We start from the raw sequence: 62,909 nt of genomic DNA on the forward strand, positions 1-62,909 counted from the left end.
TTTGAAATATGTAAGTGTCATTTAAACATTAACATTGTTCAAATGTTTAGCATATATTTTTACTCACTAGTTCTACTGCTTGGTTCAGTAAATCTGGTCTTTATACATGACCATCATGAGAAAAAATACTTTCAGCATTATTTTCCATCTCACACGTGATTACTACAGAGATCTCTGTTAACAAGGAAAATATATATCAAATATTCCAGATGATTTAGTAGGAACATAGCTTATTCCCTGACCTAGTATCATGTTACTATTCTTTTAAAATGTCTCTCAATATAAAGTCATTGCTGAAATAATTAATATTCTTTATATTAAAATGTTTTTACATCACAAAAGAAATTTTAAAACAATTTCTTAGAGAACTTGTGAACCATTTATAAATTTCCATGAACTCCAAATTAGACAAGTAGTTTGTCTAATTTCCTACTTATATTTTTCAGTAAACAGTATTAGAATCTAATACTAATCCTCTTAGTGACCTACAAGTGTAAGGAACATAACCAAGAATGATTCCAGACAGTTCATACTACTCTGTCTACTGCACAGGTATTTCAGTCTATAACTGCTTCATTATAAATTAAAGAGTATATTTTTGGTAGTAATTGAAGGGCTCAATTTGATTTCATCTAATAGTTTCCTTAATGATATCTAATTAGAAAATGTGTTAAGGGTTTATGATATTACATTCTTCATTTTCTTTCCTATTAAATTAGCATTCTGATTATTTCATTCCTTTATTAGAACTTCATTATTAATATATATATACATATATATATTCCCATTTTACACGCACACACACCCTTTCAGGATGCTAAAATATATTTCCTAACTAGGTTGGATGAACTTTTTCTTTTATAAGCTATTAATTGGATTAAATTTATTAAGAATTTAAAATTTCCTATTCCACTTTCTGGGAATGACTTTAAATTGGACTACTTCTGCAGAATTTCTATAATCAACTATAAATATCAATTGACAATCACTTCATAATCAAAGAAATGATGTGAAAAGGATTCAAATCTATGATGTCTTTTTAAAAGGTTCTGCTCTACACCAATGTTACAATAATGTGGTTTTGTAACTTCTTAAGAAAAAAATAGAAATCCCTCCAACTTGTAAAGTTCGTAAATTAATATTGTTATTATTTGTTACTTATGGTAGATTTTTTCAAAATATAAATGGAAAATGACCAAATAGGTAAGGTACACGGTGTGTTCCATCACTCCCAGCCCCTGACTTTAAATTTAAAATAAATGACTTAACTCTTTAAATCTTAAATATAAATGAAGAGACTATAGAAATTACTTTATATTTGTGGTCAAAAAGATTTATACACTCCTCAAATAGCAGATCTATGTCTGCATTCTTTGAATTTGGTCTAGTCTGTGACTTTCCTACTAAAATGCAGCAAACATGGTGGTACAGCACTTTTGGAAATAATGAAAGTATAGCTCTTACATGTGTGGCAAGCTCACAGATGGCATGCAGGAGGTATGACTGTATTAAAATCTTGAAGTAGTCCAGAGAGCTTGCTTCTGTAGCACATATACTACAATCAGAACAATACAGAGAAGATAAGCACAGCCCCTGTACAGGGAAGAGAGTCACACAAATTGTTCCATAGTTTTGCTTTTAGCTGCAAAACTCACAATAGTTAAATCACAGAAAAGGCATACATATCCCTCAGAAGATGAATGTGTAAAGAAAATGTGATATAGATGCACAGTGGGGTACTACTGTGCCTTAAAGAAGGATAAATGCAAGCCTTTTTTAGGAAAATAGATGGATCTTGAGACCATAATACTTAGTGAATAAATAAGCTACAGGAAGTCAAACATCACACGCTTTCTTTACTGTGAATCATATTACAAGTAATTGAAAGAGTAAAAAGAGAGAGAGAGCTATAGAAAACAGAGGTATATGCTATGGAGATGGGAATGGGGTCTGGGAAGTGAGGGTGTGGGGAGCAGGAGGAGGACTCATAATGAGCACAGTGCAGTATGTTTCTGTATCAGTTTCCCAAGACAATCATAATTATTATCTATTGCAATCACATACTAATAAAAAGAAAGAGGACTTCTTAAACTGCTTCAAAAAGAGGCAAGAATGATGAAATAAGTGACTGCAAAGTAAGGGGAGTATTTTGGGAAGAATTAGTGGTAATATGGCTTTTACTATAATAATATTTTTAAATTTAAACATTTAAAAAGAAGTGACCCAGAAACTGCATGGAGCAGGAAAATGGGCCACTTGACCTAAATCTTCCTCCCAGCTAGGCCCACAGTGGTGGTAAGAACGTGAGGGGAGGCTGTGGGTAATATGACCCACACATTTCCCCTGCCCCCTCTCAGTTCAATAACATTTAATGACAAAGGGAGGAACAGAGGAATTTCCCACACCAATAAAATCAGGAGATGATTTAATATATTGATTGCTGTTTTAATTAAATTAAACTGAGGTGGCATTTTAAATGGTAAGAGATAACTAAAACAGGATCTTTTATAGACATTATCTTTGTGTTTGAAAAACAAGTGATGCATGGTATTAGTTTTCATTTGGCTTCTTGATTGTGAAAAATCAACAGTAAAACAGTTAGTCAGGATTTTCAAGCAAGCAGTATTTGAAAAGCATATTAAAATACACTTGCCCCAGACAACATTGGATCCTAAGGGGAATAATGTTATTGAGACTTTATCCTAGTAAATCTACTATTGGGCAGATTTCAAATATTTGTACATATTTGAAATTTTCTGTATGTGCCAGTGATTCATGCCATTTTTATGAACAATTAATATTTAAACCTACTTTTACTGATAATAAAAATGAAGTGAAATATTTCTGAGTGAAGAAAATTCTACTACCAGCAAGTTATTTTTAAAATATGAAAATGAATGTAAAGAAACTAATTATAAAGGAATAACTCTTTTATGGCAGGTAAAATCATGTCCAGAATAACACAAAATATAATTTGAGCCATACAGTATAATCTACCAAACCTAAATTAACCTAAGATTCCAAGGTAAATGAAACACTTCAAAAAATCAATTGAACTTGACAAATTTTGAAGACATTTCAAGAACCGATATTTTTTAAATTGACAGAATTTTTCTCATAAAGTGAAGCAACTAGCAAGCTTGTAGTCAAATGCACATCTACCATAAGTGTCCTGAGCAACATGTACCTAATCTAACAGTAATGAGCAATTACTGTTGCAATAGTAAACATATTAATTTTCTTCATAAGCTGAAAATCCTAATCTTTGTTCATGTGTTACAAGGCGCTATAAACTCAAAATGCTTACAGTTCTGCTTTCTGAGGTAGGAAAGAGGTGGGTCACAGGTGTCGTAATTTGGCAGGCTATATTCCTGATCCTGACAGTTCCTTTCATGCTCTCTTTTCTAAATACCATGAGTTGAACATGTTTTCCTACACTGCGCCCCTCTGTTATCTGTGTTATGCCTTAGAACCAGTGAACCATGAACTGAAATTTTGAACCAAAATCAACATTTCCTCCTTTAAATTGCGGGAGTCAGATACTTTGTTCCAGAAACTCAAAAGTAACTAAGGCAGAACCTAACAAGAAGCAGCATATGGGAGACTAACAAGATGATCAGAGTGTTCATTAGACAAACAGTGTATGTAAAAAAAAATTCAAAAGGGTATGTAGTATGTACATAAGAGTAAATTATGAAAGGTAGAGCAGAAGGACAAGAAGAAATGCATGGAAAATACCGTAAATTTGGTATCCAGAAGGATCAATGTGATAAAATGGAATAGAAATATTCTTTCAAGAGATTGAGATCAATTCTTTTCTAAAATTGGTAAACTATTTCAAGTCACAAGTTCAAGAGTTGCCAGCGGGTAATGCAGCAGTGACAAATCTATGAAAACAGAAAATAGGTAGGGATGGGAATAACAGTAGTAATTGACGGCAAATCAGCAATTTCCCAGAGATGATAACAATGTTCTAGAACTGAAATTTAGTAATCTTTATACAGTTCCACAAAATTACTATGTATCATTGAGCTGTGCACTTAAAGAAAGTGAATTTTACACTATGTAAATTACAACTTAATAAATATACAAATAAAGAAGGGTAAATATTAATGAAAGTGAACCTAGAAATCTAAGAGCTGCCCACTGCAGAAGAACAATGAAATAGAGTAAATACTAAAGCAACCAGATAAAACACCATACTTTGAAATCCAAAAACCAAATACTACAAGGTGCTCTTCAGTTTTATATTAATATAAAAGGATTAAATAACTTAACTAAAAGGCAAAAATTGTTATGTTGGACTTTAATATGATAACTATTTATATTTTGAAAAATAAATTTACAAAAAGGATGAATATTAAGCTTGGAAACACCATATAAGTAAATCTAGCCAAAAGAAAGTAAAAATATCTGAAACTTTTGTCAGAAATAGTAGACCTGAATGTAAAATAATAACAGTTATTAATATTATTACACAATAATAACCTAGTCAATTGTCCACTAAAATGATTTTATATGTTTACTCACTTAAAGATAACATTTCTATATTGATGGAAATTAAAAAGTAGTTGGGAACCAGAGTTGGAAATTTTAGCTCAACTCTCCTTAAATGAAAGATTATATCAAACCAAAGTTACTACTAAATCAATTAATAAACTTGACTAAAGAACAAGAACATCAAAATTTCAAAATACAATTTCATTACCAATGTGAATGATACATTTACCAAAATTACCAAGATATTAAACCAAAGACTAAATTTCAAAGGACTAAGATCACACAAATTCTTAACCATTGTAAAATTAATCAAATAAATGAAAATTAGAACAATATAATATACCATAATTTTAAAAGGAATAATATAAATGATGAGGTTTAATTATATGTATATGTATATATTATATATTATATATATTACTGTTGGATGAAAAACTGGCCAAAAGTCTTCAGCAAGCAGTGTATCCCTAAAAGTATTTATATGTGTTCTGTACTGTTGTTCATATCTTCTAATCTAGAAATGTTACTTATAAGAAAGTATTTAGAGGTAGAAAAAATTGATGTGGAAGATATTTTTCTATAGCATTATTTCCAATAATTTTAAAATTAGAAATGATATAAAAGTATCTCCCCCAATGAAGTTAGTTAGTCTGCATATGTGTATCAATAAATATTTTGCACAGGGAGTCAAAATCTGCAAATGTTTACAGAGAGAGATGTAGCTTTGAATACAGATAAGAAAATGTGCATATTATGTATGTATTTTAAATTATGGAATTTACTTATTTCATATGGAAAAAAATAAAAATGATCATAACATTTCTACCACTATTGCTGAACAATTATTATACAAATAAATAATAAAAAAGAATTCATACCATAAAATTTTAATAAAGTATAAACTATATCATGGGACTACTTTGAAAATATTAAAATGATAATAAATACTACATATATATTATATATCAGCTTCTTAACTGAACATTAAGAAGGATATATTAGGTTAAAGTCTGTTAGAGGGATGATCCTTAGTCCATTTTTATATGGCAAACCAGACTATGAAATTTTATCTGGAGCCATTAGGAAAGATTACTGTCAGTCTCTGCTTAGAGGAGTGTTAATTTCTTGGGAAACCTGTTATCACCATTCCATCCTAACATAAGTATTCTTATTTTGCAATAAGAGAGTACAGCACTGTTTTTATTCCAAATTTAAAAAATTAAAAAATCATCCAAGAATCTCAGAAACAGCTCATCCTGAGGGCAGGTAGGAAAGTGTATCACATGTATGTACCTACTACTAATAACATACCCTTTAAGGAACATGTGAACCAGGATTTCATGGCAATAAAATTTCTATTACAAAGGTACTCAGAATTAATGAAGAAATTATAGTTACATGAGCAGACCTCAGGGAAATCAGATTACTCAGAGAAAGCCATGCCAAGAAAGTGGTTTTGTTTCATTCTTGCTTATCAACCGAGTTTAGTTTTCAAATTATACTTACTTTAATATCAAACATCAAATTACAAGTGGTTGTATGTGTCATTACCAGATATATTGTTTTCATTTTTAATATTGCAATGAATCATATGGATGAAAGACTGTGTCTTAGAATATTTGCTTTTGTTAAAATGGAAAGTAGTTATTCAGCTTTGCACAATGAACAATAAGTGACAAGGTAAGACTGTTGAGTATTTCTTTCTTTTGATGGCACTGCTTGAGTTCTTCACTGCAGGTAATGGCAAAGTTTGTAACCCTGTGTACAAGCAGCAAGCCAGAGTTTTTTCACTTAAGTCAGAAGGACAGAAAATTTATCCTTTGCACAGCCAGCTATGCTAAAATGATAAATACACACATAAGAGAACTTCCAAATTAGGTAGGCTTTTTAACAATTAGACATTTAAATGCTTTATTTGAAATACATTTGTGAATGAAATTACCTATGATAATAAAAATTATTTAGGGCTGATTCAAACAATGATAAAACCCACACTTTTAATGAAATACTATATCAATTTTGAGTTGTTATGAAATATTATATATGCTATACATTGCTTGAAACTATGTTAACACAATGTTATTGACTTGCATGGCTTAGCACACAGACACACAAAAAATCTTTTATCAGTAAGGATTTGCTTACTGATTATTCTCACAAATTTTGTTACTCTCACAAGGTTATTCTCACAAATTTTGACACTATAAAATGCACAACAGAATTTTATGTAACTGGAAACTGGTCATGTTTTGAATATGTTATATAAATTGTGATTTTTTTTTCTTCTGATAAAGCTACTCTAGAACATGCGGTATGCCAGGAGAAGCTTTGAACACAGTAATGCTTTGGTTAAAAACTTGCAAAAAGAAAATAAATGTACTAATTTTTTTAAAATGGCATACTTACAATTGAAAAAGAAAGGAAAATATGTGGACCATTAGATGAGTGACAGCGCAAAATTTAAGCAAACTTATACGAAACCTTTCATAAAAGGCCAAGAAATACTCAACATAGAGGATTAAAATTCTAACCAATGCATTTTCAGTACTACTTTAAAATCTTGTGAGATGTGATTCGACGCAGTTAGAAGTGATACATAATTTCTACTAGTAAGATGAGTTAAGAGTCTTACTCCGGAAATCCAAAATCCAGAACATTTGAAAGCCTGGAATTTTTTGAGGGTCACTATGATGTCACAAGTGAAAAACTCCATACCTGAGCAGAGGTGAAGCTTACAGTCAAAATGCAGGCTCACAGAAAGACCATGTAAAACTAACTTTCATTATGTGTATAAGGTGTATGTGAAACACAAATGAATTTTCTATTTAGAATTGGGTCCTTTCTCTGAAATAGCTCATTATGTATATGAAAATATTCTGAAATCTGGAAAAATTCAAAAATTGGAAATATTCCTGAATGCAAGGACTTTGGATGAATGATGCCTATCTTGTAGTAAGTGAAATTTGCTATGTACTATGAAAAGGAAAATGTTTCCAAATGTCTAGGAACTATGAGGAATTGAATTTCTTCTTCACAGCATTGGGGGCAATGTAGCTTATTGATACAAGTATGAATTTTAGAATCAGGCCAACCTGGATCAAAATTTTAATTCAATTTCATGTTAGATTTGGGAAAGTATTCATTCCCTTTGAGCCTTGAGGTAGCTTAATTTGAATATGAGTACTAAAAATAAGGAAGTAATTGGATTGCTCAATATTAAGTAGTAAAATCACTGTATCCATTTTAAGTCAGTGCTTTTGCATTATTAATCAATCAAAAGTCCCAAGGTGGAACTATACAATTTCATGTGGTTGAATCTTAGGAGAAGGAAAGTCTCACAGGGATAAGAAAGACCCAGAACTTACAGGGCCTATAAAGAACTTTTCTGGGCTTTGGCTATGATCTTTAATGAAATGAATTCAAAAGCTTTTAAATAAAGATTTAATATGAACTTGCTTACATTAAAAAATATCCCTCTGTGTCAGACTTCTCATCCAAGTCTGTCCAGGGTGAACAGATCCCCTGAACTAGGTGCCCGCAGATGTATAAGAAAAGTAAGAAAAAATCAAACCAAAAGAGCCAAAATTCTGTGATCACATGCTAGCAGCATCTAGGACTGACTGACTTCTTTTTTTTTTTTTTTTTTTTTTTTTTGGTTTTTCTCCGGTACCGGGAACCGTGGGACTGACTGACTTCTGATTGCCATCTTCAGTAAGATTTTATTCAGAATCAACCCAGGAGGCAGCAGAGGAATTGGAGGATATCAGCTGTTTTTGCAGGATAAATACAAATCAATTATCATAGGAATGAGACCTGACCAGTAAGCCATCATGTTATCTTCCTTGCCCATATCTCAGCAAAGCATCTAGTATTGATCCTGGGGCTTACAGTGCTTATTCTAGACTTCCTCAGAACCCAACAATCATGGCTTGGTCAGGCCTCAGGCAATACACAAAACAGTAACTAAAGAATGTCCTTCTCCACTCTTCTGGCTTTAGTGCTGTCAGTACGCTAGAATCAGGATAGGCAGGAAGGGCAGAACTCTAGAGCTCTCTTAGGAGGGGTCTAAGTGAAAGGTGGCACTTCCATTCCTACATTGGCCAAGGTTTCAGGTAAAATAGGCCTATGGGGAAAGACAGGGAGATGTACAAAATGAAATGTCTGTTACAATAACACCAGAAATATCAAGTATAAAAATAATTCACTCAGGAATTCGTGAGAGTCAAGTGAACTGATTGGAATCACTGGTGTATGGTTAAATCCGTTCTGGTCTCTCCAAAGTCATTGTGAGGTAGAGAAATCAGAAAAGATGAGAAATTTATAGTGAGCTATGAGGAAAACCAAAACAGATAAATATAATAAAAGAGAATAAAATACACTGAGGAGGAAACAGTATTCTTTGGGCCAGTACTGTTGTTCTTCAAGTAAGACAGCTAAGAACTGAGGATTGAACTGAGATATGCAACATGAACATCTCCCATGACCCTAACAATCCCAGCTGAAATAACTGAAACAAGATCCTGGTGGTGGTGGGTTTACTAGAGAATAGGGAAAGGAAAGGAAAATAAGAGAAATCAAATATTGGTGTATATTTGCTTCAAAGTATTTTGGTGAAAAAAAATTGGAGAAAATCAGTGTAATACTAATTTGTGCAGGAAGTGAAATCAAGATTGCTATTTAGTGTGTATGGCTTCTGTTTCACTCTATGGACACATAGCATGCTTAGAAGTTAGTAGTAATAAACCTGTAAAGAAAAGAATTATTGATGTGGAGAAAAAGTATAGTAAACTAAGTTTTTTCTATTTACTCACTACAGAAAATTTGAAATACAAACAAAAGCAGGCTATTAAAACAAATTTTTTACAGATGTGCAGCAATTTTGACAGTAATGAGCATGATGTCAATCCCATTTACTGAGCAAACTCTCTTAGTTTTTTGGTGTATTTACTTATTATGTTAGAATTAATTTTTGCAGGTTTCAAAACAAATTTTAGACATTCACTTCATTAAACTTTTAATATGCATTTCTGGACAAAAATCATATTGAAATTTTACAGTACAATATGCCACTAAACCTAACAAACAATCTTAAACAATTAGTATTATTTAAATATTATTTAATATCTGGTTTATGTTAAAATGTTTTTAATTGGCTCAAAACTTTTTTATGCTATATATATTTAATTTGGTATACTAATAAAGACTGTGCAATTTTTTGTTGAATATTCTTTATAACATTCCTCCATTTCTTCTTCCTCTTTAATCTTTCATAGATTAGAAACCAGGTCTACTTTATACATTTGGCTGATTAATTTCCTGGTAAATTACCTTGTTTCTCTTTCCTTTCCTATAGAAAAATGTAGTTAAACTTATAGGGTTACAAGATAATGGTGTAATTTTGTTCTTATTTGATAAGATCTTACACAGTATGCTTTATGCTGTGTATTCCATTGAGTTATAAGACATTAATGCCTATATGACCTCTCTTGGCAATGCTAATATTGCTCAGTAATGTTTAGCTAAACCTTCGTTATAACATTCCTCATCAACTTTTTATCAAGTGATTTTCCCATCCACTGATGAGTGTTGTCTAAGTTCATCATTACATTTTTCAATGTGTTTAGACAATTTACTATGCTTTTTGTTACTTTTATATTTTATGTTGTTTGTTATCTGTTTCCTTTGACATGGTTCCACTGGTCTTTGAAAGCTTCCTTGCTTTTTAGAACACAAAAGGAGTCCCAGGTTCATCTTGGATTTTGTCAGGACCAGTTCTGCAACGAGCTCTACCTCAGACCATCTCCAATAATTCTGTGCAGAAGGAAACGGCCTTTGGAAAGCATACACTGTCGGCTCATTCCAAAGTCAGAGAGTCCCTTCCAGTCAGTGATTAGGCCTCTGCTTTTCTCCAGTATCTCTCTTGAGTATACATCATTTCTTTATTCATATGTGTAAATTTTAATGTTCATATTTTAGCAAAACCAATACAGAAATTTTAAAAATGACAATTCTAATTGCCTTATAAATATTCAAAGCTTATTTTGGCCAAAACTAAGATCAACATCATGCTTGCCAATTCTCTCTCTACCCTATTTTATTAACTTCCAGCTTCTTGTTGCACAGATTCTAATGATTATGATTTTTCCCCAGTTTAGTGACTCACCTTTATTGATGCCTTGGACCTATGAAGTCCATGCAACTGTTCTAAATGACTTGCTTATAATCTTAATTTATAGTCTTTTACATTTTGTAGCAGAAAAGCATGCTTAATTCTGAAAGCCTTGAAAAAAATAGCAAAAATTTTTACAAAATGCATATTTCAATTACAAATAACATGATCAAAGAATGACCAGCTATTACAAAATGTCTTAAAATTGTCCATGTTCCTTTTTCACAACAAAATATGCTTAAAAAGTAATGTGTTTATTTTAAAGAGATTAAAAGAAAATAATAGCAACATAGACAAAAATAAAACAAAGCAAAGACAATAAAAATGAGTCAGGGTTTCAAAACAACATGATAGGAATTAACAGTGGCTGTTATATTATGTATTGTTATCTTCAACAAAGGGGCTCAGATTACCAGATGCAAGAATGGAAGATTGATTAAACCATTAAAGAGAATAAAATATAATAATAAAAACATTAGAAATCTTACAGAGCTTCACTAAACAAGAAGATAGAAATTCACCAGTGGTTGCTATCTTGCATATTGTTGTCTTTAAATTAGTTGTTCACATTACCAGATATAAGCATGCAAAATTAGTCAAAACAATTAAGTATTAACTGTTCCTTTCAATAAACCATTAGATATCAGAAGTAAAATTATTCCTATTTTTCTTTTTCCCTTTCCCTCATCCCAGTTGGTCCTTCCTTTGAGCATTTTATTTCCCTTTCATATCATCTATTGTACATTTTAGGTTTTATTTACTCTTTCAGGTTCTCACACTAAGGAGATAATATGACATTTACACATGTGGGTCTGATTTATTTCACTTATGAGTATGGTCTCTTCTTGCAAACATTTACCTATGAAAGCGAGTTTATCATTTTTTATAGTTCAGTAATATGCCATTCTATGAAAGTACCGTGTCTTTTTTATCCATTCCTCAGTTGATGGGCATATAATTATTATTCTTATTTGTATACTATCTTTGAAACTACAAGAAAATATGTGAAATATTTCCAAGTTAATTTTATACGTTTAAAGAGGATTGTAGAAAATTAGCACAGAGCTTGGATAACATAGGTAATTAAAAATATTAACTAAGAGTAGTACAAATATTTTTATTAAAAATGTGGTTTCTATTAAATCATTACACAATAGAGTTTGCATTTAAGAGCCTCATTTTAGGGCTATGAAATTCATATGGGATCCTCTAGTCATGATAAGTAGGGTCATCCCTTTCTGAATAATGAACAAATATCTTGGCAACATGGTAAACATTTGGCCTTTTTGCGTAATTCTTAATTCATTTCATACCATCAAGAACAGCAACAAAGTAAGTTGCAAATCACTGCCAAGAAATTACTGCCTGAAACAAAATTTTTCTCTCAGAATATTTTAAACATCCTTAAAAATTTGATTTTATTGTTCATTGGATAGCTAAATTTAAAAATTCAATTTAGATCATAGCTATTGTAGTATAACTAATATTTTAATTTAAAATAATTTTGCATCCTGATTAACTAAGTGAAATATACAGCGATAACAGGATTGTTTTTCATACATGATGTGTTCCTCTGAGATGAACAATTAGTCTTTTCCAGATGAAGTGAAGGAAAAGTCCCAGGTTGTATTGTCAGGAAGGTTTGATGCAAATGACAGGTATTCAACATAAGTTTTCACAAAGTGTGGCACTAAAATAATATCAAGTACTCAGTATAGGGTTGTACCTAAATTAAAGATAGTCTTTTGATTATCCAAGCAGTCTAGATTCTATTAGAAATAGAAAATCAAATATTATCAGAGTCTTTTCTCTCTTTAATGCTGATTTACCAGTTAACATCACCAGTTTGCTCTCAATTTACTTTCTGTGTCTCTGACTCTGTCTCTGACTCTGTCTCTGTCTCTGTCTCTGACTCTGTCTCTGTCTCTGTCTCCGTCTCAGTCTTGTTGTCAGTTTCGGTCTCAGTCTTGGCCTAGGTCTCTCTGTGTCTGTGCCTCTGTCTGTCTCTGTCTCGCCTTGCTCCTTCTCTCTCATTCTCCTTCCTTTCCTTCTTCACATGTATTTGACTATGTATTTCCTCTCATCTTACTCCCATTAGATGTCTCTCATCTATAGCACTTCATTTCTCTCACATTAGATTTCTTAGTTTACTTCCCTTTTTTTTTTTTGGTCTTTTTTTTTCCGGTACTGGGAATCAAACTCAGGACCTTGCCCTTGCCAGGCAGGCGCCATGCCGCTGAGCTAAATCCACAGCCCATCTTAGTTTATTTCCTATCATCTTTATTCTGTTATATTTCCAGCATTTCATTTTCCTGTTTTGCTATCTTCTCTATCTTTGTCAACTCTCTCCTGCTCATCTCTTTTATTACACCTTTCTTGTCCTTCTTTTCTCTCTCTCTCTTTCACCATCCTCTCTGTTTCTATTTTTCCCACTTGTCTTTCTCTCATATCTTCTTTAAGATAGAAATATGTTTAAAACTAGTTTCCCATTACCAGTCTTTTAACATTTGAGCCTATGAAAGAACTCTGTCTTCTGTCTCTGCCTTAATAAATTTCTGGAGTCCACAGCTCAGCTCAATTTGACTTAAATACTGAGCTTAAGCCTATATTTAGATGGAGCTGTCCCTATTATTGATTATTATTGATTTGGTTTACATACTTGCTGCCTAAATCCAAATGGACAGAGCAAGATGTAGATGACATTTCTCAAACATTTGTCAAACAGAAAATAGATGTCCAATGAATTCTCTGATAAAGATGGTATTTAAACAGGCTTATGTTTTGATGTATTTGAATATCAATAGTGTATCAATTGTAAAGGGTAAAAATAAGGTCTGGGTAGAATTAGACAGGAAGAGATATAGCCATTATTTGATTGACAACGTCCATTAAAGTACTTCAAAGCAAAAATGCTTCCCAGATTAGACTCAGGAGAGTCTAACCTGGCGGGGGACATTAAATAAAATGGCTCACTAGTAGTAAGATATCAAATAGGAGAGATTATATGTTTAATTTGATGTTCACAGTTCATGTGCTATGTAGATGTTAGACCTTTCAAGAAATTATTTCAAAACAATGGAATTAACTTTAGAAGATACAGACCCTCAAAGATATCAAAGCTGAAAAAGAGACTGAAGCTTAATCAGAAAGTTAAAGTGCCCAGTAACTACAGCTAAAAAGAAAGAAGGAAGAATAATAGTGGCCACAACAATGTTTTACATGCAAAGAACTGAAACAGAAAATATTTTTTTTATTTTAAAGAGAGTAGTAAATAAGAAACAAACAAACAAAAAAAAAATAGAACACTAGCAGCATACCAGTATCACAAACATAAACAAACCAAAGCGAGAACATTCAAAGTGATACAGGGTCTAGAGACAAAGTAATGCAAATCAGCAGTGGTTGTTACATTACATATCGCTATCCTCAACTACATTGCTCAGATTACCTGATGTAAGAATGAAAGATTGCTCAAACCATTAAAGAGAATAAGAAAATAATTCTTTGATAAAACAGTAGAGATAATGCAGAGTTTCACTAAACAAGATGGTAGGAGTTCACCAGTGTAATACCAGTGTATATTGTTACCTTCAAATCAGTTGCTCAGACCACCAGACACAAGCATGCAAAATCAATCAGAATGCAAAAATTTGTAAACATTAACTGTTCATTTCAATATACCATTAGACATCAGCGATACAGTTATCGCTGCTATTCATATATATAAAATATTCATATTTTGTCTTCATTCTTTCTTTTTTCTTCTTTCTCTCCTCACAGTCATTCCTTCCTTTGAGCAATTTCTTTCCTTTTCCTAACATCTACTGCATGTTTTGAGTTTTACCTAGTCCTTCAGGTTCCTACACCAAGGAGAAAATATGATGTTTACATGTCTGGATCCAACTTATTTCACTTATGAGTATGGTCTGTAGTTGCATACATTTACCTACAAAAGCCTGGAGTTTATCTTTTTTTAATAGTTGAGTAATACTCCATTGTTTAAAAATACCCCAACTTTTTTATCCATTCCTCAGTGGATGGGCATCTGGGTTGTTTCCAAGATTTAGCTATAACAAATTGTGCTGCTATAAACATGGCACACATATATCACTGTGGTATGATATCTTTAATTCTTCTGGGAAGATACCCAGAAGGGGAATAGCTGGGTTAAATGGGACTTCCAATCCTAGTTTTGTGAGGAATGTCCAGACTGATTTCCACAGTGGTTTCACCAATCTACACTCCCACCAACAGTGGAGTAGGGTTCCTTTCTCCCCACAGCCCCTCCAACATTTGTTATTGGTTGATTTCCTGATGATAGCCATTCTTTCTGGGGTGAGATGGAATCTCAGTGTTGTTTTAACTTGCATTTCTCAAATGACTAATGACGCTGAACATTTTTTCATGTATTTATTCACCATTAGTATCTCTTCATTAAAGAAATGTGTATTCATCTCCGATACCCATTTTTGGATTGCGTCTTTGATGAAACAGAAAATATTTTTAACTAATTAAAATAATCATGGACAAATGTGTACAAGGTGTCAAGGTATATGGATATAAATGTAAGGAAGTTGCCTTCTGATCCCTTTGAACTACTGCTCATCCTTGGCAATATACCCTGCTCGGCATATACTTGCTTTCCTTTAAGCATCGTCATGTGTTAGTACTCCTCACACAGCATGAGTTATTATGCCTCCATTTGTGGAAAAGACTGTGAACCAACCAATCAATACTTCTGTCTTTACTATCTTTATGCATGAAATTTTAAGCTTGAATAAAATAATGATGAAAGGAGGCAGCATCACCAAAGAAATCTTATGACTCACTGGAACTAAATAAACCACTATCCAGAGTAACATAGAGTCTCCAGAGAATATTAAAGGAAGATACACAGTGATTTTTAAGCTATTTGAACAAGGCTTTTTTCCTGTGCTTCATATTTTCCATGGTTTTCAATTTTGTTCTGTAGTCTACAACATGTGGGGGAAATCATTTATCACCTTCAATTTTTGCTGTTTTAAAAACAATTTACTTAACATTGATTTAATAAACCCTCTTTGCAAAAATACTGTCTAGCAGAAATATCTTAGATATTTCAGGAAAATCTAAGGTAAAACTGGTGCCATTGGCAACTCCTGGGAGAATGTCTACCTACAGATCTTGGGGTTGGGGACAACCTTAGGTAATATGTTCAAGAGTGAACAAAATTTAATTATGCAGGAAAGATCATGGACTGTGAATACAGGTTAAGACAAGACCAGATGGTTATAAAGACAAGGACAGTGATCACTGGAAAGGAAGCAAGAAGGCCCTTAAAAGGTACTGAAAGAATTTACAAAAGTTGGAACTTGATGTATATTGACACAAAATTGTTAGCCATTCCCTTTAAATACTTCCAAATCTCAGTGATAATTTGCATGGACTCAGGTCTTCTTAGGTTCAGTTCCATCTCTACTTCCAGAAAAGTTCCAATGGTCCAATATATAGACCTGCCACTGAGTGAACATTATGGTTTTTATCTGATTTTCTCCCAAGAACCTGTTACATTTCTAGGCAGGGCTTTCATCATGAGGACATGACAACTGACTTTGTGTTTGGAAATGAAGCTTGGTTAGCTAAAGGTAGGTCACTGAGGACATGACCTGGAAATGAATACCTATCTCCTGAGTCCTCTCTTCTATTTCTCCTTCCTGGCCACCACAACATGAGTATATTTTCCTCTGCCAGACTCTTCTACCATATTGTTTCTGCCTGGAACCAGCAAACTCTGGAGTGGAACCTCGAAAAACCATTATCCCACATAAACCGCTCCCTCCTTAAGTTGTAGGTGTCACATATTTTGTTTCAGTGAAGAAAAGGTGACCAAGGCAGGATCTGGCATCAGAGAAGTGAAGTTACTGCCAGAACTACAACTCAGCACGTGGCTGAGAAGCTTTAGGAACTGCTTCACAGAAGGTGTTTGGAAAGATTTGGAGATGTAGGTTAGAGAATCCCTACAGTGCTGTAAGCCAAGCTTGATGGGTAATTCTGGTGAGAACTCAGAAGACTAGAACGCTGATAGAAATTCAGATGATGCACACAAGTCATGGGAGGTTTCAATTGGAAATAAAGACTTCATTCACAGTTGGCCTCCAGGATTCTGTGGTAAACTGTGTTAGAAAAAATTGTCTATATTTATTCATATCTGCAGAGTTTGCAAGAGAATGAGATTAATGGTAGTGAATTAATCTGGTGGAGAAAAATTTCAAGGTGGCCCAACATTCATGCTATAGCATAGGTACTGTATGCTGCTTTCAATAAGACCTATAATGGGAACAGAAGCAAAAAAGCAATAATTTGAATAACTTTACTCGTGACCAAAATCAAATGCCTGTAAAATCAGGATATATAAAATTTTGTCCATAGATAGGTTGGTTGTTGAAAAGTTTAGCAATAAATTGAATCCAAGTATTTTACATGATGACACTAGGAAAGATACCTTGAGAGCATTTCATGAATTTGCAGTATCCTCTCTTTATAGGCTCACAGATGCAGAAGTGAAAGATTTTGCTTGGAGAAGAGAATGATATGGAACTCAGTTCATTCAGGGTCAGGTAAGAAAAATTTTCATTGCACTCAGCCATCCATGCAGTCAGAGGCCTCAGCAACCATGACCCAAGTGGACCCACTACTGATTGATCTGGTGGTAGACCTTGACATCATACATATGATGCAGCTATATAGAGATGCAAAATATAAGAGTTATGGAATTGGGGAGGCTTCTACCCAGATTTTAGAAGACCTGGAATCCAAGCAGTGTATAACTGAAAAGGGAGTGCATGAAGTTGTGAGAGTGAATCTAAGGTGGAGTGGAGACCCTAGAAAGTTGGGGAAGCCAGGAACATGAAATATCCATTGAAGAGCATCACAAGCAGTGATGAAAGACAGCCCAAGAGAAAAGCCCTGAAGACAATAACTGGCAATGCTGTATGGTGGTACTACTGACGCCCTTTAAAGTTTACATCTCCCCCACAGCTTGCCATTGATTTTTATAGAACCTCACAGCTACATGTTTATCTTAAGTCTCAGAGGACACTTTGAACTTGGACTTTTCAGCATTGCTAAAACTGTTAGAACTTTGACAATTTTTAGAGGTGGTCTAAATGAATTCTGCATAAAGAGATGCTCATGAGACTCTTGAGGAACAGCTAGATCTCAGCCATGACACACCAGCCTGGAGCCCTAAAAGATTTAAATACACTTCTTTAGGCAAAATGCCTTTACTCTATCTCTAGTAGTCACCAAAGTCTTAACCATTCCAACACTGCTAAAAAGCAAAGATCAAGTTATCTCAGATTGAAGGCAAACTTAGCTGGGAGCCCCTATGAAAATGAAAGAGGCAGCCAGGTGGAGTGGCGCACGCCTGTAATCCCAGCACTTGGGAGGCTGAAGCAGGAGGATCGTTGAGAATTCGAGACCAGCCTGTGCTACAAAGTGAGCTCCAGGCCAGCCTGACTGCATAGCAAGACCCTGTCTCAAAAAGACCAAAAAAAATGGAAATATATATTTTAAAAAATGAAAGAGGCAGTTAAACACTTCTGTTATACCATGTCACAAGGTAAGCATTCCCATTACAAAAGAGGAACAAGAAGGATAGAAACCAGTGACACCAAAGCAATACAAAACTCACCAAGGCAAACATTAAATCCTGTAGTCCTCTGTCCATCATCTGGGGCAAGCTATGGAGAATGTTAATTTGTCTTAGTCACTTTCTCATGACTAAGTACAGTGAATGGTAGCTGCTCAAAAGAAGGCAGCTACCAATGATGTTTATACTCACCACATTGTCTTAGTTTTGGCTACTATAACAAAATATCTTAGAACTGGGCTACTTTAAAGAACAGGGTTTTGTGTTTACCATTTTAGAGACTGTGATATCCAAAATCACAGTGCTGACAGATCTTATGTCCTATAACCGAAACTCTCTGCTTAGTAAATGGTACCTTCTGTCCATATATGAAGTCATTAATAATATTGATGAGGACTCTGTCCACATGATCTAATAATCAAAGTTCTCACTTCCCAATACCATATGTTGAATGTTAGGCTTCAACCTATGAATTTGAGAGGAACACATTTATTTATATACATTATAGGACTCAATCTGATGACATATTTGTAATATAGGTGAGAGACCTGTCAACTTTCTCAGCCTTGATATCAGTTTTTTGATTGCACATCAGAATCGTTTTGGAAATGGTAAAAGGTGCAAAACTGGTCATCATTACAGAACTATTAGTCTGATTACCAGGGATGGGAACAAATTCAAGAAAAATATCTCTCCCAAGTGAATTTTATAAACCACACAAACCTAAAGTTTTTGTGGCAACAACTTGATATATAAGAGAAATAATACATTAAACACAAGCTGATATCTTACATGTAGTCAAACCTTGAGGCACAAAAAGCTGAAAAGTAACAAAAACCTTTCACAGTGTGATATAAGTTAGACCTGAAAATTACCTCAATATCACATGAATGAAACACACATAGTTCAGTCAAGCTATCAAAAAAAGTCATCATTGAAGGATAATGTAGTTGCAAACAAAGTGACACACAGAAAAATCCACATTACAGGTTCTATGCAAAAAAGAAGCTGCTGCATAATAGTATGTATAGTGAGATCTCCTTTTGAAAGAAAAAAGATAGGGTGAAACCTGAGACTGAGGGCTGACAAAAAACCAGGCCCAAGGATGAAGACACAATGGCTAAGGACAGTGTTCCAATCATCCAGTGAAGAGGGATCCCATGTTAATCTTTAGGGGGCCTCCTGCCCAGAAATGTGATGAAAACAAAATGATAGACAACCAGTACCACCAAGCCTCTACTCCTGCCCCTCCAAATAATGTCTTTGGTTTGCTTGTGCTGATAAAGTCAGAAAAGTTATGATTAATAGTGCTTGAAAAAGTACCTATTCTACATGCTTTAAGTTTCTATAGGCCCATTTCTAGCCAAACTATGTGACCCCATAGCTTTATCTCATCTTGGCCTATAGTGGTATAAGATGTGGTCATTTTCATGTTTGAACCCTTTATACAAAGAGCCTCAGAGGCTGTCCCTCAGGAGCTTTCTTCTAAAAACACTTTGGATTTATTTCTTGTGCTCTTGAGTTCATTCTTCAGCATCCTGAGACACAAACTTGGTTTGTGTGTGTACCCTGCAAAGTGAGTATAGTACTTTTAAGGTAAGTGTGTAGTTACTCAAAATACAAATGCAACACAAATGCTATAATGCAGTAACACTTAATGAGGAAGTGAATGCAAAACGTCATAGAGAAAGAAAACAAACGGAGATGGAAGTGGATAATTTTACCAGGAATTATATAGGAAAAGCTTCCTCCATGGGATCATGTGATTTATTCTTAAATTGGTGCCAGTTGTGACAAATGCAGATAAAGGACTTCCTTATTGGTCTTCTTGTCTGCTAAAATAAAGCTTACAACTTCTTTTAGGAGGGAAATTCATTTATCCTTTGGTCACTGTATTCTAAAAGTCTTTCTGATAATACAAAAACTAATAAAAATAAATTGTGTTGTCATGAAAAAAACTTAAAATTGCTTTTAATGATCATTTACTTTACCAATTCAGTAAAATTAGTGGACAGGTTACATTTTATTGCAAAGAGATCATAATACCAAATGAAAAATAAATGAAATAAAAAAGGAAAAGTTTGTCTCTTAGAATTCCTTTAGGATTATTTAATCCTTTTCTGAAAACCATTATTATGTAGAAATTGCTTTTATATTTCATGATAGCAAAAGGATAGTTAAATAAATAGTGTAATTGAGGTGATCTTTCATCAATATTGCTCAGTGTTCTCACAGAAATAAGTGGTCATACAAAGTGATAGGGCATTCATTTCTTTTACTGTACTTGCTGTTTTTAATACAGAGAAAATATATGTCTTTAAAAGAGAAAATGGTATTGCTTGATGTTAGAAATTATAATTTTATTTGAATGAAAAGAATGATGCAATAAGTGCTATTTTTCTCTCATCAAAAACAAATTAAATCCTCACTGAAAGCTTGCATTTCAATATGTAATTCTTTGAAGAAACACCTGAATCAGACTAAAGTAAGAGACGAAGTATAGTCCTAGAATTCTGTAATGATTCCTAGTCTTGTGATTAACAGAAAATACAGTACTCCAAGGAGAAATAATTATTCAAAACTCATTTTCATTTCCCTAAATATGTTATTTTTTAAAACTACCTAAAGAGTCACATTGAATATTAAACTTAATTATTATCATGACATGAACATGATGTATTTTAGATAAATAAAAAAATGGCTTACCTTACAGATGGAATAACATAGACATTCATTTATCTTTGAATTGGGAAACATTATTATTTGGTAAATGTATCAAATGAATAAGAATAGTATTGTTGGTGTAACTGTGGTAAATGGAGTATTGTTGAATAGTATTGTTGGTGTAACTGTGGTAAATGGAGATATTAAATGTAAATTGTAAAATCTGTGGTAAAAACTGTGGTAAATGGAGTATTGTTGAATAGTATTGTTGGTGTAACTGTGGTAAATGGAGATATTAAATGTAAATTGTAAAATCATGCCTTAAACATACAATTACCATTCCCTTTTGGACTACTGTAATTAAGGACAAATAGATTTTTTTTAAAAAAGAGGCTGTGTTCAGTGTACACATACAACAAGGGCTCAAATGCAGTCTGTGGCCACCAGGGGCTAGTTAATGCCAGTTCCTATCTGGACGCAGCTCACATTGTTCATGTCTTTAGATGCTTTGATTATCACTCCCAGGTGTTAGCATTTTGAGATAGAAATCTTCTAAGAGATAGTTTTAGCTTAAAACAACTTGCATGAAAATATTTTTCCCACATGATGTGATACTATTGAGTATATACTGAACAATTGAATGAATCTTTTTGAAAATTCTTTGTTACATGAAGATGATGGAAAATGAAGAAGAGTTTCTCTCTGTCCTCCTAAATTAAGCAGTTTCTCCCAGCAGCTCTCTTGGTCTTCAGAAACAAATAGTTCATTACCATAGCAGGTTATCCCATTTATCTAGGGTACTTTGCAGCATCAATGGCCTCTACCTATCAGATGCTGATGGCATCATCCATCCCCAATTATGACAACCAAAATATACTCCAGACTTTGCCAAATGAATTCTAGGTGGAGAAACAGAACAAGCTCTGGGTGCATATACCACCAGTGCAGTACATGAAAGCAGAAACAAAGCATTAAGATATAAAGCCCTGAAATTTCAGTAGAGAAATTCCTTAGTGCTATGGGGAGATGGTTTTGGAAGCTGAGAGAAAGTATTTTGTATCGCTTCACAGAAATGTAAAGTAGATCAGAAAAGGTTAGAATTTTGATGGGTGTAGTGTACCTCCCTGGTTTCTCGTTGTACCCCAGAGAGAAATGGCGGTGGGTATGAGAAAAATAAAGACAAGAGACAAGAGCTGGAGTCAGGTGGAGTTACCTCGTGCCTGATGAGCAGGAGGACTGACTTTAACAGTAGGGGCATTTATTTTATACACTTGGAAAGTTAGTATCATGGTGGGGGTAATGTTGCCTAGCGACTAACGATTGTAATTGTCCGGCAGGATACCTTTTCTAATACTGAGGTAGCTTGACTGCTTGACCAATAACCAGCTCCAGTTGCTCCCAACAGACGGGTAGAAAGAGGGTAAGTAGCACATTAAAATTGCTTTAAAAACTTTTAATGAGAAAGGCATTCAGCCTCTGACCCTGTTATTATAGATTTATAGTATAAGTAGTACTTAAAAGTCTCATTCTGTGTTTTAATTTACTGCACTGTCATTTTCTTAATAGTCATATCATAGGAGCATTTCTTTATCTTAACCTTTGTGCTTTCCGATCCATGCTTGCCTTGTATTAACAATGAATTAGTATTTATAGTATAAGAGTAATCCTCATTATTATTATTCCTGGTTTGAGTACTTGATACAGTTCATAATGCCTATATCTCTAAGTGCTCACATTACTTCCACTTTATTAAGAAGATCAAACATAAAATTTGTTCAACCTTCAAGGTACCTAATCAATACGCCGTTAAGTTTTGAAACTTGGCCATGTGTTTCTAGAACTCATGCCCTTCACTGTGTCTCCCGGGTGAGTAAGTGTTCCTACTTATTGCTGCCACCACTGATGAATGCATAACTTAACTTGGGATGATAATTACTCCAGAGCAGCCGCAAATGCATGGCTTGAATATCCTATTAAGTAAATCTGTGGAAGCATTCTTAATTCAAACAGTATTATTTAAAATCACTAAAACTCATTCACTACTCTGAAATTGTTTGTAAAATACTTTATTGACCCCATTTTGTATATTGTCAAACTGAAAGATCAAAAATTTGGAGCACCATCTATATTTTCAGACCTTGTGTCAGACAAAGATTAGGAGCAAGTCTTCTACATTACATTTCCACAATTGACTTGAAGTCCTGTGTTGCCTGCTATGCTTATGCTTATCAAACATTTCCAGTAAATTAAGATTTAAGTATCTAGCATCCATTTCATGGATCTGCTTTTCTAATTTTAGATTTGCAAAAGTTTGCTCTCCCATCACCTTTTTTAGTCACTTGCCTTTGTTTATACCTTTATTTCACAACCATATAAAAATCCCTTCCCTAGGGAAAAAAAAAAAGCCTCACATCCTGACTCCCAAACACAGCCTTCCTCTCTAGGATATATTGTTGTTTTCTTTGCAATACTATTTTTGAAGGCCTTTCCCTGCTATTGTCATGTGTTTTTGAAGAAGTTCTTATATCTCCAACATCTTAAACAGCTACAGATGTTATGTTTGATTCATAATACATTATATAATCTTTATAATCATAATACATTATATAATCTTTTTCTTAAAGGGGAAAAGAACAAGAAACACAGAAGCTGCCTAATATTAAATTTTCATTTTTCATATTTCTCTGTCCATCCTTTTTCAATATTCTCTTCATAGACATCTAGCAAATCTTTTTAATTTTTCACAATTTCATTAAAGTATTTTTGCTTATATGATTCACGTACACACTCATTGTTAATAAAAATATCTGTGAAGCTGGGAATGGTGGTGCACACGCATAATCTCAGCATTTGAGAGACTGAGGCAGGAAGATTGCCATGAGTTCAAGGCCAGCCTAGGCTACACAATGTGACCCTATCTCAACCCCTCCCCATAGGGCTAGAGAGACTCCATTTTGTTTCTAACTCCATATTAAGTCACTTAAAGTTCACGTAAGCTCTAGTTCCCCCCAGTTACCTTGGTTAGTTTTCAACTCAGAGCAGAGAAGAGTCATAAAATGGGAACAGAACAAACAGGACAAACTGGGAAGTGGGCTAAAAGTTAAACTGCAATGGTCATTTGCAATTCAGCTGTCTGACCTGCTGGGAGAAGTAAACTTTGTGATAATTGTGTGACATTCCTACAAGATTCTAAAACATGAGGTAATGGTTACTATGGAAACTTAAAATGTACTTAAACCAAACATAAGACCCAGATTGAGGTGGACATCTTCTCTGGCTCCTGGTTAGAGGCTGTCCATCAGTCAGCTCAAACAGAGCTTTGTCTATTCCTGCTTTCTCAGTTTTCTTGTGGGTGTCTTTCTTGATGAATGTCCTTGCTGTACCACACCTAGAAAAGTATTTATGTCTCCATGCACTCATTCATCCATTTACTAATGCCTATTCAGCACCTTCCCTACTATGTAATTAAGCATTATGACAAGAGAAAACTAGTACATTTCTTGAATTTGTCTTCTTTTAAAAGAAGCAGATATGTAAATACACAATATTTCAAATGTACCATGATTTGATTATGTAAGGAAGGATGCAAAAGAAAGATCAACTTTGTCTAGAAATAGAAGAGTGACTTTCAAAAGATTCAAAATACAAGTCATCCTAGTACCAAGCATGTGTACCTACCACAGACACAGGAAGGTGGAAGATACGTTCATTTTACACAGTTGAGTAGTTGGTAACAGGTCAAAGTACAAATGTAACTGGACACAAAAGCAGAACTTCAAGGAGTTTTTGTTCAATACAAACATTTGCATTCAAACAGTTAAACAAGAATAAGGCATGACTGCATTGGAATCATGAAAAATTAGAACAGTTGAAGACAGATTATCAAAGAAAGTTTGATAGTCAGCTTAGTCAAGTAAAGCCATTAATGCCCGTGTCAAGATACTCGATTAGATTAAAACTTAAATGCAATAGAGAATAGGCAAAATTGTAGTGTTCAATTGTCAGTTGCCAGTGTTGCAGATCTATTTAAATTTTGAATAAACATATTAAATGCTAAATAAAAGTGACCTCCTGAGAAACACTTTGTATTGGAGGAGCCAATTTAACAACCTCCTCTCTGTCTGCCTTCACCACTTGGTCACAGGCATGACCTCAGCAAATAACTCAGTTAACTGAGTCCTGCTTTGTGTTTGTAAAATTCAGAAAGAAAAGAGTTACATCAATAGATCTCTGTGGGCAAACTTTAGCATGTATAGTCTCTTGTACCCTGGATGTTTAATAAATATTCACTTCATCTTGCCTGTTTCTGAAGCCCAAATAACTTCCTTTTGCTTTAACTGAAAGACCTGCACGTTAATTAATACTACAAAGAAATAATTTCCTCTAAATTTTTTACTGTCCTGAACCAAACTTCTAAAGATTTTCCATTGTAGAGAGGGTAAGAATGTTTGTGCTACATCTCTTCTATCACTGGTTCTTGATAGCAGTTATTTCTAATTAAAAAGGAAGTTCAGTGTGTCACACTCTCAAGAGCTTTCCTGATACTCCACAGTTAAGATGTGCGTCTCCCTATGCACCAGAGGTCCTGCTTACCCCTCTCTACCATGGTCCTGCATTGTGCTGTGTTGAAATATTTGTTTATGTGCCTGCCTTCTGTGCCAAAGGCTCTGGTAGAAACTGTGAGTCTTTGCTTTGTTCCCAGATAATTTTGAGCATACAGTGCAAGGCTTATCATTGTATATGATCAGGGGATATTCTTGAAAAAATAACATATCTTTAATTTTTCAGAAGGGTGTAACTTTATAGAAGCACCATAAATTAGAAAATATTTTCTTTATCAATGACTACTATTACATATTTACAAGTGAAAGTATTTTCATAAATTGTTTAGTCACCTTGCATATTCTAAAGTATCTTTAAAATAGGGGAATAAAATTATTATTTGTGAGTTTTCTGTTCAGTATATGGCTGACAAGATAACCTGAAAAACTCTTTTGAGTAACAAACACATAAATCTTAAAATATGTGTGGGGGGTGCACATATGCACACATGCACATGCATATGCATAAATATTTGGTCAGAAATAAAAGTAAGGAAATCCTAGCAATCTACCCTCAGCCCCATTTAAAACAAACAAACAAAAAACCTCTAGACAATGACTGCAGAGTTATACAAAAGCACTAAAGCTTATGCTTCCTTTAAATGCTTCTGTTGATCTTCTGCGGCTTAAGGTCTCCGTATCTTTGGCAGAAGGCACAAACTCTGGATGAGGAAGCTCAAAAGTGATCCTGAATAAATTTATAAAGCCTGCAAAAATGGAAATGGGAAATACAAACAAATAAATCCCAACTTGCTGCTACCATATGAAATTTTCTGCCCTCCCCAAAAGTACATGTTGAAATGTAATCTCCAATAGTATTAAGAGGTAAGGGCTTTTTGAGGTAAATTCATGCTGTTCCACCCACAGGTATGGAATTAAGCTTGAAGGAATCTATTAGCCCTTTGCATAATTTGAGGATACATAGAAGGCAAAATCTGTATGATACATGGAAAAGACTGAATTTGCCAGCACCTGGATCTTGGGCTTCTTCATCTCCAGAGCTGCAAGCAATAAATATCTGTAATTCATAAATTACTGAGTGTAGGGGCTGGGGATTTAGCTCAGCGGCAAAAGCGCCTGCGTGGCAAGCGCAAGGTCGTGAGTTCGGTTCCTGGTACCGGAGAAAAACCAAAAAAAAAAAAAAAACAAAAAACAAAAACATAAATTACTGAGTGTAAATTTGTCACAGCAACCCAAGCAGACTAAGACAGTTACAAGTTTAAATGTAATTCTTCATGTGTGTGAGCAGGGACCTTCTGTGGCACTCAAACTAGTTTTGAGGTGGAGGTTTCATCTGCATTGACTGTATTCTCCCTGTATTCTTCTGAATGCTCCCCAACAGGCAAATGAATAAAACCCCAGTGCTGCTGGATAAGTTTAGGAAAGTAGTTACAGTCAGTTATGTAATTAACTGTAGAGCCCTAAAATCAGCAGGCCTTTTTTCTGATTACTCCATGAATAATAAACCAGATTGGACCACATCTGCTTGCTTGAAACTACTAATATGCTTACAGTTGAATAGAAAAACCCTGATATTATTTCTAACTGGAGTGGTAGAATTAAAACAGAAGATATACGTGAGACAGAGATACCTGAGGCATAAATGATAGAGTATTTTCTCACAGTCAAATGCACACATAGTGATGGAAAAAAAACAGGTCTCAGTTCTTAGTAAACTAATCAGTGCAGTTCTTAGTAAACTAATCAGTGCAGGTTGCTACTGTTAAAAATTATGGGGATGGACCTTAGCATTTCAATAGAAAGGTAAGTAAATAGATTTTAAGTTGCCAAAATCCCAGCAGAGTCTCTTCTATGAATTAATTACTATTTTCTAAAAATTATAATTATTGTTATCTTCTAAGGAATATTGTCTTCCTTGTTGTTGTTAACCCATATTTTCTTGGCTATTATGCTTCATCCTTTTCTGTCCTATGATTAATGTTCTATGATTTGCAGAATCTCTTTTTTTAATGTCTTTGAAAAGTCTTTTGTTAGTTTTATTAGACTAGCATTTCATTAATGTATGAATTTGTTGCCAACTTTCATCTTTACAATCCTGACTGGTTCCATCACAAACATAGTATGTCTTTCTTATTCAAGTTTTATTTTATACACTTCAATTATTTCTCATAAATGATATATGAATATTTTTATAGGATTTATGAATAAGACTACCGTACATTTATTTGTTACTATGAATACAAGTGTTCATTTGGTTGTCTGCATTCAGCCATTAGTGTGCTTAGGAATAGCACATATTTGTTGTTGATCTTTTATTTTCACAGATTTCTAAATCTTAGTGTTCTAGTATTCAGCTATACAGTAGGTTTTCCCACTTTTTTCCTATTTCGATCATGATATAACTAAATATCAACTAGATGTCTTCCTTCTGGTCTTGATGATTTTGGAATTACATATAATTTTTCAAGTGGCATCACCTGGGAACATAAACCTCGGAAACTAACAACCACTGGCCCTGCTGCACCCCTGAGAATGGATGACAATTACTGAGGAGTGACAGTGTGGATGTCCCCTCTACCATACGGCAAGTTGATGTGCTCACCATGAAAACGCAGATGTGTTCTTTTCATTAAGCAGTCCCTAAGTCCCCTAACCTTGGCAGAATTATAAGCGTCCTAGTTTTTAACCTGAATCATAGTCCTTGATCAGAAATGAAGAAATGGAGTCGTGATTATACCCATTACTTTCTTGATGCCAGTTTATGAAGATGAGTACATAATCTGGGGTTGAGAGAGGTGGAAGGTATTCAAATGGAGAGATTCCATTTTCTTTTTAAACTCCATATTGAGAGAAGTCACTTAACTTCATGTAAGCTGTCTTTGACCCCAAGCTTCACCTTAGTCCCCTTGGTTAGTTATCAATGCATTTAAAGGACAACAGTCCTAAAACGGGGACAGACCAAATAGGACAAGTGGGAAGTAGGCTAAAAGTTAAACTGCAGTGGTTATCTCTAATCTGGCTGTTCAGCAGCTTCCAGGAGAAGTAAACTTTGTGATAATTATATGACATTCTTATAGGATTTCCAAAAATGCAGTAATAGTTACTTTGGGGTTTTTTGTTGATTTTTTTTTTTTTTTTTTTTTTTTTTTTTTGAGACAGGGTCTCACTATACAGTTCAGGCTTGTCTTGAGCTCAGTTTGTAGCCCAGGGTGGTCTTGAACTTGCAACAATCCTGCTGGCTCAGCCTCCCAAGTGCTGGGATTACAGGCATGACCTGCCACACCCAGCTAACGGTGAAAACCTAAAATGTATTTAAATCAAAGGTGAGACGCAGAGTAGGGTAGATGGGCATCTCTGGTTCCTGGTTAGAGACTGGCCATTGTCAGCTTAATAAAGTATTGTTCGTACCTACCATTTTGGTTTTCTTCTGAGTGCCTTTCTGATTGAACTTACTTGCCATATCGTGATAAATACAAAAAGCAAACTAGCATATGAGAAGTGGAAGAAAGGGAGAACTATGAACAAAATGGGCCGATACCTTCGTGCCTTAAGGGACATGAGGAGCAGAGGGGTAACAGAGGGTGATGGGTCACAGTGAGACTTAGAAAAGAAGGTGTATAAAGTGAGGAGTCTCTTCCAGCAGCTCCAGGTAACTGGGACACAGCTTGAAGATTTGACACAGGCGGGCAGAGGGGGGATTTTATCTGTGAAAAAGATAGCTCACAGTAGAAAGCATGCAGAGCTTTCGCAAAATTTCCATGGACTAGATAAGAAGTAGCTTTTTAAAGAATCCAGTCACATTTATTATATTCATATTGTTTTACAACAACCTCTCTATTTTTTTAGAAAATACTTCTATCGTTTTGAAAGAAGAGCTCATACCAATTAAGTAATAAATCCTAATACTGCTCTCCTTACCTATGACAACTGCTTACTGACTTCTGCTTTCTTATGCCTCTTCTTCTGGACGTTTCATACAAGTGAAATCACACAATATGTAAACTATTTACATTGTTTGTGTATCAACTTCTTACAGTGAAAGTAATCATTACATACTGCAAACATATTCTTATGAAAATAAAAATTTTAAAAATATTGATATGGCATAAATTATATTGATTAATTTTCTTAGGTTGAAGGGATTTAGATAATTTCAATAAACTATTGCTTAGCTTATGTTTGGTTGAGAATTTCTGCATGTATATCCAAAGATTTATAATTTATAAAGGGTATTTAGTATGTTGCCTTTGTCTGGCTTTTGTATCACCATAACTCTGGCCTCATAGAATGAGTTAGGGGGTGTTCCCTCCCTTATAGTTTTTCTTGGGTGAGTTGGAGAAATATTGCTGGTAACTCTAATTTTAACTCTGTTAAAATTCATTAGGAATTATCTCATCCTGGGGATTTTGGTTGTTACATTTTTGGGGAGGTTTTGATTATTCATTCAATCTCTTTATTTGGTATCCTGTAGCTCTGTTGCTCTTCTATTTTATTTTTGCATCAGTATAAATAATTTGTGTATTTCTACAAATATAATCATTTCAGAGAGGTTATTTAATTTGCTTGTATACAATGATTCATAGTATTCTCTTATAATACATTTTATTTCTGTAGATTAAATTTAAGTCCCTAATTTCTTTTTATGAACATATAATGACTTTCTTTTGTTTTTTCGACAGAAAGACAGTTTTGCTTGATATTAGTATTGCCGCCCAAGCTCTCTTTTGGTTATTATATGCACACAATATCTTTTCTCATCATTGTACTTTAAACTTGTTTAGCTCATTGCATCTTCCCCAGCATGCACTAATCTGTAGGTTCAATCCCCTTCATCACTAAATAAAAAAAGACTTTTGTAGAGACAATTTATAGTTGAACTACTTTTATTCCAATATTTTAATTCGTATCTTTTAACATAACAGTTCAGTCCACTTACACACAATGTTGTTTCTGATAAGTAAGAACATACTTCTTCTTGCTATTTATTTGTCATATATCTTATACCTACTTTATTTCTTATTTTTTCCAAAATTTTCTACCTTTGAGTTTAATTGATTTGTAGCATGTAATTTTGATTTCCTATTTCCTTTTGTGTATATTTATTGGATATTTTCTTAAAGGTTACTATGATGTTTAGTAATAACATCTCAAATTTGCAACAGTGCCATTTGTACTGGTACCAACTTAGGCTTGATGGCATAGAAAATTCGCCACTTGTGCGATGTAGTCTATCATTGTGGTGCTATCAACATTAAGTACACCTCTACATGTTGTATGTATATATTTAAAATTATTGGCTTATGTAGTTGTAATTTAAATCATGTAGGAAACAAAAGACTAGTGAAAAACAAATAGAATAATATTGCTTTTGTACAGGGTGAGTATCCTTATTCCATGAACTGAAATCCAAAATGTTGCAAAACCTGAAGCTTTTTAGCACAAGTGTGACATCACAATGAAAAATTACACAGCATGAAAACTTGCTTCATGTACACAATCTTTAAAAATATTGTATAAAGTTACTTTTAGTCTATTTGAGTAATGTTCATATGAAATAAATGAATTGACTCCCATCCCCAGGAAATCTCATTAGGTATGAAAATGTTCCAAAATCTAAACATATCTGAAACATCTTGTCACAAGCATTTAGGATGAGGGATAGGCAACTAATGCATATCTTTATTGGTATCCTTACTGTTGTTCTTCATACTTACTCTGCAGAGGCCTTTTCTTCTGGACTAAAGGAATGACTCCCTTTAACATTTCCAATAGATTAAAGGTACTAATGATGATTTATCTCATTTTCTCTTTGTCTAAAGATATCTATTCTATCATTTTAATCAATGATTTTAATACAGCAGTTTTGGTTGATTTTTTATACCACTTTAAATCTTTAGTTCTGTCTGACCCCCTTGATTTCTGATGATGAATTTGCTACTTATGCCTTGTCCATGATGTCTCTTCCCTCCTGCTTTCAAGTTTTTTGTTATTATCTCTTTGTGATTTTATTATACCATATCTCACTAGGGATACTTCATGACAATTCCTCTTGGAGAAGATTTGGTTTAATAGATGTACATTTAATAACGATCAAATTTGAGAAGTTGTAAACCATGAAGTTTTAAAATACTCTTTCTGTTCCTTTCTTTTTCTCCTGCTGATTTTACCATTGTACATATACTGATATTTTGGATGGCATACCATAATTTCATTTGTCTCTGCTAATAAATATACCTTCATTTTTTCTGTTCTTCAGATTGCACATTTTATTTTAAAGAGAATAAAATAATAAAGAATATTAAAATGATGCAAACTTTCAGAATACAGGATGATAGGAATTCAACAATGGCTATTATACTGCATATTGTTGTCTTCAAAGTAGATGTTCAGATTACCAGATATAAGCATGCAAAATTGGTCAAAAGATTTAATGCAGAGTTATTACACATACTTGGTGAAAACTGAGATAAAACTACTAGTTTTATACTACAGATTTGAACCTGGTCAACTAAAATTATGCAGTCTGATTTATTTCATTGCATAATTTTAGTTGACTAGGCTCAAATCTCTGCTATAAGACTAGTAGTTTTATCCCAGGTTTCACCAAGTATGTCTAATAACTCTGTTCCTTCAGCGCTGTTTTTGTTAACTTCTAGTGTAAATTGGTTATATTTTCTCATTTGTATTCAATTTGTGTTTGTGTGCTGCTGTGTGTGTGTAAAACCAGACACAATACTGTAATGTAGTAACTCTACTCATGCAATTTGTCCCTGTCATAAGGAATTGGTTGGTATTTGCTCACTGTGGACAGTAATTGTTTTAGTGACTTAAATGATTACTGTTGTAGAGTCTGTGCTCTTTGTCACTTATGACCTCTGACCTCTCTGTTTCTTCAGTTTATGTTCAGTTAGTTAGAGAGACTTCCTTGAATGGCAGGAATCAATGAAGAAAGCAAAAGAAAGAAACAGGAGAAAAGGAGAGATAAGGAAAGGTGTACTCAGACTTCACAAATTGGTTGAGCTTTGGGAACACATTAACGTTTAAACTCTGTCATGGTCTTTACTTTCTGCTTTCACTAAGCTTAAAGAAAAGTGAAAAGTGAAAGCTTAGGATCTTTGAAAATACCTACTCTGATACTTTCATCAGTATCACTGGCTCATTTAACTTGTAAGTCCAGAGTTGAGATTCTGAGTTGATATTCCAAGCAGACCAAGATGATATGGTACTTTATTTGGGCAAAATGATTCAGTGGATATCAGTTCTGTTCCGATGCTCAATAAAGTAGATGCCACATTATTTTAAAAGTTCTTTGCTAAAGTGATCCAGTATACTACAAATAAGGTTTAACTTGCTACAAAGAGAACTCCAGCTACAGTCACTATGCAGACATAGCACACCTCCACACACAGGTTGAAATATTAATTACAAATAGAGCATGGAAATGTCATAATAATTACTAAATTTATTCTAATAACTAGAAAAATGTGTTCCAGGCAAGCAGAGGACCAGAAGTCAAACAGACTAACTGGAAATATATTGCTAGTTGAACAAAAAAAAGAGATCAGGATAAAAGAACCCACTATCCCATACTTTTCCCACAAAAACACACAGTTAAAGAGGAGCTGATGGATATTTTACAAAGGGAAATTATGGTGTCTATTATTCACAATAAGTAAAGTAGTTGCAGCAGAGCAACTGAGGCTCAGAAAGGCTATGTAACTTAGCAGTAAGTGCTCTTTAAATATAAACCCATGTGAATGACTTTAAATTCAATCATGTTTTCAGCTACAGTGTAAAAGCCCTTTATGTATAAATGTTTTTCCTTAAACAATCAAGATGGGGGAAAAACTCAATTATTTCTTGCTGTGAAGTGAATTTCCCTCTTCTAGAAGATTGTACCACTCCACTGATGACTAGCAGTGACCGTGGGGACTGCAACCTCTCTATGATTCATACACTTGGCAGTGTCTAGGCCCAGTGGAAGCACTCAAAGTCATTCTTGCTGCCCTTGTTGGTGAAGGTCTTTGCAGAACCCGACCTTTGCTAAGCTTATTCACAATTGATCACAGAGAATGCTGCATAGGTATGTGAGCAGTCATCAGTCTCTGACAAATATCTGAAGTTATGTGCCTTCAATTCAGGATTCCTGTTGCTGGTGGAAATTTCCAGTGATTTATGAAGATTATATTTTTCTGAATTCTAGGAATAGGATCATTTTTCAGTTACATCTTATTGTTGGGATTAATAAAGAATGAACTCACAAAAATACTTCAGAAACTTTTGGATGACTTTGATCATTTTAAGAACTAAGCAAAAAAGAAAGCTAGAAGTATAAATCAATAACTTTCAGTGCTCATACTGTTCATCACTTGTTCAAATTTTACTGAGTGCCTATTGTTTATTGTTTTGTATATCATATATATTTGAATTATTTAGAGCTATTTTCAAATAGCTTTCTTTCTGAATTATCAAAGTAATGCTCCTAATTCATCTACTATAATATCTACTTTTTAAATATAAAATTAGTGACACCTAAGTCCATGTACTTGTTATACATAATGACCACTATATATTTCAAATGAGTAAATATATACTTCACTGATTTGGGAATATGTTTGACATGATGATTAGAATATCATGTTTGATTTTTTTAAATAGCCTTAAATGATATCATCCCTTCAGGACAGGGAAAGATAGAGCCAGAACCATAACAGGAGAGGAAGATTCTTGTAAGTTTTCACTAGAACTTGTATTCAATTCTATCAGTAGACATCTGACAATATTGCTGATAAAATATAACAGAAAAACTTGCTGTTTCCTAATATGAGATAACTCTTAGACTGTGGGTCTCATCTCACCTGTCTTCAGCCTCTGTAAAGACAAAAGAAGAAGTTGTCTAAACCAACTGAGTCTAGCTACATTTTGCTAGGCTAAACCACTGAACTTCCAGTAGGAAGAATGTACATTTATAAAGAAATAATCTGGCTAGAGGACAGCAAACAAAAGGTGCCTGAGGTCCCACAGTCATATTCTTAAACACAACAAAATATAATATGTCGTGTAACTGTTTCCTCTTCCAAATGACAACACGAATGCACACACAATAAAATAAGGTATTTGTAATAGCTTATAATGTATTAATAATCATAACGGTCATTTCATTTCAGTGAGTAGAAACTCATGACCTGCAGCACTCAAATAAACTCACCTTCAAACTCATCTGTGCATCTCCAAAGCACAGCAAACTGATTAGAAAAATTCTGGTTTCTAGGCTTTGTGTCTGTAAATTATGTCTCATTAAAATAGAAATTTGTACTTTTTCTGTCAACACAGATGTTTTTGGTAAATATGGTCTAGTAAGAGTGTTTGGGAATTGATTAAGGTTTCTTAAAACTCTTCCTGTGTGAAGAACTCTCACTCTTAAGAACTTCCCATTTTGCTATCATACCTACAGTGAAGCCTCTGGGCTGGGGCCTGAGGATTGTTCAACATGTTTTTGAGAAGGGAACCTATCTCATAGCCTGTAATCAGGCAGTAGATAGAAAACAGCAGCCTTTACAAGCCTGTGATTACCATGAGAGAGAAGTACAGGCTGAGGGCTGCTTTAGTAGACTAGACTATATCTTGTTCTATGAAAATGTGGTGCAAAAGAACTAGATGAAAGAGGCTGTGAGACCACTGAAAGAGAATGAGAGAGCCAGGATGTTAAAGAATGCAATTTACTTGGAATTTGTTGATAGATACATGTCCAAGAATGACAGCCAGAGAGGTGAATTCCCACGATCTGACACTGAGGAAGGGAGCTTATATAATCAGCAGGATAAAAGCAGCTTTCATGCAAATTAAAAGGACCCCGGTTTATCTCAAGCTAACATCAAAGACTTGAGGTAAATTCCTGCGTTAACCACCAGGGCCAGGTTATAAAACTCAGCATACCACGTAATGGTTTTGTTTATTTATAGTGTCCTAAGATATTATGTGGGGAAAATAGATCACATTTAGGAGTAATCATGGCAAATATTTTTCAAGATGGCTATGATCAGGTAAAGTTAGGGATAACTTTTATTACTATTCTTTTCTACATTTTTCTACATTGAATGGCTTAAAGTCACACATAAGGATCTTCTATAACAGCACTGATAAATATGCAGTAATTTGAATCTATGGAGTCATGGTTCATTGTAATATATTTTATTTCTCAGAAAACACTAGAGCACAACATACTGATGTGGATTTTTTCACAAAAAGTACACTGCTTATGTTTCCAAAAAAGCAGTTGTGAGCCTATACTTCCTTTATAAAGCATATGTAATTTCTTGTGAGATGAGAATTTTAGGCCAAACAGAATAGTTTCTAATTGCCATGTGTCTTGGCTACATTTCTCTCATTGCTGAGACAAAATACACAATGCCTAAAATTAAGGAAAGAAAGATTTATTTAGTTTACAGTTTGTGAAGATTTCAGTCTATAATCAGTTGGCTCCAAGGCAGGCTGGCATGGCACAGGGGCAACACTTCAAGGTGGCACAAGACAGCAAAAGCAGCAAGAGCAAAAGGGAAAAAGCAAGCCTCTTTTCCTCACTTTTAGTGTGTGCCAGCTATCTTCCCACTCGCACACAATCTTTGTGTCTTCCTTTTGCACAGGCTCAGTGTGAATACAAAATATGGACCTTGGCTCCCTGCTGAGTCACATAGTTAACCTACTAAACTTCTCAGATTGACACAGCGAAAAACATCCTAGAGCAGGAAGGGCATGTCCTTTCCATCCCAGCAGGTAGAACTGCTGAGTTACTTAGTTAAGCTTCTAGATTCAAGTTGACACAACATACCAACCATAACACCATGAAATCTCTAAATTTACTTCTACCTGTTGTTCAGTCAGTTTTCAAAACATGTAATAATTAATCTTGTGTACTATATTTGTTAAATTTAAAACAATTATGAGATTCTTATGAAATAGCTATAATTTTGAGTACCCTCCTTTTAAAAAAAAGCAGATATAAGAATAAATGAACACTTAGGTTTAAAATCAAACAGAATGAGAAAACAAGCCACAACATTAAAATGGTGACAAGTAATATAAAATTTACAAAATAGTTTAATATATACATTGTATGACCCAATCTTATAATTTTTTCTGTACTCTTACAAAAATTCTTAAGCTTTTTCTTGTGTATGTTTAAACTAAATCTTCACACTTACATTCATTTAGATCATTTGCATATTATCTAGTAATACTGGCCTCCCGTAGGGAAAAAGAAGGGAAGAACAGAAAAAGGAAAAGTGATTAAAATTTTATCTGTCAGGTTTTCTTTCAAATCATACTTAGCTATTCTCTGTTCCATTTTTAAACCTTGATAATTAGCTAACACTGCTCTCCCTTTATTTGGGAGCTGGCTTAGAACATCAACAGAGCAGTAAGAAAATGAGAATCACTACTGCGCTCTTCAGACCCTCAAAAATAGAAGGCAATTATGTTTGATGGTAAAGAACCTAGCGTGATAATCAGGAGAGGTAGATTTCTAACCACAGTCTACCACTAATAGGCTATCTGAACTTGGATGAGTCAAACAACCTCTCTTAGATTGAGCCTACCCTTCTTTTAATGAGAAAATTCAAGTATATTATGTCAAATTTTAGGAAATTATTAGCACTGCCAAATTTAGAATCAAATTCCAGGACCAAATACTGAATTGTTCTGGTAAGTAAGGATGCATTTCCTTATGTATTCTGGAATAATTATAATAAACAGTTTTCTCAATCTATATTCTTTATAATTTAAATATTTAAATTCAACCATTCTCATCAAAAAAGGTTATCAAAAACTTTGTGTAAATTATTATTTGTTCCATAAATCCTACATGTTGAATAAAAAGTCTTATATAAAATTTCTAAATATTTAACAGTAGTAAAAAAAGACAAATTCAGATATCCTCTAGAAACTGCTAATACATCTAGGTACATTTTCTACCAAAAGATGTATTAAAACTATTATAAAAGTATCAGTTTGATATCAAATGCAATTTGAGGGCAAGGAGATGAAAAATTGTCTATAGCTTTGAGAATTACATTGATTCTAAAATGTCTACATCTATCACCACTGACTTTTTATTATACACTCATTTATACACTTCACTATAAAAACTATTTAAAATCACTTCTTCATTCTTTGAAAATATGATGCTTATTAATGGGAAAAAATCAAGAGAACAAGAGAGAAGCAGTTCTCAAAGAAAATGATTTTTTCTTAGTTGAAATTACAAAAAAATGTTCTTTATTCTTCTGAGAGTGTTAAACCACAGTCAACGAGAAAATGGCTTATAATTAAATATATTTGCTTTCTACTGTCATCCTGGGGCAGTTCTGTTCCAAAGATGGCAACATATTTCTAAGCCAATATTGATGAGCTTTTGCTTAGAATAATTATAGAAAGACTTGAAAAAATAATGTCTATTATGTATGCAAAATTTTCATGTAATATGTATGTATATTGTAATAATAAGATGAGTATAAATAATTATAAAACATAATCAGCAAGGCAGATCATTAAATTCACAGCTAACTCAAGGATTTCCTGTAACAATAGCAATAGCCTAAAATCTGCACGATACGGTAAAGTAGCTACAAAAATTCAGCTACTGAGCACTGGAAATGCACCTAGTGCATGTGAGAAATTGATTCTTAATTATTTTTAAATTGCCGCAATGGCTACTGTCTACCATATTGAGCTGCACAATTTTGTCACAATATTGTGTTACTCACTTTTTCATGCTGTGGAAAAATATATGAGAATAACTACTTAAAGGATGAAAGATGTATTTTGGCTCACTGTTTCAGAGGTTTCATTCCATGGTCAGGTGACTCCATTACTTTGATCCAATAGTGAAGCATCATATCATGGTAGAAGGGTGTGGCAGAGGGAAGCTCTCATCTCCTGATACCAGGAAGGAGGGCAGGGACAGAGAAAGAAAGAGAGAGAGAGAGAGAGAAGGAGGGGTGTTATGGTTTGTGTCTGTGTGTCCCCTCAAAGCCTCATGCGGTCATGGGGCAGGCTTTTAGAGATTGAGTGATTATGGGTGTGAGAGCTACACGTGCCTTGGGGTGGATAGTTTGCATATGTAAGGGAGAGGAAGAGGCTGCTTGTGGCCATTCCTCCCTTTTAGTTTTTGTTGCTTTTGCTGTGTTCTGTTGCCATGAGCTGTAGCCTTCTGCCATGTGCCACTCTGCCTTGTAATCTGTCAAGTACAGACTGAAAGCTCCACAAACTGTAAGCGAAATAAACCTTTCCTTCCTTAATTTTGGGCATCAGGTATTTTGTCCCAGCAATGACAGAAAAGTAGCCAAGACAAGGGGGAAGAGAAAAAAAGAGGAAGAGGAAGAAGAAGAAGAAAAGGAAGAGGAAGGGGAAGGAAAAGAAGAAGAAGATAGGGACAGACAGATAGACAAACAGAGACAGAGACAGAGAGACAGACAACCTGGGACAAGAACCTGGGCCAACATTTGCCCCCTGTCTTCGTTACTTTTCTCTCATACTGAGACAAAATACCTGAAGCCCATAATTAAGGAAGGAAAGGTTTATTTAGCTCACAGTTTGTGGAAGTTTCAGTCCACACTCTGCTGGCTCCAAGGCAGGGTGGCATGGCACAGGGCAACTATTCAAGGTGGCAGAACACAGCAAAGAAACCAAGAGCAAAGGAAATGTCAAGCCTCTTTTCCTCCCTTATGTTACATATAGGCTACTGACTTTCACCATCACCATTCCTTCCTCTTGTACAGGCCCAGGATGTTTACAAGGTAAGGGCCCTGGCCCTCTATGGAGTCACTTAGTTTTCCTTCTAAACTTCTCAAGATGCCACAGTATATCAACCATTACAGCCCCCTTACCTACCTGACCTACTCCTTTGAACTAAGCCCTGTCTCCTAAGCTCCATGACTCCTCAAAAATGCCATGAAATAATTAGTCTATCAGTAGATTCACCCATTAATGAAGTTACAGCCCACATGATCCAATCATCTTCCAAAAGCCCAATGCCTGAACACATGTGCAGTGCTAAGGGAGAGACCATTTTAGGAAGGAGCTGAGATGCAGAGATAACATACCTAAACATACAGCAAAAATGCCATAAAAATAGCAAGCACATCACCTTATAATAACTTTGAGGTCCTTTCATTTCCTTTAAACCATAATTATTTACTACAGCTTTCTGTAAAGATAACAGTATATCTTGGGTCCATAATCTATGCAAAATCTATAAAATGTGCCCACTAACTCACAGTTGAGAGTGCTCTGAATTTTTTTTCTTATCACTTTATTGCCTTCTTTTGCTTGGCACTGTCAGGCTCCTTGGACAGAGGGCACCAACAGAAAATCCAGGAGACTGAACTGATGTGTTTTTACTAATGTGTGGTTGACCTAATAAACTAATAATTGAAGAAAATATCCAGATATATAGACTTCTTCCTTATTGTGACTTTATAGAAATATTTGACTTTATGAATAATATTGTATCAAAGCAGAAACAATGGAAAGTTATAAATTAATTGGTATATTTAGAACATATAAGATTAATAAAAATATCTGCTAAAAATATAGGTGTTAATTAAGATTATAACTCTACCTGTAGCCTAACAGTCAATAGACCACAGGGAGAAACTAAGACTCTAAATTTTAATTGTTTGGCAGGCAGTTGAGATAGAGCTGAGGTACAGAAATACCTTCATTTCAGAGTTGATAGTACAGTCTCTAGGTATCTTGAGTTTGGATCTTGCTTCAAAGAGCTATCTCACCTGGGGCAAGTCAAATAATTACATTAGCCAAACCTGTGTTTACTTGACTGTAAAATATACATAGACTACATGGCAAAATAGGGTCAGCTCTTAGAACTGTTGAAAGATTCAATGGGAATCTATAGTGAATGTGTTTAGTGCGGGATCAAACATGGTAGACATTTGATATATATTACCATAGTTGTTTTTAAGAGCTTTATGGAGATATAAGTGGTATAAAAACAAGCCACATGTTTTTCAAGTATACAATTTAAGTTTGGATGTCATGATAGAGAAATTCTTTTAATGGAGTAAATTTGGATATATGCAAATTCTACTTCATTATGTTTGTTTTTTACTAATGGATTATGATATTGAATTGCCCAATTGTCTCAGTTACATTTCTTCTCATTGCTGAGACAAAATACCCACCATGCAAAATACCCACCATGCAAAAGGAAGGAAAGGTCTATTTGGCTCACAGTTTGTGGAAGTTTCAGACCATGCTTGGCTGGCTCCAAGGCAGAGTGGCACATGGCAAAGGGGCAACATTTCATGAGGTGTGGAAGATATCAAAAGCAACAAGAGCAAAAAAGGAGAAATGAGAAAGCAAGCCCTTTTCCCTCCCTTATATGTGTGTAGAATACCTACCCCAAGTGTAATTCACACCCATAATCCCAGCATTGGACCATGAATTAATCACAAACTCTAGAAGCCCATCCCATCACTCCATGAGGTTCTGGGGGAACGTCCAGACACAAACCATAACATCAATGTCATATGCCTTAAAAAACATTGCTTCACATAGCTTGTCTTGATTTTTACCTTTTTATTCAAGGTGGTAAACCCAATCTTTCTTATTAACCATGGCCTAAAGTAGATGCTTGATTCTTTGTAATTATTTTTATGCCTACCATGTAATTATATAGACGCAGTTCACAAATCTGAACATGAGACACTAAGAAAGGATCAGCGAGCATGTCAAAAAGATCTTAACACATCAAGAAGTGTCTTCAGCTTCCACCATTTTTCCAGAAATTTAACCTATTTTTTTATCCAGACTAACCCAGACATCTCTACTCAGTGAGAGCATATTCAACTGCTTGTGTTTATATCTTTTGTTAAAATGAACCCCTCTCCCCAATTTCCTGAAAATGTATCGGTAACATTATCCACGCCTTCACTTTTTAATTTGAGGTAGTCATACTTTGATGAAGCAAGTCGCACAACTACTTTATCTGTTCAAAGTAAAATATAACATAAGTACATGTGTTAAAGTTTAACCAACAACTGGAATTAGAAAAAGTGTTTGGGGAAATTTATAATTAATATCCAATTTTGTTGAAATAGCTGTGTATCAAAGTCATACAACTACTATAGATAAGTTTTACCTATTTTGTGACACCCATAAATACATCAGAAAAACTAACTGGATTCCAATTTGGAGACATACATTAATCATGCAGAAATGGTTGGATGCAAGTGTTTGTAAAAATTTGTTTTAAGAAGTTTTAAGTTTCTAGACACTTAAAAATTTTATAATATATATTTCTGAAGATTTAATATATGTGTAGAATATTTTAAGTGGTTTATATAACTTATTATGTATCCTTTTAGATCACAGAAAGAACTTTATAAAATAGTTATCCTATTGTCCTAATTTCACAGGAGAGAACACAAACATGGAGAAGCAAGAATGCATCCCAGGTCAAGAAAAAGAGCTTGGTTTTGATTTCCAATATTTGTTCTCATCACACACCTTGTGTTGGATGAACAAAACCTGCGTATGAGATGAACAACAGCAAACTTCATTCATACCACCATATTATGCTGTATGTATAGGCAGCATTGTTAGAATTGTGAAATGATATTATCTCACAGAGCTCTGTTTTTCCCTCCACTTCTCCAGCTCTAGCACCTAAATCATTCTTCCCATTAATTGTCTCAGATGAGGATTTTATCAAGGGCAAAATTAGAAGAAAAAAGTACATTTATGGCCTATGCTGTGTAGAACAGAAAGCAGAGAAAGTCTTCTGGAATATCAGGAGAAAGTTATATCCTAGTTTCTTTGAAGAATAACTACAGTGTCTAGCACATTGGAGAAATTCTAGAGAAGGCCATAAAGAGAGGTCATAGCAAGGACAAGAGAAGATATTTTCAAAGTTCCCTTTATGAGCAGCAACAAATAAGACATTGTCAAAAGCAAACACCTGTGTGACCACGGGGTGAGATCCAACACACCTCAACCTCTGATTTCTCTTAAAGCAGCAATAGCTTCTCAAAAAAATAGGCAAAAAAATAGCCAATTTGACAGTTGAAAAGTTACAATAAACCTAAGCCTGTAATTGAAAGTAATTTGAACTGTGGAAGAACAAATAAAGAACAGTCCTGAACATTGTGTGCTGAGAGGTAACTCTTTATTGCATTACCATGAAGGATGTTATTCCCTATTACACTAATATGAAATGGGAATAATAATAATAATTAATAATAATAATAAAAGAGAATAAGAACAGGACTAAGAAAAGGTGAAATATTTGAAAGACAGGAGATAATTATAAAAGAAAAGAGGTCAGAGAAGGCAGAGTACCAGGCAGATACAAGAAAGCAATACACACAGTATCTTCTCTTGGTAACTAACTGCTGTAAGTCCTCCACGGTAGGTTCACTCCCCTAGGTGAACCACCCATGTTTTTTATTAATAGAAAATTGGCATTCACTAAGATACTAGCATGTTTTATTTGATATCCACTATACACTAGGCAACGTGCTACGGACTTTGCAAACATATTTCTATTTTCTTCTTAATCACACTAAAATCTACTAGGAAATAACTATCTTGTAAGTAGTGGAAACGAGAAAAATCAATATCTGGCATTTTAACTAAACTCTTTAAGTCACAGGGTAATATCTTATTTTATCTTCAATAATTTATCATCCTTTACAAGTTAGAATACAGTAGTTTATCATGCTACATACTAGAGTGATTTGGGTAACGATGGACAGGCATTTTTGTGAAGTAAAAAGAAGGACTGGAAAGATGTATTTTAAATATAAGTGAGGCAGGCTCAAGTAAGATTATACCAGCAGAAAAGGAATTTTAGAGCCTGGGGTGTAAAGTAATGTTTGAGGGAGAATTAAAAAGAATGAAAATGCTAGATGATTTGTGGTCACGAGTCAATCTTCCAAGAAATGAAAATGTCTTATGAAACATTTTAGATCTTTACAGTCAAATTTTTCTAGTGCTGTATATAATGTCACAATCAAATATGGCTATGTTGCTTTCTTGCTATTTCAAAATTTATGCTTCCTCTTAACACTTGAGGTAAATATATTTTGATCCCCAAATCTCTAACAATATTGCTTACTGGTATTCAGTCCTCATCCACTCTCTCACCTTTATGTGATCTTGAAACTGTGAGGCTTCTCATATCAAAAATAGATTATCCAAAGTGCATTTTAGAAAAAGAGTGAGAAAGGGAAGAAAGAGATGAAATTCTTGAGGAATTTGTTTTAGAGTTGCATTAAACAACAATGCAAAACTGCATAGAGTAGATCTTAACATGCCACATGAATTTCACTGTCAAGATTGAGTTTATATTTTGATCAAGTGATTAGATCCTGATCATTGTGTGATAGGGAGATTTTTCAAAAGTTCTAAGACCTAATTTCAGGTCAACAAAATGATAGCCTGACTGGAGTGAATGTGAGGGCATTCACAGATCTATGACCCAAGACTCTCCAACTACGGCACAAGCACTACATGACTGAGAAACAGGCAGTCGAGTGTACAAAGAAAGAAAAGAAGGAAAACTGTGCACCCAGTCTGTGGAAAAAATGTGAAGCTCCATTCTCTTGAATTGGTGTATTTTGCCTGTGGACATATCAGACTCTATCTTCTTCACCCTTAATGTGGATTCACACCAGCAAAACACCTGCTGATTGTTAAAATCCTGTCAGGCACAATGGGGACCAAAACATGAGGAAAGGACAGGAAATACTCCCGGGCAAAGTGGAATAATTTCCCAGTAGTTACATTTGACACTGATAAGTCATTAAGCTAAGGGTGACATCCTTTTTAAAATCACGAGGTGTCTTAATCACTTTCTTACTGCTGAGACAAAACACCCAACACTCACAATTTATTGAAAGATCTTTTTTTTTTGGTTTTTTTTTTTGGTTTTTCTCCGGTACCGGGAACCGAACTCACGACCTTGCGCTTGCCAGGCAGGCGCTTTTGCCGCTGAGCTAAATCCCCAGCCCCAACACTCACAATTTAAAAGAGAGATTTCTTTTAACTCCATTTCAGTCCATGGTTGGCAGGTTTGCATACAGAAACAGGAGGGTGGATAGGACTGGTATGAAGGAAATCTGCTCATTTCAAGGTGACCAGGAAACAAAGAGAAGGGAGGATCTGGGGACCAGAGTATGTCCTTCCAATGTATGCCCTCGGTGACCCATTCCTTCTGACCAGGACCCATCTCAAAACATGAGACCCAGTTCATAGCACAGATCAGTAGTTTTCAAATTTTAAACCACACATGTGTCAGCACTTTTCAATAACTACTATTTGGAATCAAAATAATTCCAAAGGACCACTGTGAGAGTTGGAGTTGGCATATGTAGAAACAAACTTTATGTAACAACAGGTCCCTCGTGTAGGGAAAAGGTGGGTTTATTTATTTAATTTGCTTCACATACTCATCATTCACATTCTGTTTCATTTGGAGAAAGGGTCTTGTTGACAATTCCTTAAATATCATTCAGCTACCTGATTTCTGTGTAAGTACCATGCACTAACAAATTGCAACAGTGGAGCTCCCAGCTACCTGACTTCTAAGTAAGATTTTAATTCTAATAGTTTTCTATCGTGTATTATGTATATAACATTTCTCATCTAGCTATGCATTTCTTTATCTATTTATCTACCTATTATCTATCATATATAATTAGTGCTATAAACAAAGTACAAAATGATTATGGTGAAAACATTGGAATATGGAAATTTCATTTGGACGATCAATAAATAGTTCATGGATAAGATAAGATTGAGCTACACCATGATGAGTATGTAAGACTTATGTAAAGATGATAAAAGAATTTCAGGTGAAACATTGAATGACATATTAGAAACAGCATCAGAAAGAAATATAAGAGCTCACTTCAGTTATTTCAAATAGTATTATAAGAAAAATTATTACAATATTAGAAAGAGAGCTTAAAATCAAATGATGCAAAATGTTGCTTCAAACACTGCTTTTGAAAAGTGACTCTCAAAGCAAAGCTCCCAATATACTAGAGTAAAAAAAGCAAGATGTGACAGATAAAATCACATTGAATGAAAGTACCAAATGATACAGTCTGAAAGAGTAGCAAGCCAAGTACAGAGACACAACAGCCTTCTGTGTGTCAGACCATGCAACAAAGCCAGTCCTTTTTATTACAAATATCATGAGGTTGGAAAAGCCCTATAGTGCTCTTGATAGGCTTATAATTTTTTACTCAATCTTTCCAGGGACTTATGAGTATATAAGTTCTTAGGATAAGATTAAATATATAACCCCTGAAAGGCACAAATAGTAGAGAGATCTTTTGAAAGATATTTTTTTATCAATTCTTCACTTCTCATAAGATGAAAAGAACTACTCACATTTCAGTCTTTTCTCAAGTCTCTGCACATCCACTATAAAAATATGATCATGTCACCATCACTTCTCCCGTGTACAATGCACCAAGTCCTCTGCGACTTGCTACAGTGACTTTCTAAATATCACTAACAATATTGCATGTGGCCCAGTAGGCAATAGAGACCTAGGACCAAATGCACAAACTAGCACCTCAAAAATGTAATTAATGGCTTTTTATTTTCTTTTTCCACCTTTGGTTTTCCTTATATTTGGAAACATATAAACTAAATATGATACATGCATATGAGTGTGTGCATGGTTGTGAGTGTGTGCACACATCTGTTGTGTTATCATGGAGAGAACATGGATTTAGCTAAGTTTTTTTTTTTAATGTATCAAGGAATTGATATTTCAGAAGCTTGGTATAAAGAAAAATGAGCCCTTTCACTTCCAGGTTAGCAGTTTGAATTCAGCTCAGCTCCGTATTAACTCTAAGTATGAAATATGTGTTGTTTAGGTTGGTTCCAGAATAAAAATAGAGTGACTGCCCTATTCAGAGGTGAAAGCCATCCATATTCTCCAAATCAGCAGCACATTATTTCTGACAAGTGAAGCTGAGTTCAATAGGGTGCAGTAAAGTGGCTTAATAAAGCATCTTATTCAAAATAGGTAAGTGCACACTAAATCTTTTGAAGACTGTGTTTATTCAAATGAGAATTAAATAAACATGTTCTATTTTATTCACACATCATTAGTAGAATGCGAGAGTCCATAGCTTACTAAGATTATAAATTGTACTTAAGGCCTTATTTAGGTTAAGACTGTACTGTCAAGTGAAAGTGTTCTTTGGGGATGGAGGAAAATACCCTAAAAACCAATGACTATTTTCTCATCTTAATTTGCTATGACTATATTTTATTATAGTATAATACCTTCACTCTAGATGGATGCTCCATAATATTTTTGTAATAATGGGTGGATGTATGGGTGGACGGATGGATGGATGGGTGGATGTATGGATGGATAGTCTGGTCTGTAAGGCAAATATGGAGGCAAAACTTATAATATATCCAGGTACTTTAGTACTGCTTGAGAACACATCAGCATGTGCTTGTATTTAAGTAGATGTGTCCATACTAAATACAACCTGGAAGAGGAAGCAGAAACAGAAGAGGACAGCATCATACACTGCGCCCGTCTCTGTGCTCTGAAATCATTGCACTCTCTCCTCTATTTTCTATATTTAATCTAGAAAAAGTAATTTTTCCCCTTTAAATTCAATACTGTTTTCCTTTTATTTTGTCACACATTCCAGCCCTTCATTCAAATGTCTAGTCCTGGGTCAGGAAGTACTGAATGTTTTCATGGGCAGCAGAGTAGTGTGACCACTTGACAAATGTTTACTGAAATAAATAATTGGATAACGTTTTCCATTGATTCATTCCAAAAATAATTAAGATTCTTAAATGTACTAAACACTGTTATGAATATTAGAGACAGAGCATAAATAAATTTCTGATTCATCAATGTGTTAGACAAATACTAAGTAAGATAAATAAGTAAAATCTTGGACACAGGCTGGAGGCATTTGTATTATAACACTTGGGGAGGAAGTCATTGCAATTTTAAATTTAAAAAATAAGTGTTTCACTGATAACAAGACAGTTCTTTCCAAGAAGGTAAGGAAACCAGCAATGTGGTAATGCATAGATAATTCCAGGAAGAATTAATGGCAGGGTCAAGGCCTTGCAAGGTTAACACAGCTGGGGCAAAATCAATGAAGAACATATAGAGTGTCTCAAAGTACAAACCTTACAAATCAGGAAAACTGGCTTGTACTTGGAGTGACATAGGAAACCATTAATATGTTCCAAGCAGAAAAAAATAGCATGATCTGACCTACATTTTTAGAGTACCTTGTTATTTTGAGAAGAGATTCAAGAAGAAATGGAACCATCACAAGAGCCACAAAACTGCTTAGATGTGTACTGTAATAATCTGAGGGGAGGTAGTCAGGGGTGTAGACCAGGTGCTTGTAATGGAGAGGGCAAAAGTTGTCAGAATCTGGGTATATTTGGAGGTATATTCTCCTGAGAATATTTTTGAATATACCAGTCAGTGTTCGGCAAGTTGTTTCAAAGAAAAAGATATGTACTGTAAAGTGTTACATGCTTACAAAAGCCTTTGAAAATCTGGAAGACAATGATCAGAGAAATCCCTTGCTATCTCTCAAAAAGTTGTTAATTCTTCTCAGACAGGACCAGAAAGAAACAACAGGTGATAGTCAAAGCTGTAGTAAGGTGATATGAAATATGCATCTCTCTCCTTGCTAGAAAGATGAATATGGTGTTTGCCCCCACCCTTTACCTCACAAAATGAATCCAAGCACAAATTACGCACAAAACCTAAGCTCCATTAGCAAAGCAACCTGGAAATGAAGGAGAAAGTGCAGAAAGGAGGGTAGAGAGCACGGAGTGGATCCAGTCAACTCATAGATTAGACATGAAGACTAGGAAAGTGGGAGACAGCTCTTAGGTTTTTGAAATGAGACAAATGAAATTTAATTTACTGAGTTGGAGTAGCAGATTCAGGGTTGACTACTGAAGTATTCAATTTAGGAAATGCTTATTTTCTAAAAATGGTTAGTAGGTATAAAAGCAGAGGTATGACACATGCTGTTGAATATGTATAGCTAATGAAATCAGGAAACAGGTCCAGGCTGGAGATAAACATTTGAGGGTCTGAGCAAATAGATTGCATCCTAAGTAATAAGACCTGATGAGAACCCTGAGGAAATGGATGATTGCAGAGAAAACCCAGCTGATATTTTATAAGACATCGAACTTAGATATATCAATAGTGGATGTGAAATAGTTGACCAGGCACATGGCAGAGAAAGTGCACAAGAAAAATAGAAGATATAAGATTAGTGATCATGAAGCCATGACAGAGTAGTGGTTGATGACTTATTTGGCTTCTTCAGGCTGAAAGGGGTTGTAGTTGTTTATCAGCTGTCAGAGATAGTCTACAGAGGGCCTATGTAAAGCCATTTGCATCTTGGGTAGTCATACAACTTTAAGATTGAAGGAGACAAAACCGAAGAAAGAATTAAGTATGTATGGGCCAAATAATAGGATCAACAGGATAATTATGAATGCAATCAACAGAGTTCCACCAAGAGGATCCAGTAATGGCTTTCCATAAAGAGCATAAGGGTAATGTGCAGGGAATTTCAGTCTGACATGTCATTGATCTGTCATTTAACATTTTAGACATCTACTGAGATATTAGCAGAAGGATCAGAAATGTGCATGCAACATTTAGTTATTACAATTGAACAAATATCCCTTGTGCTGTTGTTAGACTGTCTAATGCCATCCAATTTTGAAGAACACATTATCATATTAAATTTATTTCTTCATTTAGGAGAAAGACACCAGCTGTGGTGTCATTTAAGGCCCTCTGAGTATAGTTAGTTAAGGTCTCAACATGAGTCATATAACCCTCTCTCTGGACAAGATCTTGTGGATACTGATAAAAGGGATCTAAAATGAATGTAGCATATCTGTCGTTGGTTTTATCTGTATGATTACTTGGGGTTTGACATTTTCTAGGCAACAACATTTTATTGAGAAATTAGAGCATGTATACTCAAAGCATGAGCATTAGAGCTGACAGGTAAGTTTAGAAATTGTTCTTAAGGGACAGCAAGTGTAACCCACTGGCTCTTAGATACCTTTACTGATGGACTCTGATATTTTGTCATAATTCCCTCTAGCTTTATTTATAATTATCTCCAAATTTTTGATGATATATGAGAACCACATTATAAAAATTAACACATTATTTTCACGAATGAAAAATGATCTAAATTTTTGTATATGAACAACAATATGTATTATATTTATAAAAACCAGTCTCAGCATCATTTTAATTAGTTAGTAACCTGGATATATATCAGTATTTCGGCAGGATAAAATCTTTCCAGGATGGGAGCTGGGCTTTTAGGCATAACAAAAAGAATGGATAAAGAGAAATTTATCCCAGTTACAGCTTACCTGAGATATTTTTTCTAGTGACTTTATTGTATGATGCTTGGAAGGAAGGCTAGAGTTGGAGAAGGTCAAAGAAACCTGTTCCAATGTCCAGAGTAGGCCTGTGTTTTTTCCTCTATACTCATGATTACTCAGGGGCCCTCCGTGGAGATGAGAGGTGGAGATGAGAAGTATAGATGATAGTACAGCCAGAGGAAGGAGGCAGGGTGCCCAGAGACCCCTTAGTCTTGCTAGACCACCTGGGAAAATGAATCTGAGCTCTACACCCTCTGCCTCAGCATGCAGTCTTGCTTTCAGTGTCAGACTTTGTAGTCAGGGCATGGCTTGGGAGCCTCTTAAGACAATTCCTCTTAAGGTGGCCTGGCTTTCCACAGTAATAGCAGTTGAGCCTAGTTATTGCACTTTTTTTGGAGCCTGGGGAATCAGACATAGAGTCTGTTTTTAAGGCCACCAAAAAGGAAGCCACTTTTTGGTCTCTTTGTTTTCTTTCCTTGGCTAAGGAGGCAGTTTCCACTAAAATATCAAGTGAGCTATCTGGAGCAGAAGCTACCTTTTGTAACTTTTTTTCTAATATCTGGAGCTCACCGGGTAATAAAGATGTCTTTAACAAAATCTGTCTTACTACTGTATCATGAGATATGGACATATGTTTTACAAGTGCCTCTAGTAAGTGATCTAAGAAGACAGAAGGTTTTTAATTTTTCTCCTGATAAATAGCTGACAATTTAAAATACTCCAAGGCTTGGTTTTTGTCTTTCTTAGATCTTTAAGAATACATGCTTGAAAATGTCTTCTGTTCCAATCTCCCATCTACTAGGTCAGCAGAGATCTTGGGTAAGGACTGCTTGGGCTCCAGTGGTAATTGGTTGTTCCCCTGGCTGTTTTATCTTCAGATTGTTTAAAATTAAAGATATGATACTCATCCCCAAATGTGATAGCATCTTGTAATACTGCTTGTCTCTCATTAGAAGTCAATGTTTGATTTGAGATTAACATTATATGTTTCCAGCTTAGTTTATGGTTCTGAGTAAATCTTCTAAAGACATTAATGTACTTATCAGGATCATCTGAAAATTTTCCAAGATCTAGCTTGATCTACTTTAAGCACTTACAAAAAGAGACATATAAATGTGGGTAGTTGCATATGGATTAAAATGATACTTTGAGCGCAAATAAGAATTATTTCTTAATGTAAAGAAATTCTGAACATAAGGCAATTCTGACCATTTCTATTTTTATCAGTATGATTTTAGTTGTAAAAGAATATCATAATTAACATTTCCCTTTGCATTTCATTCTGGTTTTAGAGGGTAGTCAAGACATGTGTATGTACAGAGAAGTGTCAAATGGCTCTTTTTTAATATGAAGGGATCAAACATCTTCCAGTGCTTAAGAACACATTCTAAAGGAGTAAGAGACTTCTACTTTGAGCATCCCATGTCTTGATATACAAAAAGAAATAATTTGGGCAACCCCTTTGATTTCTATTTGACTTTAGTACCCTCAAGGCATCACTCCAGTAAATTCCACTCAAGGGCAGGTGGATGTCATCTGGAGAGAGCAGAAAATAAAATTTGACCAGCCTATTTACCCTCAAACTGGTGCAAAATTTTATCCTTTTAGGGAGTTTATAAACTTACTCCTATAGGACATTTAAAAGCACAAGTTACAATTGGTCTTAATTGTGACAGAATTGTTTAAAGAAGGAAGATTAACTTTGTAATAAACTATTGTTTTTTGTGCTTTGGAAGAGATATTATATAAGAAGTTGAGTTGGAAGTAGTTATAGCATTTCTATGGCTGAGAAGGAGATCATCTCTGAAGATAGATAAAAGCAACAATTGACCTGACAAATTCTGCCCTGTGCCTTAGGGTAGAGAAGTCTATGAAACACTTGTATTATTTATGAAATCACCTAAGCAATCTTTCCTATTTAAATTTTTATATCTTTGAAGCTCACAAGTTAAACATATTTACAGTTTAGCAATAACATTTTATATGTTAGTAAAGGCACATTAGTCTTCTGTGCACACATGAAAGAAAAGGCTAACTAAAATCTCTTTCTTACTCAGCATATGTAAAGCACAAATATAAATCATTTCCTGTTAGCTGCTGTGAAAGGCAAACAGTTGTTGCAAGATGTCTCAGCCTAATTTCTGAAGGGAGGGGTGGAAGTGGTTCTAAAATCAACTGAAAAGCTGAGGTGAATTTCTAGTTTACCAGCAGAGAGAGATAGGTACAATAGATAAGTGGAATATTTTTGTGCTCAGGAGCCCATTTCCATGGAAGAACATTTGAATATCCACCAGCGAGTAACCCTGGGCATGATCCCTCAGTAGTTGTCAGTTTCTATTGGCCCACACCAGCAAACATCAGTCTGCAGAAAGAGATCCAGCTGTCTGTCTGGTTCACATTCCATTGGCCATTGACTTCAGTGGGGGTTCACCAAAGATATGACAGAGAAATCTGTCCTATGCTTTGTGTTAGTTGCTCTAAGAGTATTTAACTAGCCGACAGAGTAACCACTGTTTGTCAAAGTTCTACAAGGGATAAGTAAAAACCTGATAAAGGTTATTAACTAGTACTTTATAAATTTCTAGTAATGATTTTAAAGTTCACAACTTATTATCAAAGTAGTTTTTTTCCTATACACAAAAATGATAACTAGACCAAGGAAAGGAAGAAGAAAAGCTGGAGAACCTTCCTTAGGCTAAATGTGTCTTGGTCCCACAAGTGTGGTGCTTTCAGAAATAGCGCATTCTGGTTTCACCCAGAAGTCAGTTCTTTCCACCACACCTCAGCTTCAGTCTCCAGATGGAGACCTGCCCAGAACACCAAGCCAAGACATGGCTTTTATGTGTGTTCTCCTTGACATGCAAACTTCCAGTGTCTCATCTGACCCAGAGATGGGGTATGTGTCCCTCATCTAAGACAACTTCCCTGTCTTCAGTGTTAGCAAACATTTATTTTCTAGGGGTTTAACTTAGTTGTTGAATAGGAGGAAAAGGTTGGAACAGTCTAAAGTTCTTTTGTTTCTAATTTTAAATGCCTCTAAAAAGGAAAGTACAAAGTAGCAGGAAAAAAAATTAGGAGTAAGGCCAAAGAAAGGAAACTGAAGCAGAAAAGCCTTGACATTTCCTTTAAAGTGTCAAGAAGGGTAAGAGCAAGTCTTTTCCAGTGAACCCTGTCCTCTAAGCCTTAAGAATGGCCACCTACCTAGTGTCTTTTAACAGGTAGAAAGAACCCCATATTTTATTATATAGGCATGCATATTTTCCTACATCTGTGCTAGATTTTATTTAAAAGACCTATTTACAGAAGTATAAATTCCAGTATACTAGGGGGAATTCTAATTTTATTCTTCCTAGTGCTATTTCTAAATAAATTCAAGCAAGAAATATCAGTAAATTTAGTAACTAGTTCAATTGCAACATATATGACAAAAAACAAACAGGAGTAAAAAGTCCCATTAAAGAAGTATCATAACATTTAACCATTCCATGTTTTAACTTAGATTTATTATCATTTTAACAAAACTATATAAGACACAAAGTATAAGCAATTATAAGCAATGGGAAAATACATAACAAAATTTGAAGTACAAAAATTTGTTAGCTAAATGAGTCCCAATCTAGGGTCTATGAAACAATAGCAAACTCTTACTTCCATCAATGATATGGGTGGAAGACCTCCAAATGATGTAGGGGAAAAACTCCCAACCTGCTAGATGTTCAGTCAATGATCACAACCAGAGACCATACTCATAAGTGAAATAAATCAGACCTGCATGTGCAAGCACCACATTGTCTCACTAATGTAAAACCTGAAAGAGTGAATAAAAACTAGGAGGTATGATAGACATTGTGAAATGAAAGGAAAATGCTCAAGGGTAAAGGGCAAGTGGGATATAGGAAAAGAGAAGGGAAAAAAGGAGAAATTTTGTATGCATGTATATACGGGATAGTTAACATAGCTGAACTATTGTGTTCTATTTCTTTGTTAAAAGAAACAGCTAATGATTCCTTGATTGATCATTATTGCATGTCTCTATTTGTTATCCTGAGAAACCACTTTGAAGATATCAATATGTGATACAACAAGCATTGTTAATTTCCTACCACTTTGTTTGTAACTCTGTATTGTTTGTATTGTTCTTCTGCTATTTTGTAAATTGTCTGTTTGTTAATGTTTTCCTTCTTTTATTTTTAAAATAAATAAATAAATAAATAAAAACAGCTCACTGGTCACTAGCTCTTTTCTCAGTGTGTTTCGACAAGATTATTTTCTTCAACCCAGCCTGTGAGTCACAGAACCCCAAGATGTTTGGAGAGCACCAGTAGGTGGGACCTATAGCCCATTCTAGTAAGAAAGAGTTATATGAACAGGGAGAACCTCCACTCCCTCATCAACTCATAAAGAATTATGTGGATATGTGTTCCCAGGGGGAAATGAAGTGGGTGAGTAGGGTGTAGCAAAGACTGCTAGGGAAGTAGGTATGATCTGTTAATTAGGAAATGTCAGGACACTTGGGCAGGATATTCCCACAGCTCTTCACGTGACCTTCTTATGTAGCGGGTTTTTGAAAGGATGGCCCAGATCTGATTCCGGCCTTCGAAGTGGGAAATATAAAAAGGAAGCTGGCCTTGATCTCAGGGCTATGGTGTCTCTTCACAGTGGCCTACACTTGTCCTGTAAAGTGCATTTATTTCTTTAAACTTTTACTTGGCCCAAATTCACTCTGCAGAGCTAGTTTCATTTCTTAACTTTAATAAGCATAAAACCTTGCCACTATCTACACTTTTCTTGACCAACTTTTTTTTAAGGATAGAAAGAACCTAGAAACCACGTCCAGAAGGAGGCTCCAGCACGCAAAAACCTGTTAACAAATAGAGCCATCTTGAGGGCATCCATGCCCCACAAAAACGTTCTGCAAGGCAGAAAGACAGTCCTCACTGGGGGAGCAAATTAACTGAAACTTTGATCACGTACTTCCTAACATCCAGAACAGTGAGAGATCAATTCCTGTTGTTCAGTTCCCAGGGCTATAGTCTTTTGTTATAGCAGCCCAAGCTGATAAAATTACTGCTCTAAGAAAAATTAGAGGAGTATTTCAAATTATAAATTCACATAAAAATCCCTGACTTCTTTTAAATTACATCTATCAGTCTTTTACATTTATAAAATGAGTGAAATTTTAACTGAGACATTCTGTAGCAGGTGATTAATAAAACTATTTCTTGCTATTATCCTGTATTCACTAGAGTATATAATATTTAACATTATAGATTTGCAACAGCACTTTCAGTTTTATTTCAATAATTTAAGTGAGTGAGACATTTAAAAACTTAGAACAGTGCCTAATGTGAGAGTAATTTTTGTGGATATTAGCCAAGAAATAAATTATACAGCTATGCCTCTAAATACATGCACATTTTAAATAACTGCCTGTCATTGGTTTTTTAAATGTACAGTTTTTGAATCTACAAGTGATTTTTGATTATGATTTCACCCAGCTGCTAAACACCTGAAGCAGAAAAAGTAATGATCAATTTCAAAAGAGTATTCCTTGACAATAAAAGAAACCATTCATGTCTTCAAATCTGAAGTTAAAGTCAAATAATAGGCTAAAATCAGAAATGTGGAAGATAGCTGAATTATTGATGTTCAATGAGAGTCTGAGAAAATTGTTGTTTAAATGATTCTAGCCCATTGTCAGGTTTAAGAAACCTCCAGTGAATGTGAAAAGATCTGCGAAAAGTTCTCACTATGGTGAGATTATCACAGCTAGAGGCCTTAATAATGCAGTTCCAAAGAGCCAAAGAAACGGATTACATTTTTGCTTGCTGTGAAGTACTGAGGTCAGGAAAGACATCTGAAAGGATTGTAAATTGTCGATTAGGCTAAAACCCCTTATCAGTTTTTCTTTGATGAATCCTACACAATCAACTTTTAAGTACTACTTCCTTTCGAGTCTCTGTTAAAAAAAATAATAATGTAGCTACTGATTGTCATAGAAAATGTTGGGGAAAATGCACAGCAATCATTGACTCCAACTTTATCATTCTGGAAAAAGATTTTCACTGGAAAATGGTATAATCACTACATAATGAAAACCCAATAAATTCTCTGTCATTGGCTAATATCGACTCAGATATGACTGAAGAACAGACTTCCTCCAATCAAAATATCTACATTTATGACAGTTGCACAGGGGTATGGCTGGATGCCAAATGGGATACATAGTAAGTAGAGGATAAAGATAGGAATACTACAAGGGAGAAAGCAGAAAGAGAAAGGGTGGGCTGTGAAGAAATTCTTTTTTCTGAGTGGTAGCACTGCTTGTACTTCAAGATTTCCTCTTTGACCTTTTCAGGTACTCATTTCAAGTATGCACACAGAACATTTGACTGTTGTGTTTTTGTAAAGAAATTCTACTTGCATAATAACACAGAGCAGGGAAAGGACAGAGAAATTCACTGTGCTTCTAAAATACATCTGGTAGCTGATGTATGTGTTGTATTATTTTCCTAGTGCTCCTATAACAAATCACCAGTAATTGAGTGACTTACAGTGCCACAAATGTTTTACATTACAGAACTGAAGGCCAGAAGTCTGGGTTTTACTCTGCTAAAACATGAAGTATCCAAGAAATGCCTTCTGAGAGGCTCTAGGGAGAAGTATTGTCTGGCTTCTAGCTTTGAAAGCCTAACTTCCCTATCTCAAAACTGAGCCCAGTTATGTTTTTCCCATTATAACATTGAGGCTGAGTTGCACCAATATTCCTCCTTCACTTTCAAATTCTTCTAATTCTATTTGTCCCATCTGATAAACCAGAATAATTTCTTTATTTTAAGATCAGCTGGCTAGAAAATCTAATTCCACCAGCTAACTTAATTCCTTTGCCATACAAAGCAGCACAACCACAGTTTGTGGCTATCAGTATGACACATCTTTGGGAATTTGCTGACTGCTTTCCCACACAATCACCATTAACAGCAGGATATAGCTAACTATTTACACATTTTTCATTTTCAAGCATAATTATTCTAGGCACCCTTATCTACTGAGCACTTCAAATTTTCATAGTAGGTGGGGAAAGGGAGAAATGGGATCTTGAAAATGAATAGACAGTGAAGAAAACTTGATTCAAGATAGGCCTGTATTCCACAAACTCACAATTTAAATATTAATGATGATAGGTATTGTTCATTTAAACACGATAGTGACATAGAAAAGCTAATAGAATTATTTTTGCTGTATCTAATTTCTACCATACAATAGAATATTTTTTAAATTAGCATTGTCTTCACATACATCTTATTTAAGTAATTCCTACCCCCAAAATTTATCTAAGATTCTACGAATACTGAAAAATTATTTATCAAAATATAAAGAAACAAGTTACCTAGAATATTATTAAGGCCTGCTATAAAACTAGGTTTTGATAGATACAATAGTTTTCATATTTTATTTAATAAATTTAAGAATTGCACACATTTTACAATACATCAATTTTTTTGTTTATCATAAATTATGACAATGTTTGAAAGGTGTGTTATCTTAAAAAACCCATTCAAATGGAAATAAAAATGTGTGTATTCTACTTCTCACTTTTATAAAACAAAGCTTTAAATCAAGTCACTTAATTTTAAAGACAATAGTTTACTAACTCATAAAATGAAAACATTTGAGTGGAATATAATGAAGTCTGCAAAGTACGACTGAGATGGTGAATATATCAATTTCGGTCCTCAGTATTGGAGAAAACAAAGGATTTAGCGCCAGAAGTGATCGGATGAAAAATGGTCATAAATATCATTCATCCTTCCCTCTTGAAATCGAAAGTCTTTTTTCCAGTACTTAAGCTATTGTTTTCTTTCCAACACAACAAAATCAGTCGCACTCATTCCAATAGTTATACATTCAACTCTATTCTAATAGTGCCCTATTCACACTAGAAACTTTTCCTGAAAAGTTGAGGTTTGCACTCTCATACCACCCCCTTTGCTCTGCATGGGCCACTGTAAAAGCATCTATTAGGCAGTGAGCATCATCCTTGTGATCCAAGATGTATAAATTCAATGAGCAAATACATATGACTGAGCCCAAATTGCCTGAGTTTCATTGAACCCTTTTGAGTGGAGATGGACCCTGTGGACATATAAAAGTTTAACCTTGGCAAGTGTTTACATTTAAAAAAGAGTATTGAGGGCTGGGAATATAGCTCAATGGAACAAGTACCTGCCTGCCAAGCACAAGGTCCTGAGTTCGATCCCCGGTACAAAAAAAAAAAAAGAAAAAAGCATCGTGCCTCAAATACTTCAGGGCATAATTCTAAAATTTTTAAATATGCCTATATGGTTGTTGATTTCTTGTGTTCAGTCATTAGAAAGAAAATAGCCAAGAAGAAAGGATTTCTTTTTAGAGGTCAGTCACATTAATAATGAAGCTGTATGCTAAGGAACATAGACAAGGAACGAGTGAGGGAGGTAGAGTTAGAAATCTTCATGACTCCTGTTGAAGTCATTCCAGTGTTTGACAATGCCAGATGCCTCTGGATGGCAGGAGTGTCACAAGTGCATCAAATATTTTGACTATCAAAGTTGTTCAGTAGATTTTTATGATGAGCAATACACCATGTTATGATTTAAATAGTAGGCAGAGCTGAAAATGTGATAGAGATTGATACCAATAGCCAGAATGGGGTGGCCAGGGTCATCTGATACTCTGAAATAGCAACATTGCAACCTGAAAAATTACTCACAGATCTAAGGCATCCTGATGCTCACAGAATACTGTGAAATGTCTTGTATCAGCTTGCAGCTGTAATTTGTCTCTAGCATTTGCAGACACAAATAGAGGTGCCTTTAATCTGTCTGTCTATACTCATGTCTAAGTGATAGATCAAACAGCTCAGCCACTGGAAATAGTTTAAGAATCAATAATGGTATAAAAAGCTAATAAAGAAGACAATTTGTGTAACTAAGAGAAGTCCTTGGATCATGCCCACTGAATGAAGTGACCATGCTGATTTTTGCTTATTCACAGCTGGCGCAGAGATCAATGGTCACAAAAGCTGAGGGGAAAACACTAGGTTTTGCAGTGCAAACCTTCAGTGAAACTGATCTAGACATTTATGAGAACTTTTCTGCATTGAGGGCCCATTAAGCCAGGAGCTGACTTTCTCATACAAAGTCAAGTTGCCAAGAGGTCAGCCTGGTTCTTGAATATACCATTTCCATTAGGCATTGAATCGTCTTGACTCTTTTCCAACTTACTAATCATGAAATCTGACTTGATGCACTTCAAAACTAGAATATCAGGATGGAATCTCAAAACCTCCATGAAAAGAGCATTCAGTTTGAGAAGGAAAGTAATCACAGTTTTACAAATGGATTTCCTTAGTAGTTGTGGATTTTCATGATCAAGAGACTCTCCTCCGGTGCTTATAGAATTAGAGGTATAAACATAAAACTTAAGGATTCTTACTATATACTCAGAGACGGAGTGTACACAGGAAGACACCGAATCAGCCTGTTCAAGAGATCCATCAACAGGGTGTGTTTGCTTTCCTTCCCAATAAGTAGTGCTTGGTCACCTATGTCACTGGAGCTGCACAGTTTGGATTTCTTCCATCTTCTGTGTTTCCCAGAACACTTGAAAAGATGTGCTGGTTTTCAGGCCACTGGGCACAGTCCTGATCATTTCTCTCTTTAAAGCAACTGAAGTATAACAGATAGGAAGGGATGTGAGGTACACGGAGCAGCCTGTCACAGCTTGAAACACAACCACTTAAATTTGCAAAGTTTCCTGCTTGGTCCTCATGACTGATAGTCAGCTTGAGGCTGGAGGTGCCCTGGACTCCACAGTTACAATCACATGACTTTCTGGCTAGGAACATGGAGCCTGTCCTTTGGTCCTGAGGTGTAATCAAACTTGAATCACTCAACTTTAATTTAGTAATTTCCATCTTAATCTGAGCTAACTGCCACCCAATTTCCATTCGAGTGGAGTTTTTGTCCAGTTCTAACATAAGGGAGAGTGGAGATTTCCAGGACAGGGGGAGTATATTCAGACATCTTCTGGCCAATTTCTGAGTCTCCCTTGGGTCACTTTTATATCACTTCAAACTAAGTGGAGAGTAGTGATAGTCTTCAAACTAGACAATGTTTAATCTATGTGTTTTTATGACAATTGGAAAATTCTCCATGTGCTTCCTTAAGACAGTCATGAACCATTAAGAAAATATCTCTGAGAAGTTTTATTGACATATTGAATGAATCAGGTGCTGTCAGGATAGACTATAGGAGCTAAGTTGTTAAACAGCACAGCTACTACCTTATTTCTTTTAAAACTTGTATGCTGCACAGCCTGTCATTCTCCAAATGAGCCAAAGTTCCATTTTACTATGTTTTTACCCCATGAGGCCATGAATTTCCCTCAGCTCAGTAACTGTGGTCTGATAGGAATTGGCATACCCTGCCCACTAGGGAGAAATTTAAGCACAAGTCATTTCCAAAGCAGTAAATATGAGACTAGTCACTAGATTAACCAGGAAGTCCTCTACTCAGGGGAGAAAGCAACAGAGAGGGCAGCAGCCTTACACCTCCTTTGTGCCTCAATTTAATGAGTCCTGGGGACTTCCTACAAATCCCACTGATCGGTTCGCTGCTTCTCATCTTTTCACTTCCATAAAGCCATGTTTTGATGCCAAACCAAGGTCATCACCTAAACTGTCAAAACTGAATTAGCTATTATCTTACTTTTAAACTGAGAGGTAACCCTGACACAGTCACTCTGATGCTATAAGAAGATATAAGTATCCATCTCACAAGCTCTCCCTATGATAGCTCCCTTTGCCCTAAGTTCCACAGAGTTACGTGACAAAGATGAAATGACATCTCCGCATACAGAGGGCAGCATCACAGAAGAGCTCTGAGCTTGAGAGTAAAGAGCTTGTGGCAGTGAGTATGTTGTTCTTTTGCTTTTGGATAAGGCATTATTTTCATCTTTGAAGGCTGCATTCTATGCAGAACTCTTTAAACAGTTCAAAACTGTGCAATGTTAGTGCCTTTCCCACAAGGTGATCACAAAGGTGAGAGATCCACAAAGCCTATTTTATAGCACTTTCTTTGTTGCTAGGAGTTAGCATGTAACCAAAGTTTGACCTATGGACTGAAAGAAATGAAGCAAACAGTTTTCATTTGAGTCCTGGGAAAATATGAGTGTTCTTGTCTTACATGCTCGCCTTCATCTGTGCCTGGTTAGAACATAGATAGAGTACTGCAAGCTACATTGTGGGACAACTGCAAGATTGCTGTAGACATAGACAAGGAAATCACATGGAGAGAAGGCCCCACAGCTTCCCTGGAGGAAGAGTCACTGAATGACTCTTCTGTCACAGACACAACGCCACTCCCTAGATTGGCCCTTATGGGGGAGAAAACCACACTGCTATTTCATGTTCTCTGTTTGCTCTTTTGACTTCCTAATACAAGTATAATCCTCCTTCAGAATATAATATCCAATGGTTACTGGAAGAAAACTACCTATTTTCAATGGTATGGTCTTGGCAGTTTAAAGTAATACACTGTATATAAACTTCAAGTTTTTAAACACTATTTTGTCAAAGAACCTATTTTAGTCAGCTTCCTTATTGCTGAGACAAAACTGACACCCATAATTTAAAGAGATTTAATTTGGCTCACTGTGTCAGGGATTCAGTCCATGGCTGCCTGGCTTCAAGGCCGAAGAATCATGGTAGAAGAGTACAGCAGAGCAAAGCTTCTTAGATCATGGCAGTCTGAAGCAGACCAGGGAAATAGCATCAGAGAAGAAGGGGAGAGAGACCACCCCCATAGAGTCCCCCAAGTCATACCCTTGTGATCCACCCAGATATACCAGAATATGCTTTATTAATCTGCTAGGCACTTCTTATGCCAATCAAGTTGACATATTAGGATTAACCCTCACAGATCCAATGGATTTTTCCTATTGTATAGCCAATTGAATTATTTCATGAAAACCTATAATATATATAAAAAAATTGACAAAACAAAAGCAGAATATACTTCCAAAACATATATTTTAAAATCAGAAATATCAACCTTTCTCATGGGAATAACATATAAAGTAAAAATATGTATAGATCAAGGAGTATATCAAATTTTTAATGTTATTTATATTTGTGGGAAATAGTCAAACTAAGATGAGTTCATAATAACAATATTTCAATGTGAACAGGTAAATAAATGTGAAAAAATAATGGAAGCTTAATAAAATCTGATTTAAAATGATTTGCAAATAATCCTAAAATGTAGTAAGTGAAGCTTCAGAAATGCAATCCTGAAATGAAATAAATTGTAGAGAGCTTTTTAGGTTAAAATGAGGAAGATTTAATAATTATAACTTAAGGTGGAGGGGGCAGTGCACTCCGGGCACACGCGCCGGCGACCATGGCATTTGCCCGGGTGGAGCGAGTACATTAACCCTGGGAGGCGGCAGCGAGGGAGCCAGGGAGCCTCGAGCGGGCGGGACCCAGCCTGAGGGAAGAGAGGAAGGGGAGGGGAGAGCGCCAGAGGGAGGCCCATCGGCCGTGGGCAGGCAGGCAGCACAGCACCAAGCAGGGCCTGCAGGCCCATGAGGAGGCCCGGGGACCAAGGGCTCCAGGATCAAGGATCACCGTGCTTTGCTGTCTGACCTAGAGTAGCTTGAAAAACATTATTTGAGAGTGTTCCAGAAGCAGCTGGACTCTTGGGCTCGAGTCTGTTCTCTCCCACACCACCACGGTTCCCAACTGAAATGCACGGAGAGAGCCAGGTATTTCCCAGCTACTCCCTGAGGGCAGAGCGTGTGCATCAGGACCCCGCTGCCATTACAGAAGGAGTCCTGGCCTCCTTGCTCCCACAGCAGAGAGGCAGTTTTCACTCGGAAGCCC

The 62,909-nt window shown here is 35.1% G+C and overlaps 1 long non-coding RNA gene across 2 annotated transcripts; it reads left to right on the top strand.

The window, feature by feature from the left end:
• The first annotated feature begins 7,244 nt into the window (after nucleotides 1-7,244).
• LOC102008997 lies at nucleotides 7,245-46,588 on the top strand. 2 transcript variants are annotated; one of them, XR_001230748.1, is made up of 5 exons: nucleotides 7,245-7,452; nucleotides 17,193-17,265; nucleotides 22,301-22,383; nucleotides 41,959-42,122; nucleotides 46,435-46,588. It is a non-coding gene; the product is annotated as an uncharacterized LOC102008997 (long non-coding RNA). The 2 variants fall into 2 exon arrangements; XR_259106.1 differs by having other exon boundaries at nucleotides 41,959-41,997.
• The last annotated feature ends 16,321 nt before the right edge of the window (nucleotides 46,589-62,909 follow it).

Source organism: Chinchilla lanigera, unplaced genomic scaffold (assembly GCF_000276665.1).
Source record: "Chinchilla lanigera isolate Chin_1 unplaced genomic scaffold, ChiLan1.0 scaffold00001, whole genome shotgun sequence".
Lineage (NCBI taxonomy): Eukaryota > Metazoa > Chordata > Mammalia > Rodentia > Chinchillidae > Chinchilla > Chinchilla lanigera.